Source organism: Rhipicephalus microplus, chromosome 6, assembly GCF_043290135.1.
Source record: "Rhipicephalus microplus isolate Deutch F79 chromosome 6, USDA_Rmic, whole genome shotgun sequence".
NCBI classification, from domain to species: Eukaryota; Metazoa; Arthropoda; class Arachnida; order Ixodida; family Ixodidae; genus Rhipicephalus; species Rhipicephalus microplus.
This window is the reverse complement of record NC_134705.1, coordinates 146,099,026-146,171,114: the sequence shown is the minus strand read 5'-3', so window position 1 is coordinate 146,171,114 and position 72,089 is coordinate 146,099,026. Positions and strand designations below refer to the sequence as shown.

The following is a 72,089-nucleotide window of genomic DNA, read 5'->3' as shown; positions in this document are numbered from 1 at the left end:
GAGATAATAAGCTTTCTGAAGAAGCCGGATTCAGTTTTCTTTATGAAGCGCAGCGAGCCCAGTGCATCCGCGAACAATGCGTGAAAGGTGGAGTGGTTGCGGCCGGAGTGGGAACACCTCCTTCATTGGGCCGTTGGATTTTTTTTTTCACGATACACTTTTGTGTGTCCATTGACAATGTATAGGGTGGTTTATGAAATGCTCATTGTATCACATCGTTACGTTATTCGCTAAATGCACTCTAGTGGCATGTACGGTAGGACAACTTGTCTTTACTTCTGCAATTTCGTGGGATTACGCTGGGTGGAGTTTTTTTCCTGGAGAACTTTTCCGAATCGATAGTGCAGGAGAGCAGCATTATAGGGGTAAAAGAATCACCTGTCGGTAAATTGATGAGAAAGTGGACGTTGATGCTAGCACCTCAGCAAAAGTCTGCAGATGTGATGTACATTATGATGTACAGCATCAAGGTCTGTACGCCATTTTGTGTGAAAAACGGTGAACTAATAGCGATGTCCCGAATTGCTGGGTATGGCCTATTTGTATTCACTAATGTTGGGCCTAATAAAGGAAAACGTGCCCTTGGTCAATACCGCTTGCTTCATTCACGTCTGCAAATAAGCGCACGAAATTTTCAGGCCCGTGTACATACATGTCTTTGAATATTTGTGGGTATATAAATTACAGTGCCATTTCTTTGCTTTTGTGCAGGCGAACCTCCTTTGCACTGTGCCATGAAGCCTCCTTGCGAGTGCCGTTTCGAGACAAGGCAAAGGAGTTGGAGACAACGTAATTACGAGATTGATGTGTGTTATTATGACATCAACGAAAAAACTATGCAAGCCATTCCAATACTGTGGACCACCACTACCACTAGGATCAATTATGTTCACAAGCCATACGTTATGCATTATAGAATGCGAGTAAGTTTTTTTTTTCTCTGTGTAAGTGCAAACTGAAAATTGCAAAGAAAAGTGTCCCGATTTGCAAGATGTACACAAGTGAAAACATTGATAGATCGCAGTTGTTATACGTTGCAGTAGTGAACATACAAAGTCTACGAGACAAATACAAAATTGACAAATAATGCTATCACGGTAAGGTAGCTGTCGTCTCCACACGCGAGCTCTTTATTATATGTAAAGGTTACCTTGAAATCAGGAATGAACAAATATTTTGTGATCTGTTATTGTCAATTTTAGGCCAGATTTTTACATAAAAAATTCGGCAGATCCTACGTACCTCGGAATCGACGTTATGTGAACCATTCGGAGGGAAGGTTACCATGTTGCAATTTTTGATTGAGCAACACGTCATTAAATGACGCAAAGTATATGTACCAATGTTGCACGCATAGACCCAAGTTGAGGACTTGCAGATGTTCATATAACCAGTTGTTTGCACTTGTGCAACGATGCCAACTAGAACATGCGTATTAGCAACACCAGAAGCTGATATGAACATTGATGCTGGCGAGGATGCTGGCCATGGACACTACTACATAAATCAACTTCAGCGCATGGCAACTAACCACAACTGACGTTAACCCGACGTGACGGCTGTATCAAAGGACTGCATAGTTAATGTTTAGAAAATTAAGTAGGCAGCACTGCAACCACTATTGACGTTTCACGACAATTAGCGTCTATGTGAAAAGTAGTTCTGAGACCTGGCGTAGCTCTGTGGGAAAACGCTCCATAGCCCCGCAGAATGCTTAGGTTCGATTCTAGTTGGGACCCTGACATTTATTCTTTTCATTCGTGGTGTCAACATTTACAATGTCGGGTATTTCTAAACGCTGGCACGTTAAAATTGCCCGTGTGTGTTCTCGTCATTCCTAGGTAGATGCTAAGTGTCAATCTTCTGTGGCACATATCCGTTCACCAGCGGCACATACTTAGCCGTGGGTATGTGCCACTGTCTGGTGGGGAGTGTTTGACGATGTATGCGACGGGATTGTGATATTATTCATGTCTTAACCAGTGCATCATATTCGTCGAACCATCTTAACCTCCGACAGTAATTTTGGTTCACGCTCAGTTAAGGGGGTGACCACGAAAGTGCCCAAATGTAAGCGGCTAGATAGATAGATAGATAGATAGATAGATAGATAGATAGATAGATAGATAGATAGATAGATAGATAGATAGATAGATAGATAGATAGATAGATAGATAGATAGATAGATAGATAGATAGATAGATAGATAGATAGATAGATAGATAGATAGATAGATAGATAGATAGATAGATAGATAGATAGATAGATAGATAGATAGATAGATAGATAGATAGATAGATAGATAGATAGATAGATAGATAGATAGATAGATAGATAGATAGATAGATAGATAGATAGATAGATAGATAGATAGATAGATAGATAGATAGATAGATAGATAGATAGATAGATAGATAGATAGATAGATAGATAGATAGATAGATAGATAGATAGATAGATAGATGAACTCTACTCATTGTCAAAAACTCCCTGTCTGCAATTCACGCGTCGGGAAGGCTGCATCATCCTGCCAGAGTGGATGTCTGTTCAACTTCATCAAACCTTGACATAGTTTTGCTGATTTGTTCCACTTCTGTCGCTTCATTACGATGGCATTTATTCGAGCCGCTGAATCTACCTGGTACTTAGTACATGAATTTTAATGGTCTCTTCCAGAGATCGTGTGGTTTTCTTTCACGCGTGTGTGTGTATGTTACGCTCAGTACAGTGCTTTAAATATGCGTTTACGTGAGCGCTAATTGCGCGAGCTGGTCGCGCGCCTGCTAGCACATCGTGCCTGACATTCGGCACCTCTCACGCTAACCCGCGTTCAGGGAGCAGCTCCTATACACTCGTGAAGTCGACATTCTCATAAAAAAGCGAGTGCAAGAACCGAAAAAAAGAGAAAAGAAAAAAAAACGGGGCGAGCAGTTCAGCTTCGCAATGCTTAAAGCTAAGCTAGGTGCCTCGCTACTCAACCAGTGGGTGATGATAGCGCCAAAGACGGCAATAATTTTACTTTATGAGGCTTTTCAGTGTCACGGTCATGTAATCTTTGCTCGTTTTTGCTGTTTTGCTCGCAGAGAAGCTTAGTTAACGACAGTACGCGTCGGCTATTGACGGCATGCCCATCAAAACCAGAATCATATGGTTTTCGCAGCCGACAACGTAGAATATCGATCGAGTGCGTGACTACATTTCGCAGTGCATATAGATTAGGCATTTTGAAAGTGTGACAAAATGGAGCTTACCATGGCGTATGCCGTCGTACACGGCAATGTCGTGAACTTCGCAAATGTATTTCGCGTCAAGTCGGCCGCCGTTGTCGGCCGTTCAGAATCGTAAACGTATTGAACAAACGTTTCTTATTCGATTACATTTCATTTTCGAAGTGCGTGTCTTTCTGGAAGATCTCTTTATAGCGCCCCACTGCGTTGCGCTGCTCTGCTAGTACAGCACGAGAGCTCTGCACGTGCTCGGAGGCCAGCGGCAACGAGGCGGAGAGAAGGGAAAACGCGCAACATATATCTTCAGTTTCTATTTTCCCGCCAAAGATGGCGCTGCAGGTGCAGAATCGCAGTACGACTAAGCGATGCTAATGGAAGCTATAGTAATGGTTACTTATTACAGGAAGCATACCTTCTGAACCCGCCAACCTTTCGTAGACGTGCATAAAATGGCATGAATTCATTCCCAAGTTTAAAGTTCAGTGTGTGTATTTTGCTGAAAGTTAACAGATCGCACGTTATAAGGCGCCAATTATAGGTGTCTTAAACGCAATTTTAATCTCAGCTGCTCACCTAACCTTCTCTCTCCCCCGAACCCGCTTGACTTCTCTGGGAATCCAGTTAGTTACACTTAATGACCAGCGGTTATCCCGTCTAGGCGCTACATGCCCAGCCCATCTCCATTTCCTCCTCTTCATTTCAATTATTATATCCTTAACCCCCGTTTGTTCCCTAATCCACTGTGCTCTCTTCTTGTCTCTTAAAGTTACCCCTACCATTTTTCTTTCCATTGCTCGCTGTGTCGTCCTTAATTTAAGCTGAACCCTGCTTGTAAGTCTCCAGGTTTCTGCTCTCTAGCTAAGTACCGGCAAGATGCAGCTGTTATGTACCTTCCTCTTGAGGTATAGCGGCAATATACCTGTCATGACTTGAGAGTGCTTGCCACATGTGCTCCACCCCATTCTTATTCTTCTAGTTTCTTTAATCTATTCGTTCGGCTCCGCAGTTATTACTTGCACTAAGTAGACATAGTCTTTTACAACTTGAAGTGCACTATTTCCTATATCGAAGCGCTGCTCTCTTCAGAGGTGTTCCAAAGTGGAGTGATATATGCGCACATTATTTGACAAGTGATTGCGGCGCTAAATTTGTAGAATAGGAAAATAGCGTGGGTGCCTTATTGAGGAGGTTCTTGAATTTTTTCGGTATTGAAGTACAGCCCACTGGAACACAACAAACTTGGTTTTACATTTTTTCTGTCCAGTAGGTACAAAAAAATTAAAATACTAGAGCACTTTGTCTAAACAACGCCTTTCTTCCTGTCTTTTCCAGGGGATTTCCTTTTAGCAATGCCGAGTAACACATGGGGTACAGTTATTGGGCAAATGCCCTTCTGGAATGCAGCTGTGAAACTATGCACCAAATGTGCAAGCATATTTCCGGTGCACCTCAATCACATATACACCCAGGCGATTCCCCGACGCTGCCTGTATTCTATGTAACCACAAATACGCAGACATGAAACACACACTAAATTCTTTTTCGATCAACGAAACCCGGACCTCCATGAGACGCGTTGGCTCGACGCTCTGGCTAGCTGAGAACTTGAAAAACAAGCACGAACGGTTGGTCGAGTTAGTAATTCATCTTAACTGAGTTGCACGAAAACTTGAACTGCAAAATTTTGGCCAGACGGAGCGTTGTAATAATAATATGACTATGGAATTCAAAGCTTCTCTAAAAGGACAACCGTGCTCGAGACAGAGAGACAGAGAGAAAATAAAATTCGGGAAAGGCAGGGAGGTTAACCAGAAATGGGAGCATCCGGTTTGCTATCCTACACTAAAGGAAGGGAGAAAGGAAATAAAAGTTGGAAAGAACGCGAAGAGCGAAATAGGCGCGCGAAAGAGAATGCGGCTGCGCACACTCGTTTGATAATACCATATTCAGTGATGTTCTGTTAAGGGAATTCTCCCTTTTTAGGAAAATTTTCGCCTGTCATTTTGAGCCAAAGGGAAAGAGGGAATTTTCCTGACATTGTAAGGGAATTTACGGAATTAATAAATTCTTTTTAGCGGTCACAATGCGCCTTCATCTGCTGTAATCGGTTCTGGCGCATGCACCACGCAAGCATAGCCTTTCATATTTGTTTCTGATATTTAGGTGGAGCAACTTGTAGTTTACTATTTGTGTTAGACTTCAAGCTTACAATGTGCAGTATACAAACAGTATATAAATAAAGTCATTCTTTTGTTATGCGGCAGTGGAGGGGCTATTCAAGACTTAAGAAGTTTCCAGTACGTGAGACACGTGTATATATAGTATGTGTGTGCGTGTATTGAGGCGGAAATTAGTACTGTTGTGCAGCGAATTACGCGGGAAATTTCGTCAACGTGTGCAGAAAAAAATTCTAGAACTATGGAATTTTCATGTCTCTGAATAGGAATTCTTTGGCGTAGTACGGAACATCACTGAGTCGGTAGTGAAAGATAGATTCATGGACAGGGTGGTTTTCTAATAGAAATTCTCCTGTGTAATACGAAACATAACTGATGGTTGTGAAAGCTAGATTAAGGGACAGGGTAGCACGGGAAATCGAAGAGATGTATTTTGATCAAGAAATCTTGTGATTCATGTGTCGCGAAATGCTCGGTTGTGTTACTTGCCACTGAGGTAGCTTTACTGGAAGCGCATCATAAATACAATCTATCTGCTCATCCAATCATTTGTTTTACTGTGCGTGCACTCGTAACAGCTTCTTTATATATATATATATATATACATATATATATATATATATATATATATATATATATATATATATATATATATATATATATATATATATATATATATATATATATATATATATATATATATATATATATATATATATATATATATATATATATATATATATATATGTTTATTTAATAAAGTTTCAGTTGTTATTATGCAGTGTGTCCGGGTGTCTTAACTCAGTTAAGTTGAAGCACAAGTTTGGACCATTCAGTGGGCCCTGGAAGTGGCGGAACTGCCAAAACTTGCCGCTACCAACCGGGTAGCCTAGGCACGGCCGATGTTCTGCAGGTTTTAAATAAAGCTTTGCCGATTATATTAAATATCGCGTGTACAGAAAAAAACTATTCTTATGGTGAACTGCAGTGAACTTACTAACAGGTTAGGATCTTGTAGACATTATGAACAATCACGTGTCTGGATCACTGGAGACATACTACGCCGCGCCTTTTATAGCAACAATTACAGGACTCCTGTTTCGTCACGTTAATCGCGACATTCAGCACTTTATTATTAATAAATACTATTTCCATCGCATCACCTCACCGCAGCACTTGCCAAGAGGCACCATGCAAACGTGTTTTCTGGGCGTATAGACGCACCCGTAAAAAACTGTATTAGACATGGGTTTAAAACTGGGTTCCATGGAACCCATGGAACCCATGGAACCCTGGTCTTCAGTGAAGGACTTTTTAGGGTTCCTTGAGGGGCCACATTTAGAGCAACCCTTTTTCGTTTTACCCAGATTAGCAACTTAATTCACGTGTTTGGCCTTTCCTCTTTCTGCTGTTCCTTCCTTCGAATTGAAGTTTAATATAGCTTTCGATGCAATTTATATAAGAAACAAATAGCCTTGCAAAAAAAAAAAACGCACGCTTAAAACTAGTGTTGTGAGTTAAAATAGAGAAAATGTTCCTAGGAGGCATACTTAAAAACTGATATTTTTTGCTGACATTAAAACTCTGATGAATATAATAGAAGGTGCACTCTTTATTATCAAAGCCCTGTCTGTGTAGCCATGAGGCTTTGAGATAAGCGTCTCTGACCCATCCATTGCTCATTGGTATGTAGCTGAATAAATCCCTATATTGGAATGAGGAAGGACTCGTCAACAAGTTAGTTTTCATGTATCTCAAGCCCTATGAAAACAGTGGTATACGCCTAGTTACCGGTGCCTGCAGCACGTAGCACAATCCCCAAATTTCACTCGATGAATAAATAATATTCTTTGGACTACACAAAACACTTTCGACATTTACGTACGGTGCCAGAGTCGTTTATGACCTCTATGCATTTTTCGTAATTTCAACAAGCCCTGTGACAAGTGACTATACTGCACGAACCCTCTAAATATACAGTGCAAGGCATACATTGTTAGTTTGAAGCAACATTTTTTTTTATTGTAATGTCCCTAATTTGGCTGAAAGACGCACTTCGGTGATCCTTGTGGCCTTCCTATAGTAACTTTGTTTCAGGGCGGCATATGTTTGACCTCTTTAATCTTCCAGCTCTCAGTGTCTTGAACATTCCCACAGAAAAGCATCCCCCAGTCACTGAGACTAGACTGTTGAAATATATTTCACGAAACGCCCAATTTTCTGATCCATGCAATCTCCGACGACAGCTTGACATTTTGTCTTATAGGAATGGCCCATTTTGAATAAAACAAAATAGAACGACGCCTCTATACAAAGCTTACGTTTAGATTTGCTGTGCATAGTGGGTCTAACCAATTCAATTGTTTATGTTATATTCGAGCTCTGCTGGCCACGGCTATTCAACAACGAGTCTAGGTAAACTAAATTTTAAACATTGCCGGTAAAACATGGTTACAAAGAAAATGTGTTTTTTTTTCTTCAGTTAACTGCCATCTCTGTGATGTATAAGGGACAACAGAACATTGCTTTGCTAGCTGCAAGGACGACCATTGTTCTCTCAGATGTGCTTCCGCAAACTCGAAACGAAAAAAAAAAGGGGGGGGGGTGATCTGTACACTATACGTTACGTTTGCCACCAGTTTATTGGCGATACGTTCCTGATATACTTGGTAGGTTTTTCTATAGATATGTAAAGCTCGTGATATATGCGAATGCGGGAAAACATTTCGCGGCCTGGGCGATATTTTGAAGTATGTTTTTGATTGAAATGGCCATTAGCAGGGTTGTCATTGAGTAGATTTGAAAGGTAGCGAGAGTTCTAACTAAAAGTAGCCAAAGTTGCCATGCTCCCCGTCCACATAGGTAGTCACATGGTATAATGCACTATTGTTATTAATGTTTTTATCATTTATATTTATTATGATTTGAATATGCGAGAACATAAACATTACAGCATAATTTTTCCTCTAGTTTGAACTTTAAGGCAGATGTGTTACATAAAATTTATTATTAATTAACTAACTTATTGCCATTCATTGATTTATAAACCACCAGACCAGCAGCATTAAAAAGGCAAGTGCATGAAGCACCAAGACAAAAAAAAAAACAAAACACAGTGATTAAAGACGAGCAATGAAGAGACTTCCACCAAATTGTGTAATTGTGGTTACTGCCGCACGAAAGCGATTATTATCGTGATTTGAATGGTAACGAAGCTGATTTCACTCATTTGCTGCGCTGGGTAGAAATGCTCAGAGTTTTGCAAAATGAAATGTCACCCTCATCGCTATACACAATTTGAAGGAATAAGCAGCGTGATAATAAGCTAATTGTTGTCAAGGGCGCTTAAGTGGTGTATTCCATCAAACAAATTCGAGTGGCACAAAATTTGACGCGTTGTCACAGAAGGCATGAAAGGCTGCATTTTGTCGCCGTTACACTAGCAGTACAATTTGAATTATTAAGAATATTGCGCTCTTCTACGAACGTATAATTGTTAAAGAAAAGACGGGTTGTAATACAGCGCTCTTTAGGAGCCTAATAAGGAGGCTGTGTTTCGGGCAACCCGAATAACGTTTCATTACCTGACATTTTGTTCTATAAACCACTTTTTCATCGGGTGACACGGCAACTATATTGTGTCGGTTAGTATAAGTTCAGCGCTATGCAGTATGGAGCTCTTCCCGGATGCAGAGCAATGCTGGCGCATTCAAGGAAGGAAGACAGTGGGGGAAAACTTTAAACGTTTGAGTGTTTTTCTTGAAGCCGCCCTCCGAAATTGATTATATAACTCTACATATTATTAGGCAAAATTCATTTTTTGGGGCATTTGCCTTTTGCAAACATGCGGCGTACTAACAGCATTAACAACTGACGCCCGAGGAGACATCGATAAGTGCCAATACGCGTGCGACTTCATCACTCCCTCCTTGCAGACACGTCATACGTTGTCTGGACGTGCCTCGATGCGCCGCAGCCTGCGGCTGGGTGAGGACATGTGCGAGAATCGGGTGACGCGACGTGAAAGGGTAAAAACAGTGGGTTTTCTTGAATGAATGAATGAATGATTGATTGAATGAATGAATGAATGAATGAATGAATGAATGAATGAATGAATGAACTTTATTTAAAGTCCGCCAGTTTTACAGAGCGAGGTGGCGGAAGGGGGGATTAACCCCTGTCCCTTCTTACTCCGTCGATTATGATGGCGGTGCCTCAGGTGACTGCTCGAAGTCCTTGCAAACGAGTGGCATCTTTAGCTTGCCGGACGGCCCAAAGCTGGTCGGCCAGCTCGTCGCTGGTGAGTGCCACCTCCCGGCGGCAGCGCTGCTGACGCCACCGATCGGCAATAGTGACCACAGTCGCGGTGGAGGCCGACCCCTGCCCTCGCGCGGTGGTGGTAGCATCAGTTAACCTCGGAGTTCGTCCCTGCCTAACTTACGTCCCGAAGGGAGCGGTGGCAGTGACGTCAACTCTTTCAGCACACTCCCAAAGCACGTGTCGCAGTGTGGCCCTTTCCCGCACTCTTTACGCGCGTCCGTCGGGTATAGGTGAGGATAACACAGGCGTAAGATCACCGGGCTGGGGTAAGTATTTGTCTGTAATAGCCTCAGAGTTACGGCCTGTCTTTTGTCCAATTTGTTGCGCGGTGGTGGGTATTTGCGTCTGTTTAGTCTGTAATGTTCTGTAATGTCGTTGAATGTGGTCAGGCGATCACCCCACGACCATTCCAGTTGTTGTTGTTGTGTGGATTGTCCCATCGCCCCGCTCTCGGAGATGAAGGCGGTCACTGAATCGTCCGCGGCTTGGTGAGTAAGATCTCGAGCGGCGGTGTGGGATGCCGGGTTACCTGCGAGCGGGACGCTGGTGTGAGCCGGGGTACAGAAGGAAGACATTCGCATTTTCAGTTTTGAGATACGAGAACGACGACGACGACGAGGCCATCGCTCCTCGAAACTCGCCACCGTCCTTGTTGCCATTACTTGATTGTATTATCCGGGCTGCCAGACACGAGATACGACAGCATGCAAAGCCACGGATCACAGCTTGCGAGTCGCTGATCACGACCGCAGCCTCCGGTGCTGCGACCAGTGCAAGAGCAATCGCCGCCTCTTCGGCCGCCTCTGTGTGTTCCGTACGTACCGTGGCGCTCACCAGACACCTGGCTGTGCGATTCCCAACGGCGATAACTTCAGCACGCCTTCCCTGTGGGTATCGTACGGCGTCCACGTACACCGCTTCGTCACTGTTGCCATACATTCTTTGGAGGTCACTCGCTCTTTTGTTGCGGTACCCGACGTGGTGTGTCACCAGGTGCATGTTCCCAGGAAGGGGTGGGATGATGAGACGGTCGCGGACCGTGATAGAAACCATCGTCTCCTCCCCGCATTGCGTGTGGTATGTTATGCCTAGAGATTCGAGGATGTGCCTGCCAGTCTTGGACAATCGCCCGTATTGTGCAATGTTGTGCAACTCCATCAGGTCGTCCAAACACGAGGGTCATGCATATACCGACAATCTTGGCTTTTAAAAGCTGCATCCAAAGACTAGCCATGGCACGATCCTGAAATTTCAGTAGCGAGACGGGGACATAAAGTAGCCAATGTGGCACAAAGTCACGCCCAGCAGTAACCTGGGCTAATAATCTCAATAATAATTATGACGAAATTGACATTAGTCATGGCTGGTACACCATGTCAATGAGCTGTTCATTCAACTCCATGCTTTTTTTTTATTTCAGCTTTCATTAAAACATATAGGCTGTGAATCGATGGCAGTAGAAAGAATCCACGGGTATACTATGAATTCCCCCAAGAGAATTCGCCGTAGCAGTGGCCCTGCAGTGCTACTGCAGAGTGGGGCTACTGCAGTAGCAGTAGCCTTACTCCGACACTACTTGCGGCAAGCATTAGACTTTTAAATGTCAATTTATTACAAATGAATCCTCCTAGTTCACCGACACACGAAATATGTCTTTTCAAATAATGTTAAATGGGTCCTGCAACACTTTTTGAGCATGGTCAGAAAGCGCTGCTGATCGGTATTAGAGGCTCCTGACAACACGCGAGCCAAATATTATAGCGCAGCACGCGGCTTTAATTCAGAATAAATTATCAAAGTCAGCTCAAAATTGATTTCTCTTCTCTCGACAAACTACGGAATAAGCCCAAAATCCTTCGTAGTTAGTCCACCTATCAGCCATCGGCTGATTTGAACATGGCGCACTCGGTCATTACAGAGATCGCCCCGGGAGGCTGCTACTTGTCCACGCGAGCGCGCGTGATCACACTGAAAAACCAGGGCATTCAAAGAAAAAAAAAAGGAAAAAGGGCTCAAGTATAAGGAGGCGAGCGTGACGTTTTTGTTTGCCCCTCCCATCCCTCCTTGCTTAGCTTCCAGCGCTTTTGTCGGGACGAGACAAAAGAGAATGTGATTGCAGCGTGTGACGGATCTTTCTAACTCCGCTTGTACTGGACAGATACTTAAAATTTTTGTGGCGTTGATTTTTCGAGGCTATACGCTTTTCTAGTTAATGCGTTAAAAAATATCACTTATTATCAGTGCTACGCTAGAGCAAGTGCAGACCCCGCTTGCTGGATATAAACCTTGTCATTCCAAGTTGCAAAAGTCGAATTAAGGTACATAGTTACAAGCTCTAAAAACTTCGAACCGACAACCCTGCGTCGTTCTGAAAGGTGGTTGCACCATGCTTATCTATACACTCTTCAATACACAGCATAAGTTGACTATGTTGTCTCCTCCTCCGCAAACCCTCTTCCGCTGCCACATTCCCATGCCTGTCGTCTCGGCTGGCATGTGAGGACCTGGGGCAGGGTGCAGACGCGGTCGAGAAGCCCAGGAACTCTCGCCCCTTCTTCCGACCAGAGCAGGGGAAAGTTTCCTATCGCTAATGCCCCATGGCTCTCTCTCTCTCTAGGGGTATGATTAATGTCGCGAATACGAAGGATAATGGATCACAAGCCCCTGGGTGAAGTCGCTGGTATAGCCAAGCCGACTACTGTTGGAATCCTGCCTTTGCGGGACTTCTATATCCCCTGATGGCATACCAGGTGAACTGGCAGGGGGGCAAAAAATAATGATCCATAGACCCTCACGGGCCTCCAACGACATATATCCCCTGCAAGGGTTGGAAACCATATATAGTTACCTAATATACGCTGGAGGGAACTCTGGCGCTAGTGTCTATGGGAGCTGAACGCACGGCACTTCAGCGAGCATGGGAATGATGGGTAGTACACCCATTTGTCTAATCTTCATACGTCTGGCCTGCATCTGGCTCCATGTGTGTTCGTGTGGCTTCGAGCTGTTTTCTCACAAAACAAAAATCAACAAATGTTCAGCGGTTGCGTTTCACCACCTAATTTTTTTATGCTTACCATTTTGAATCGGGTCACAAAATTCAAAAGCATTCGTTTTTTTTTCTTCAAAACAAAACCGAAACCAGCAATAAATAAAACCGCAGGTACGATTCGTCGCCCGCAAGTTCGAAGATAAAATCCAGGAAGTAATGCGTATGCGTATTCTTTAGGAAGTAACCCACGAAGTAAGCCACTTGAGCAGGACCACAATAAACGTCATTCATTCATGTTTATTCATACGCCTGCAGTTATTCTGATAAGCCACTAGTAATTCATATAGCTGTTTAGGACGTTCCTGCACTAATAAGAAAGAATGCAACAAATGGGGGCGTGTTCCAGCACACGCCTTGCAGGAACGTGCACTTGGACTTCTGCAATTTATGACTACAAAAACTTTTTTAAAATCATTTTCTTGCCATCGACAGGTGTCACATGTCAACAGTTATTTTGGAGGGCAGAAGCAAAAAAATAAACCAAATGAAAACGCAGCAGTAAATTAACTGTCAGACGACACACCGCCCCGCAAAACTGACATGACTGTAAAAAACAGCAACTACTTTTTTTTTGGCTTGCGGCTGATCCATTCTTGGCCTTTTCAACAATTTTCATCTCATTTTGTTGTTGTCTCTCAAGGATTGAAACTTTTTATATTTCCAAACTTGCACCTGAGGAGGAGTCATACTCATTTGCAAATATGAATTGAATCACAGAAAACTGTTAGGTGATCCGAGGTGACTGGTCGAAAGAAGCTGAGGTGAACACAAAAGAACGAGTATCGGTAGCTCAATTTCATTTTTCATGAAATCGCAGGGAAGCATGCAGATTTTTTTCACTAAGCTCATTTTAGTAAACGTCTGCGACAACCTCTCCAACTTCAATACAATACTGACGTTTAAAATGTTTCTTGGAAACTACTCAAAAGGGTTGTTACGCTTCACTTGCAGAGATGTTACATGTCTTTTGTACACAATCTGAAAGTGAGCACCCCTGTGACTTCACAATGAATGATTTGTCTACGTCTGCCTTGTTCCACTGCCGTCCTTTGTTGAGACAGCTCTGCTCACTCCGAGTGAAGGGACCAGCGAGAAAACGGGTGCTACACTTCTTGAACACTGTTTGGTGGTTTCTCCTGCATATCTGACGCAGTAGCATAGGCAGCTTATGGACGATGATGTCTCTTTTGTAAAGTCACGAAGCAGGTGCCTATTGCACACTTTCCTACATACATCCTCGAACTGTAACAGAGGTACACTGTTCCTGATTTTTTTACAGATGCCTAAAAGTCCAACAATTGACAGAGCACGTGGTGTAGAGAGACAAATATTGAACTGGATTTTATAAATCCACAACTTGGTCATTGGCCACCAGTATCAAAATCTCGTTGTACAGTAGTGACACTCACAAGGCTAAGAACAGGACACACACACACACACACACACACACACACACACACACACACACACACACACACACACAAACACACACACATACACACACACACACTGCACATTTATAGCTGTTGTCTGGTGGAGATCCACCATTGTGTGAGAGACGTGGAGAGCCACTTGTGTTTCTTCACATTCTCGTCCAGTGCAACGAGTTAGGTGCTCTCATAAAAAAAAACATCTTTACAGTTTTACCGACAGCAGCTCCCACAACATCCTGTCATAATCATCCGTACGCATCCACTTTTTAATTCACAATTATTGTTGTTTATGTTTTTAAACATATATATATATAGTCTTGACTTCATATTCCAAGGGCATCCGTAGCATGACCTCAGTCCTGGGGCAAGGGCTGTGGTGGCCGTTGCCACGAATGCTGCTATTCATTCCTGCTATCTACGTAATCACGCCACTCTCTTGATTTTAATACTTACAGGTTTTAACCCGCCTCAGAGGGCGAAACTTTAGGCACATTTACGGCCGCGTAACAGCATCATAGTTCATATCCTGTACACACAACATAAAATAATTAGCCATTACTATCCTCTTTTTATTGCCCAGGACACTCTTTGGAAAAGCCTAGCCCTTGCGCCATTAAAACCCTCATATCAACATTATCAATAAGATTTTATTCCTGGCGCGTTGCATTCGGTTTTGACCAAGCGGTTATGTCGATAATGTTACTAATCGATGTAGTCGTACGGCCGCTGTGTATCACCGGTCGCGCGCGAAAACATCGTAATACTCAATCAAATGCGAGCGCGCTTATCGAGCGAGATTACACTCAGCGCAAGGCTCTCCGTAGCTATCGACCTTTGCAAAGAGCATGAAACAACGATTAACCTCGACAGCTGCACTTGGTAAATTGTGGCTACTCCCACGGTTCATCTCATTTAATTTGGTTCGCTCGTCAACCATACAGAAGAAAGTTAGCGCTGTTGCCATATCTGCATGACAATCAGTGCTGGCAGTATTTTGTTTGGGTTTAGAGAAGACGAAACTTTTAGTAGAACTCCACTGCTGTGAAGCCTGGGGAAGTACATTGCATGGACACCCAGCGAATCCCACTCGCGAAGTTACTATTGCACCGTTCACGAAAACGTCGATGACGGCAATGTTAGACGTAAGCACGGCTTTCCTGGCACGAGGAGAATTTTGTAAAGGATATCCGTTAACTACGTGCGTGTCATGTGCCCGGCTTCCATGCTTGTTACGGCAGCTGAGGCACGCGTCGTCAGCGCAGAGTTCCGTCGCGTTGTTTCCTCCCAACAGAAGTAGCGAAACAGAAAATGCGACGTGTCAAAGGAAAGGCATTCGCTCACTTCGTGACGTGGTGCCCTCTCTTGCACGCAGCGGGACTCCACCACATTTTCCCGCAAAGTCTTCTGTGATTTGAAGCTCATACTTGTGATTACTTATCGATTATTTTGGTTGACTGTACCTATACTTCAAATTGGCTAGATCACTTCAACCCAATCGTGGGCTCTGTAAGCCTTGTTGTGGCCTATAAAGAGTGTTTTACTGTGAGCGTCGCCCCCCCGCTGTGGTCTAGTGGCTGAGGCACTCGGCTGCTGATTCACAGGTCACAGGATCTAATCCCGAATGCGGAGGCTGCATTTCTGATGGAGGCGCAAATGCTGTAGGCCCGTGTGCTCAGATTTGGGTGCACGTTAAAGAACCCCAGGTGGTCCAAATTTCATGAGACCTCTACTATGGCCCACGTATCACTCAATCAATTACTATGAGCGTCGTGGCGGCACATCAGGTGCATGGATTGATTACAAGCCCGAACGCACAAGCACTCGGCACTTAAAATATCGTGCCTGCCTCGAATATTTTACATGCAAAACTGAAGCCAAACGCTGTGTTCGTCCGCAAACCATATTTTACACAAAGCAGGGTGTTGTTTAGCTTGGCGTAGAGGTAAACTACTTGGCTAGGAATCAGATGATGGCACCTTTGAATGTGCGCCAGGTAGGCGCAACTGCATTGAAGATATAGGTTGTTTTGCGTTTCATCAGTATTCTCCAGCACCTGTCAGATGCAAGCATTCTACAGAATGCGCCTTATGTCACCGTATCATTACCATCGTTCACCCTAATGATGAATTATGGTGACCACCATTCGACGAGGTGAACATTCTTTCAAGTGGGACAAGATATACTGAATAAATAGGCACATTATATTGCTCAAAATACAACTACTATCGCAACTTTCTCGGTCCGATACGACACCGTTATGCTACCTTTGGTTGGGTGTTGCATTTACAAAGGTATACTCGTTTCGCATCGGTATGGCAGACATCTCTACATGCGACTCCTGCGGAGCTGAAAAGACCATTGAACACGTTCTGCGCAACTGCGCTTGCTATAAGACACGCAGCAATGCCAGCTCCGGATGGTTTTGAACCAACTGGACTCTAGAACATTCTCTGTGCAGAAGCTTCTGGGACCTTGGGCGGGTGCCTAAATTGCGCTGAAAGCGACTAAAGCACTACTACATTACCTGAAGACAACAAACCTGAGTGACCACCTGTAGAGTGCATGAACTCCCCCAAGTGTGCTCATGATTGTGTGTACCTTTCTTCTCTCTCTCCTATATTTTTCTTCCTTCACCCCTTCTCCAGTACAGGGTAGCGAACCGGATGTGCGTGTGGTTAAACTCTCTGTCTTTCCTTGCATATTTATCGCTCTCTCTCTCTCTCTCTCTTGGAAGTCATTGAGAACGAGAGGTAATACACAGGTTAAATTTTATGCAGTGGCCTTAATCAGGGGCGTAGGCAGAATCTTTTTCAGGAAGGAGGGGGGGGGGGGGAGGTCACGGAGCCTTCATTCGAATTGGGAGCCGAGAAGACACATGTGGTCTAATGATTGACGTTCAGATGTTCTGCATGCTATGACAAAAGAAATTGCGGGGGTGGGAGGAATCCAAGAGCTTAGACTTCCAGCCCCTGGCTATGCCATTGGCGTCAGTACGAGAAAACACGGCGTAATATGTACTCCACAGAACAATGTCCATATAATATAGCTAAATACTGATATGAAAAAATAGCGCACAGTCTTAAATTAGAATCTTCTGATTGGGTTCTCGCAGTGCCTAGCCTGTTATATTTTCCTTGAGTACAATGGCACTGAATCTGTCAAATCATATTTTCTCTTGTTTTTTTTTCGACAAAGAAGCGCTAGAAGAAACAATATTGTGAAAACAATAGTTTCGCCATGTATTTTAATCCACTTTTCTTGCTTAACAAAGCAAAAAAAAATAATCGAGACAATAAATTAGGCTTTCCATTTTGCGCGTGGCAACTAATCTTAGATTTTGAGAATTTTTCCGTGTTTTCTAAAAAGAATTGGAAACGTAGGGCGAGAATGCTGTGATGTGTGTTTGTGTTTTTTTAGGGCATGCGGCCTTTTACAGCAAACTCTTTATGGCTAGGTGACAAGGAAATTCGTTTGTGTTAAGTGCACGAGAACTCCTAAGATGTACGTGCCGGAGAAATTAAGCAGGCTCAACTACCCAGCCCACGTCCACTAAATATGAAGCAGGGAATGCACCGGCGGTAAACAGTAATGAAATGAATTAAATTTTTTGTCCAAACGTATTCAATTATTGAGCAAGACTTTAAGGAACTATCCCGATTGATCCAATAATAATAAGCTTTGCCACGAGTTTCAGCTTCGCTGTGTACGTAGTGCAGGCCTGGCGTTTTCACGAGAAGTACACATTCGATGACATTCGTACAAGCGTACAGGCTGAGGAGTGTCGCTTGCACCATAGACCCCGAAAATAATCGAGAATAGTGAACAGTTGAGGGGGAATAACCAGAAATATCCTGTCTTTGTGATGTGTAGACGTATGCGCTACCTTTGTACATATCACAGAACAATGCATTCAGCTTGAGTCGTCGAAGCGGTATTAAGAGACGCTTCCAATAGGTGAGCCTTTCGTTGTAGAGGAACCGTCGTCCGTGCGACCATCATCGGGCACCCGAATCTGTGACAGCATTCGGGTCTGCTCCCAGTCACCAAATTCTTTCACAGCGTGACATTCATTCATCAGAGTTCGGTGAGTAACAGCTGTCAGTGATATTGTAACAAAAGGTAGTAGTGCGCATAAGCTCCGGCTAGCCCGAAAGCCCGAGCGCGGCCCGGCCGACGGCCCGGGCTCGGATGCGCCAACGTCTTCTCATCGCGGGCCTTGGTCGGGCTCTAGCTGCTCCGTTTTTTAATAGAAGTGGCCGGGCGAGGCGCAAAGCCTGAATTAAAGTCAAAGTGTGAACATTGAGCTGCAATTGTTTTGAAAAACGTAACACAATCTCCGTGACTGCATTTTACCATATTTATCGGTTCTCCTGTCCTTTAGCTGCTCTCTGAACGCTAGGGGAGAGGATGAGCGACTGTCGAGTGCCTCTGTTCCACTCTGTCAAAAGGAGTAGTAGGTCCACCAGACTATGTGGCAGCCCCACTCAATATTTTCTTTAGCTATACTGGTAAGTCTATAGTTGCCGTGTATGCTATAAACTCGAATGAAGAGTGGATGTGATTCGCGGGCTGTCTTGTGCTTCCTGTTTCCTTGCTCCAGCCATGATTGGTGCAAGAAATATTGTATCGTTTGCCAAACATCAAAATAACGGGCTGGGACTGGTCTTTTCTTGTTGTGCATCGGGCCGGGTCGGGTGGGTTCGCAGTCTGGACCTTTGCCGTAGGACTCGGGTTGGCCTTCATACTCAGCGCCGAGCTCGGGCTTGAAAATGTGGCCCGTGCACTTTTATAGCATTGTAATCACTAAGTGTGAACTGCAGAATAGGGGTTGTGAGCTTCAGGTTTCTTGTGTAACTGCTAACACTGACAGTCCGTAAGGGCCATCCTAATAGAAATATGCTAAGCTGCTCTGTTAAGAACGGGCGCTTTTTATCAATGTGCACTGTGGACTGCGACCACCTACAAACAGCTATAAACGGTGTCGCTCATAATCATACGGTGGTGTTAAACCCCGCATAACAGTCATCATTACTTAGGTGACGCCGTAGTTGAGGGCTCCGGAAATTTTGACCACCCGGGGTTCTTTAACGTGCACCCAAACCTGAAAACACAGGCCTACAGCATTTTCACCTCCATGGAAAATGCAGCCGCCGCAGCCGGGACTCGATCCCGCAACCTGCGGGTCAGCAGCCGAGTACCTTAGCCACTAGACCACAGCGGTGGGGCTGAACGTTAAACGCTTCTTCCCATCATTGTCAGTCCAGCTACTAGATCATTTCCTGCTGGCAGTATACCAGAATTCCTGAGCAGGACAGTGACACGTGGGAACGTTATCTCTATGCTATATTCACCTTTAATCTTTACTGGTACCTACCGTATCAGTAAAGCGTTTTTATAAGCGTGCGATCTCTGGCACACATTTGCACATCCGTTAGCTTTACCGTATAGCACTTCATTCTATACTCATAAGGCTGCTGTGCATTGCGTTGCAGAGTGGAAATGTTTTCGACCAACCCTTTTAGTGACAGCCTTATTTAGCCTTTTCAGTTTTAGAATTACAGTACCTGTGCATAGTTTGAAATGTGTATAAGGTTTTTTTTTTTTTTTGGGGGGGGGGGGGATGTAGTCCTTGAAGATATGGTTCGCCGTTTATTTTCCTGTCTCCAGTAAACCAGTAAATGAAATGTACTTTCATGGTATATAGTTCATACAAAGGCGTTTCTCCCACTCATTATTCATAGTTTCACTTCATTAATCACAAGATGACATCAATGGCAGAAATTGGCTCTTCAATCCGAGCTGTTTTTTTTTGCATCACAGAGATAATATCATCGACATCATGCTCTGTTGCAAGCTTGTGAACTTTTGCCCACTCCTAATTCTCTTTGAATTCATAATATCCAGCAGAGCAGAAGCTCAGACATAAGTGAACAGAAATACCATAAAGTCTGAGGCCATCAAATTTCACTGTTAATTTTTTTATTGAATCGACATTAGTTTACATTGTCTTGTCTTTTTTATCTGGGACCTACAAGAGTCCTTTTGACCACAGGGTAAGATATACATTTTCCTCTGTTGTATGGGCAGCTTCATTCAGTCAAGTTTTACCCGATTTCTTTGGGTTTTTTTCGTTCGCTTTGTTAACATTAACGTATTTACAATTATATTTAATTCACATTAACCCTTTTCTTAGTATGCAGCCCAGCAAACATCAATTGTCATGAGAACATCTTAACGTCAAACTCTGTTTAAGAAGGCTACGTGGCCCAAATTTTCCATTTGCTTCTTCCCCTCATTCTGTGAAAGTAGAAATAATTGAATGGATCAACTCAATTGGACATTTCCAAACGCGCTTGCGCATGTCCCGTTATTAAGCGGAATGAGACAATGAACCTGTTATGTAGTACTCTAAATCACATGGCTAGATAAATTAGGCAAGAAGTGCATAAAAATAAAACAATTTTTAAAACAGACTTTTCTTTGTTTAGCACGCCTCATAATGGGCAGACCACTTGTAGAAAAAAATTCATCACTTCATGCTTCATGCATTTTCCTAAGCGCACTATTTCTGGCACATCCACCAGTATTACCTGACACTGCCACTCAGTATTACTTTCAGTATTGCTGTCAGTCAGTACGTCAGTATTACCCGAGGTTTACCGACCTACAGCCAGTAAAGCAGATGTGGGATTTTTCTTGTTATTTATTTGTTTATTTATTTTCTTTCTTCCTTCTTTCTTTCTTTTTTTTATTAAAATAAAAAATAAACGAAGGAAATTTCGTAACCATTACTTGGCGACGGCTACCCCTTTCCCTTTATGTATGGTTGTTGTGCAATTTTCACTCGTAATTTTTTCTCTTCTTCGAACATTCGAATATTCATCCACGTTCTTACCTGCGCGACGCTTGACGACAACGGCGGTTATTTTTATACCCAGGCAATGAAACCTGGCAACGTAAAATGACAAGCGACCTCGATAAAAGAACGCATTGCCACATAAGAAACGCCCGATCGCAGACTAACCCAAGATCAATAGATAATCAGCTATAGTTAAACGGTGCATACAAATTCATAGGAGACCACGGCACTTGATAGGGTCGCTCTTATGCACTTACGCCAGCGCCGACCCTCTGCACCGCCTGCAACGCTCGACTGCACTTCGAGTAGAAACGCTCTTGGTAACTGGTGGTACTTGTTATTGTGCGGTAAATCGTTAAACGTTTTTTTTTTCTAAACACGCTCTTGCAGCTCGTTTATCTGCGATGAAACTTACACGAGGCCCAACCCGTCTCCCAAGTCTTTGCGTTTCGAAGAAACGTTTACTCGAGTAAAGGCCACACCGAGTTTTGCAAAGCGTTCTTACACCTAGCACCCGCGTCGACGCCCGTTTCAGCCGGGTCCACGGTGGTCGCACCGTTACTGCTTCGCATCCCATCATGGTTCATAATTTTCCGCGGCTTTATTGTTTGTGGGAGACGTATTTGCGGCTACTTGTATTCCTACGCAGTTTTACAATGACAAACGCGGAATGAAGGGACCAGTGCAAGCAGCCACGTACGTGATACACACGTCAACACCAAATGCCTCTTTATATTTTCTATTTTCCAGTTGTGCGTCTGTGTTACACATAAATGGCTATGGCGACACACTGCCTCCTACTGATACTCATCCTCGTACCTACGCAGGTCTTGGACGCCGGAAGTAAGTATGACGTTACCTTTCTGCTTTGCTGTGACATGTTTGCGTCACTGAATCCGTAGTTCTTCTTTTATCGTACAGGGCGTATTTCCGGTAACTCAAGGGAATCGTGAAAATGAGTCATGGGAGTAAAGCAAGTGACCTAAACTGAAAACTGTTCGGAATATACCCCTCACTTTGGCCCGACATTCCGCAGTAGCGGTATTTCGGCAGTTTATTGGGCACATGTATGTGCTCATTTTACGACCACTACGCTCTCAAGACCAACGTTACTAGAACTAGGTCAGTTTCGGAGCTCCCCGTAGGCGCGCGCTCTCAGAAGTGGCCGTGGTGGCCGACGCGAGAACTAGTGGCGCTGCTGTGCCATTTTGCTTCAAGCCGCGCGCGTCGTCTGCTGCAGCGCGAGTGATTCGCATTCTCGTCGCAGCTCTCGTCAGGTGTGATAACCGAGATTCACCATTGACACTTGAGCGGTAAACTCAACTACTTCAAACACGAAAATTTGTAAAACATCTGTTTCATGATCACCGCTAAAAGTTAGGAGCCTTTCCAATCGGGAAACTAATTATTATTTATTTCTTTACTTATTTATTTACAAACAGTGCCCGGAACGCTGTTTTCGGGCGGAATCAGCTGTGCCCGAGAAGCTTGTGTTGGGTGCTAGTTGGCAATACATTATAAAAATAAGAGTGCTTGAAACACAAGACGCCAGAATAGAAGTACACAGCACGAGTTGTTAGTATGCGATCGTCCTTCTATATTGGTGGCTCATCTTAAGCGTAGTTAATTTTGTAATCAGCTGTGCATGTTTCACGTTCTTTCCAGTGTTCGTCGGCCTGCAAAATTTCCCAGCCAAATGTCCACCGCACTATAATGAAAACACTTTTTAGAAATACAGTTTGCTCAATGTGGCATTTTTTTATATTGTGTAGTTGTCAGCCATCTTTCTCGCGAGAGAATTCTCTCATGAGGGCATTAAAAAATTGTACTTATCATGCCAACTCTCGCGCGAAAGATGGCTTAAGTATTAACCATCTTTCTCGAATGATTTCGCTGGGTTATTGCCGAACACTCGTTACATTAGTGATGACATAAATGAAAGCCTTAGCAAATGAGGAAGCTCAGCAAGGGAATTTTCGATTCCCTCATTCGAAACTTCGGAAAGCTTTCACTCAAGAGTCAGGATCTCCTTATGTTTTTTTTTTCCTTTTTGAGGCAGCCGCACGGGCAAACCTCTTCGAGAGGTTGCGGACTTTTTGTTTTCTGGTTTTCACCACCTTTGAAGGCTTTCTGGCTAGCAGTGGCCTCCGTAGAACAGGCAGAAAAAGCTAGTAAGCCCCTTTGTAAACACTGTGCAGTGTTTACGATGAAGACTAATAGTTGTGGGCTCAATCTAGAGCTACCACCTCATTCCATAATAACAGTTTTTTGTAGTAGCAGCTCTTGGTGCAAGATTTCTGCAGTGGAACAACACCACACGTCATCCCTGACACGGCATCATCGATTAATTTTTGGCTCCTGCACGCGGAAGGCAACGAGAAGTTCATTGCTTCATTGAGCGCGAACGGTGTAGCTGACGATACGTCTGATCTGCCCGGAGATGCGTCGTCGCTAAAATAATTCACCGACTCCATGACCATGACTTCCCTATTTCATTTTCTGGCATGAGCTCATCCCTAGCACGTGTGTGTGTGTGTGTGTGTGTGTGTGTGTGTGTGTGTGTGTGTGTGTGTGTGTGTGTGTGTGTGTGTGTGTGTGTGTGTGTGTGTGTGTGTGTGTGTGTGTGTGTGTGTGTGTGTGTGTGTGTGTGTGTGTGTGTGTGTGTGTGTGTGTGTGTGTGTGTGTGTGTGTGTGTGTGTGTGTGTGTGTGTGTGTGTGTGTGTGTGTGTGTGTGTGTGTGTGTGTGTGTGTGCGTGTGTGTGTGTGTGTGTGTGTGTGTGTGACCTCCTTGCTTGTTCTTGTAGTCACACGTGCCTTCGATATGCACTCTGGCAGACCGAGCAAAAAGCGAGGTAATGTTTTTGGCACTAGCGCCCATTTTCCTCGAGGTGGAAGTATTTCATTTCCCATTTATAATGTACTTATGATATTTGACATTATCGTCCGCCTCAAAATGCCACTCACATATAGCGGACTTGTGAGTCAGTCGCCCATCCCTGCGGCACAGCATCTGTGCCAATTTTTAACGCGACAGCGTTAAAGAGTTCGTTTCGCAGAAACTCTCGCGTCGGCGTCGGTTTCGTTGGTTGTGAGCGAAAAACAATCATCTTGGGCGCGACTGGAAAATTGAGCAAGTTGCAAATATAAAAAGTTCTGGGTCTGTGTGGGGGTCGAACTCGGGCAGTTTGCGGGGAGAGCGGGGTTTCTACTACACAGACACGCGTGTGCTTTTTAGAACCTTTTTATTGAGAAATAAATAAATACATATTCATAAAAACTATATTGGTTTACTCGCACCACTTTGACAGTTTAAGAACGGTTCATTTTCACCAATTCATCAAACAACTGCATACAATTTTGAGGTTATATAAAGGTTCGATCTATCTTGCGCACATATTACGCATTCAATGAAGTTTCCCGTGCCGATTTTGCTTTAGGATGCATGTGGCTCACGGCCATACGTTTTATCGAGAGACTGTAAAGGCCCAGTAATCGCGTCATATTATATGGAACACCACCCTCATTGTGTATTGAAATATAACGTATGCCATGAGGTGTTATCGGCAGATATTTCTTCAGGGTCTCTTGTACCACATCCTAAAAGAATATCGGATCCCAGCACTCACTCGCAGCATGTGCAACCATTTCCGGCTCGTTACACAGAGTGCAGTTTGTGTCCATGCCAGACATAGCCAGGAGGTAGCACACCAGCCCCATGCCCCCGCCACCCTCGGAAATTTTTTTCGCGATAGCATAGAGAATAACAAATGACGATTTCAAGGGGGTGCCTTGCCCGAAATGAAGCAGGTGCCCCCCGTCCAACTCCCCCACGAAAAAAATTTATGGCTACGCTTTGCTTGACTCGAGTAGATGCGCTGGAAGCAACAGTACCTTCAACCAGTAGTGGGGCACAACCCAACATCAGCCTCCAAACACTCCTTGAAGGACGCGCTTCGTCATCATTCCGTAAATAAGATGAAATAACAATACCCAATTACGCAACATACACGCGATACCCCCCCCCCCTCCATCTGCGACGCATTTACTCGACTTCTTTCCGCGGGAACATGCAAGTGGCTTTTTTTTTTTAACTCTTCGCGATCCCAGGGTGGCTCAAAGAAATCATGATCAATGTCATTTCCGTAGCCGCGTTTGCGGCCCGGGGCACAACAATAAGGCATTGTTTATTGGCGCTCTTGTCACATGTTAGAACTTTCGTAAGGAACGACAGTTCACTAAATAATGGCGCGAAGAAGCAACCAAGCGCCGAAAACGTGTTGTCGTGTCTAAGGGTACGAGCACACTAGCGGGAAGCGTGCCGCCGCGGCATGACGCGCGTCTTCGCCGCCGAGCGGTGAAAAGCGGCATGCTGGCCACATCTGCGGGAGTCACGTGACAACAGTCTCGAGCGGTCTCGCAGCTCGCGAGATTTTGCGCGCTTTTTCGTCGTCTGTTCTGACAACGCCTCCTGTGCTAGGAAGCGTTGGTTCTGAGCTCTCCGACTTTACGGTGCAATCGTGCGAACAATGGCAGACGACGACGATCTCCGCGCAACGCTCAACGTTACTGTGATGGCGTGTCTGCTGTTGCTTCAGCGTCGCCGCTCTCGAAATGCGCCGCGAAGATATTGGGTCCATCCGCTTTGGAGGTACAGAGATGCTTAAGGCATGAAACAGGTATCCTGCGTGCGCTGCAATATGAAACGGCACGTCATTGATCACTTACTTTTCCGCATAGTGAGGTGTCTGCCTCAGCATGCTGTCAATAATTGAGAACAGGGGCCACTTAATTTTGCCATTATTTCCTGGCGCACCGCTCCGAGTGTTCGCCTCGACTCCCGACACGAGCTTCATCCACCTGTCTCTAATTTAATTTTTAAACTTCAGCATGGCCTGTGTTCCTGCACAAGTGAGTGAATAAAACATACTATTCATTCGGGCTCAACATGCAATGAGCCAGGCAATCGCCACTTACCTGTCAATCCAAACATAGATCCTATAAGATCCCATCTGCTTTTTTTGCTTCCTTATCTTTGTAATCAGGCATCGTTTTGTCGTATAAGAAAGGGTAGAGTCTAATCTCTTCTAAAAAGCGTTCGGTGTCCATGGTGCGTGCTTCAAAAAACGACGGCGCGAGAAAAATGACAGGCGAAAAAAAAAAAGAAAACAAGCTCCGTGCGTTGCTATGGCGACTACCACGCACGTCGCTGATTGGCGCTTTGCTTGGGCGGCGGCGGCAGAAATAGCGCAAGGAGCGATTGAGTCGGCGGCACAAATTCCTCGACGCTCGACGGGAGAATGAGAGAAAAGCGGCGTCTCGCAAGCGGCGCGCGGTGCGCGGCAGAGCGTGGCGCCGCTAGTGTGTTCGAGCGGCAACACGCGCGTCGCGATGCGCGGCGTGGTATGTGAAGCAAGACGGAACAGCAGCGCCATTAGTTCACGCGTCAGCCGCTCGTGCCAGCGCGCGCGGGGAGCTGCGAAACTGACCTGGTTCTAGCAACGTTGCTCAAGACTCCTTTGTTAACTAGAAGCACCACCTCTTCTGAAACGCATAGATCTTGTAAGGCAACGTTCTGGCTGCAAGACACTTCTTTTACATGCCGAGCCTCTGTCCCACAACAGAGGTGAGACTAATGATGATAAGTGTGTACATATGATAAGATGACGCGTATGAATAATGCCCACACTTATCCCCCCCCCCCCCCCCACATCGAGAAGAACGTCGAACGAATGGGTTCATACGCGATACGCGAACGATCTCCGAACCAGGACAACGATGTCGATGGTGAACGTCGGTGAACGGCCGTACACGAGGTGGAAAGGCGAGTAGCCAGTAGTTCTTTAAACAGCGGTGTCATGAGCAAACGTCACAATATCGATAATACATTTGAAGAAAGCTCTTCCGTAGAGGCGAGAAATAACACTAACGTTAAAGTAACAGCGGTTGGCGTTCTTATACAGCGGTGTACATGACGCAGCGACCACCCATCGTTAAACTTGCTGGGTGATATCAGAAAGGAACAGTCAACACGTACTGCTTCGACTGCTGCCAGAGCTACAACACAGCACGTGGTCATCTAACAATGACAGGCTTGCCAAGTAATCATAGTCATTGTAATATAGTAAAGTGTTACAGTGGAATATTTGTAGTGTACCGGAACAAACGCCACATAAGGAAAGTGTTCCAAATCGCGTCTCTTTTCAGAAGACCTCGAAACTCTTAGTTCGTCACTTAAAAAATTCGGCAGATCCCACATACACAGGAATCGATGCCATGCGGATGTAACTTGGAAGGTGATAGTGTTGTAATTTTAATTGATCTATACATATGAAATTATGCTAAATATATGTACAAAAGTTGCAGGCACAAACATAGGTTGAAGAGTGGAAGATGTTTATAGAACCAGTTGTTATTATTGTGCAACGATGTCAGCAGGAACATGAGTATCAGCAACATCAGAAGCTATTACCTGATATGAAAGCTGGTGCTCGTAAGAATGGAAAGCCTGGACACTGCTACATAAATAAACTTCAACTGATGGCACCTTACTACAACTCACGTTATCGTTATTTGAAGGCTGTATCATAGCAGTACACATGTAATGTTCATAAAGTTCTATAGAGCTGCGAGCCCCACCACGGTGGTCTACTGGCTAAGGTACTCGGCTGCTGACCCGCAGGCCGCGGGTTCGAATCCCGGCTGTGGCGGCTGCATTTCCGATGGAGGCGGAAATGTTGTAGGCCCGTGTACTCAGATTTGGGTGCACGTTAAAGAACCCCAGGTGGTCAAAATTTTCGGAGCCCTCCACTACGGCGTCTCTCATAATCAAATGGTGGTTTTGGGACGTTAAACCCCACATATCAATCTATAGAGCTGCGACCACAATTCCCCTTTAGCGAGCATTAGGGTCTACTTGAAACGTTTTTCTGAGAACTAGCGTAGCTCTGTGGTAGAATGCTTGATTGCCACTCATAATGCTGGGTTCATTTTTACCTGGGACCTTGATATACATTCTTTGCATTCGTCGGGTCAACGCTGCCGCTCCCAGCTTTTTGTGAACACTCCCACGTTAAAATTGTTCATATGTGCTCTCACTGTACGTCGGTAGACTGTATACTAAGTGTCAATCACTTGTGACACATACCCACATACCAGTGCCAAATAATAGCCTGCGGGTATGTGCCCCTGTCAGCCAGAAAATGTTTGACGACGTACGCGTCGGGATCGTGGTAATATTCATGTCTTCCCCAGCGCGTCATACTCACCAAACCATCTGACCCTCCCATAATAATATTGGTTCACGCCATGTTATGGGTCTGAGCACACAGACGTAAGCAGATAGATAGATAGATAGATAGATAGATAGATAGATAGATAGATAGATAGATAGATAGATAGATAGATAGATAGATAGATAGATAGATAGATAGATGGATAGATAGATAGATAGATAGATAGTTAGATAGATAGATAGATAGATAGATAGATAGATAGATAGATAGATAGATAGATAGATAGATAGATAGATAGATAGATAGATAGATAGATAGATAGATAGATAGATAGATAGACAGACAGACAGACAGACAGATAGATAGATAGATAGATAGATAGATAGATAGATAGATAGATAGATAGATAGATAGATAGATAGATAGATAGATAGATAGATAGATAGATAGATAGATAGATAGATAGATAGATAGATAGATAGATAGATAGATAGATAGATAGACAAACGGACAGACGGACGGACGGACGGACGGACAGACAGACAGACAGACAGACGGATGGACAGACGGACGGACAGACGGATGGACAGATGGACGGACGGACAGACGGATGGACAGATGGACGGACAGACGGATAGATAGATAGATAGATAGATAGATAGATAGATAGATAGATAGATAGATAGATAGATAGATAGATAGATGGATAGATAGATAGATAGATAGATAGATAGATAGATAGATAGATAGATAGATAGATAGATAGATAGATAGATAGATAGATAGATAGATAGATAGATAGATAGATAGATAGATAGATAGATAGATAGATGCCAGGAGTGCTTGCAGTACGCAAAGAAATGCTTCACATTTGCGAAACCCGATATTTTTCGCATGCAAAAGAGTAGAACCCTTGAGTATCAACCGTGTTTTACATGCCACGAAAATGATTGGCATGTCTGCAAATAACTTTTTCGCCAAAGATATTCCAGGAAGAAGTTGTCGACATGACAAATCGAGAGCGACGAATTGTACTTACAGTGCCGTGAACAGACAAGTACTCCCGTATTCAAAAATATACGGAATTATGTCATCGGTTTACGTTCACCGTCGGCACCGTGTAGAGGCGAGTAATTCACTGTCAAATGCGTTTCTTAGACGAATTCTGTCACATTCAGGCTCTCGACACCAGACGGCGTAGGCTGTGATTTCCGCATCGCGCGCCCGTCGTTCATATACTTTTGATCAACGCTGTACAAATGAACTCTCTACAAAAATTTTCATTATCACGAATGCTCCGCGGGTAAAAACTCACCATCTCTTTACTGCTCTCGCGTATGGGTCCAACGCAGGAGAGGGGAAAAAAACTGGGTGGCCAGATGCGGTTAGGAAGCTTGCAGGTTTAAAGTGACAGTAGCTAGCACACGACTGGGTTGACTGATGGAACGTGGAAGAGGCCTTTGCCCTGCGATGGGCATAGTCAGGCTGATGACGTTCATGGGACACTAGTGTGAGTTTATAACAACTACGTTTCCTCTTTCTCCCGTAGATCCAACGGCACTTAAGTTGTTGAGAAGACTGTGGAGATACAGCTGCGAAGAGCCGATTAATGAACCGGTGGGCGATTGCACCGCAAATATCAACAAGTACTTTTTCAACCATACTGCGAAACTGTGCCAGAAATTTTACTGGAATGGCTGCTTGACGAGAGGAGTTTACGAAACCCGCTACGCATGTGCCCTAAATTGCAATGAAGGTAAGTATTTGGAAAACTTATTACAGGGGAGCTGTATATGACACTCCTCATTGATATCTGCTTTTACCTCGTCGTTGTTGAAAGTTATCGCTTGTGTGGTTTTCTCCTGTCGCGCCGTCGTTGTTTAAGGGCTGAGCTTCACTTTATGAACAAGGATATACGACCTGTCGCTAGAGCCTTCGGATAACGTGATCCTCTTCATGTATTCAGGTACATGCGTGGACTTCCCGGGCAACTCCGAGCTCCTTAGAAAAGAATTGGCTACGAGGTGCCAGTTGGTGAAAAAGACATTTGCCCACCCGCTTTCATAGCCACACCTCCAGACTGGCTGACACTTGCAAGTTTACGTACGAAAAAAAAAAAAAATATCCGATAACGTCTACGGGAGAACGACCGCCCCCTGTACCTTAATAGGTAGAGTTTTGGACTCGTTATTTGATGCACGTTCTTTCGGTCCTACGGGCGCAAAGTAAATTCTTCGCAATAATTACTGCCCTAACACAGTTAAATGACTGCAATCAACGTCCCCTGGAGTTTCCTTAGCTTCATTGTCTTTCGTTTTCAGTAGGTTTGGGCCCAAAAAAGAAAAAAAAACGTGCCTTTGGTCAATCCCGCTTACTTTATTCACGTGTGCGATTATACGAACGAAATATGTAGGCCCGCGTTTATATCTTTGGATAATTGTGGTTATGTGAATTACAGCGTTACTTCTTCATTCTTGTACAGGCGAATCTCCCTTGTACTGTGCTTCCAAGCCTCCTTGCGAATGCAATGGAGACCAAAAGTCAATGAGTTGGGGACAACGTCATTACGAAATTGACGTGTTTTATTATGACATTAACGAAAGAAAATGCAAGCCATTCAAATACTGTGGACCACCACTACCACCAGAATCAAATATGTTCACAAGCATGACGTTGTGCATTATGGAATGCGAGTAAGTTTTTTTTCCCCCTTTGTGTAAAAGCAAACTGTGAATTGCAAAGAAAAGCGTCATGACTAGCGATGTTTACACAGGTGAAAACGTTGATATATCACAATAGTTATACGCTGCATTACCGAATGTACAGGGTCAATCATACAAGTACAAATTTAAAAATAATGCTGTCACAGTAAGGTAGCTGTCGTCTCCACGAGCGAACTCTCAAATCGATACAAAAGTTGCCTTGAAATCAGGAATGAACGTACATTAGGTTAGCTGTTATTATCGATTTAGGGCAGATTTCTACACTTTAAAAATGCAGATGCCACATACCTTAGGTATGAACGTTATGCGAAGCATGTGCAGGGAACGTGACCGTCTTTTGATTTTTCAATGAGCAACACGTTATGAGATGACGCTAAATACGTTTTATCGGTCCCCGCTTCATCTCTCGACTACAGCTGTGCGCTCGCATATAATTCTGCGCTCGCTCGCACCATGGTGCTCTCCTTGCTGCGCTGGGAGAGTGCCTTCTGAAATCAGAAGTTCAAGCAAGTTTGCCCGAAGACCCCGCATCCAACTTGCGACTCCTCAACAGGCAAGTTCTTTCTGTGCTTCTCGAGGAAACCGCGCCGAATGAGATCAAAGACGTGAGGATCAATGCACGAAAGAATGTCCTTGCTGTAGACGTTATGCACCGTAGCGCACTGCAAAGCCTTCGGCACATAACAGAAATCGGCAACGTGAAAGTTCGGCCAATGGTCGCTACAGGTTGTAATGGCACTGTAGGCGTCATTTATGATGTGGATGTTTCCATCTCAGCTAATGACCTGCCAATACTAATAAAGCCAGCGACTGAAGGCACCCGCATCACGCACATTACCAGGCTCGGCAACTCACTGCTTGAGGCTTGTGTTCGAGGGAGACAGCCTTCCCTCGTATGTCAAAGTTGGCCATGTTCGCCACTCAGGGCGTCCTTACATACCGAAGCCACTGCAATGCTACAAGTGCTCCAAGGTGGTACACGTAAAAGGTGTCTGTGGGAACAAAGTTGTGTGTCCGCGGTGTGCTGAGTCTCACTCAAAAAACACCTGCAGTGCCACCATGCTACGATGTCCAAACTGCCACGGTGCTCATGAGGCCTCATCCAAAGATTGCCCGCGGGTGCGAAACGAGCACGCGGTACTCAGGCGTGTGGTGCGGGACAATTCAACGCACAGGGAAGCTGCCGCTACACTACGCCGACGACGGTGTCGTGGGCGAAGACCATCACGGAAAAACGGCTCTACCGATAGAGAGATGTCATCCTCTATCAAAGAGGCTGACCCACAAACACCGAGCTCACTGAAGACGGATACTGCCAAACAGAAGAAAGGGACAGCAGTCGCACCTTCCGAACAGTGGCCCTCTCTTCTACGACGTCAACCTACTTCGGAGCTGCATCAAATACTGCCGCCCTCGATGACCCCTCAAACCAGTGATGCGATGAATGAAGATCAAGTGATAAGCTTGCTGCAATCGCTGATGAGTACCATGCGTGTCCTACTGAGTAATATGAAGACTTCGGCTGCGCACACTGCACTGCATGTGCTGAACACCCTGAGTCCAGTGCTTCCAGCTCTAAGGTAAAACCATGGCCAGCGAGGCACCGTGGTTTCGAGCGGAAGTCAAGAATACATCTGTCTTTCAGTGAAACGCCAGAGGACTGAAGTCGCGCATGTCAGACTTTAGACAGTTTGTATTTGTGAACCGTTTCCCCATTATCGTGATTTGTGAACCCAACCTGTGTGCTTCAATCAAGCTGTCAGGATATGAGTGCTTTATGTTTTCCACTCACAGAGACTGCAGCAAAGTTATTGTATTCATGCGCCATGACCTCACTTACGTTCACCACAGAGTCTCGCCTGATGAAGGGAATCAGTATGTGTGCCTTACTGTGAAGAAGGATAAGGTTGCTTTCTCGATTATCGGAGCTTACTTATCTCCTTCAAGCCGCCTTGACTGCGAGCGCTTACGCGGTATTCTGACATCGCCTCCAAGGCCATGTGTGATCACTGGCGACTTCAATGCCCACCATTTCCTATGGGGAAGCTCCAGGGACAACTCTAGAGGAAGAAAATTGGTGTACTTAGCCTTAGAGTACGAACTCTGCGTTTGTAACGATGGAAGCCCTACATATTTACGCGAATCAGCCTACAGCAGCTGCCTGGACCTTACATTGGTTTCTCGCTCACTTACCAGGAAAGTGCACTGGTTTTCGGATCTGGAAACACGGGGCAGCGACCATATACCAACTTACCTGTGTATAGAAGGTTTAACCAGCTCCAAGTCCTCAAGAGGCCTCAAGTACACAGATTGGCCGAAATTCAAAATGTTAATGGAAGACTGCTGTACCGACGGCTCATCATATAACCTAGAGGACTCGATAAAGGATGTCCTGCAGAATACCTCGCATACACATTTCACTAGTCACAAGCGCATCGACTTCGACATCGAGCTTGAGAAACTTCGCGCAATACGCCGTCGTGCAGAACGAAGGTACCAACGGGCAAAGTGCATGGATGATTTGAGGCTGGCTAGACGCATTCAAAAGAAAATGCAGCGGCACATGAATGAACTGGCTAGGCGACGTTGGACATCCTTTTGCGAGTCGTTGGATCCACGTAAGCCCCTATCACTGATATGGCGAACTGTCCGGGGTCTTAGCACAACCTTGGGTCAGCGACACCCATTTACATCTCTGGCACTTCACCTTCGATGCAGAGAGATTGACGTCGCAGAATCTTTCTGTAGAAGAATTGCCAGTGATTCCAATTTCACAGTATTAAGAACGGGAACATTTGACAACCCACCACCCTCACGTGATCCCCGTATGGAATGCCAGTTTTCTATGGATGAGCTAGAGGCGGCACTGGCTCTGTGCAGACGTTCTTCAGCACCCGGTCCTGACGGCATTACCTATCGTGCCCTTTGTAATCTTGGAGACGAAGCTCGGAAGGCACTCTTACGCCTATACAACGACTCCTGGCAGACTGGTACGGTTCCCCAGACATGGAATTCAAGTCGTCTCATTCCACTTCTAAAGGCTGGCAAATCTCCTTTGGATATTGCCTCATACCGTCCTATCGCACTTGCCAGGTGTGTGGGAAAAACGATGGAACGAATGATTCTAACACAAATGGAGTGGTATTAAGAGCACTACGAAATCTATCCAGTATCCATGACCGGATTCAGGCGCGGCCATTCGTCAATCGACAACGTTGTTGATCTGGTAACATATGTTCAACACCAGAAAGCCTGTAAGAGACTGTGCGCCGCCCTGTTTTTAGACGTTAAGGGGGCTTACGACAATGTCACCCATGAAGCCATCCTTAGTGCTTTGGAAACAGTAGGTCTTGGTGGCAAGATATATATGTGGGTGTACAGCTACTTACAGTTGAGATCATTTTACGTGATGGCAGCGAATGGCCCAATACCTGATTATTACAGCAGCCGAGGAGTTCCTCAGGGAGGAGTGCTAAGCCCTACCCTTTTCAACCTAACTCTCATTTGTCTAGTCGAGCAGCTACCTAGCACTGTAGAACTTTCTGTCTATGCTGAGGACATCTGCATTTGGTTATCAGGTGTGACAAGGCATTAGCTTCGCGCCCGCCTTCAGAAGGCTGCTACAACGACGTCATGCTATCTTCGTAAACAAGGCCTCGAGGTTTCCTGCGGAAAATGTGCAGTGGTAGCGTTCACGCGGAAACCAATGTCTGCTTACAGTATATCGATTAATGAAGAATACATATCGTTCAGCAGAAGCCACAGGTTCTCGGGAGTCATAATAGATAGAAACCTGTCGTGGACTCCACACGTGAACTATGTGAAGAAGCGGCTGATCGCAACATGCCACATGTTCAAATTCCTTGCAGGAAAGAATCGGGGAGTGCCCATACCATCCATGCTGCAACTGTACAGAGAGTTGTTTATCGGATTCTTACGGTACAGCTTACCTGCAATATCTAACACCGGCAAGACCAACCTGCGCGCAATTCAAAGCATTCAAGCCCAAGCACTTAAGATATGCCTTGGAGTACCCCGCAGTGCTTCAACGGCTGAAACCATTGCCATCGCTCAAGATCACTCCATAAATACGCATATTATTACCGAGACAATGCGCATGCACCTCAGGCATTATGCCAGGACCCCTTCTCACCACCTTGCGAGCCTAGCTGCTGAAAGGCCCCTCACGACATACGATACTATTGTCTACAAGCATCGTTCATCATTTGCTGAGACATACGCACCTGCATCAAAGGCACTGCTTCCTCCTTGGAGCTTGAGCCGGCCGCGAGTTCACTTAATGATTCCAGGAATGAGGAGAAAATCGGACTTACCGACACATGCCCTGAAACAACTGAGTCTATTCCTACTGGAAGAAAACTACAGTAGCCACGTGCACATTTACACGGATGGCTCTACTACGCCGTCTAGTTCAGGTGGAGCAGTGGTTATACCATCACAAGGGGTAACTCGGTGTTTTAAGACTTCACATGTGACAACTTCAACGACGGCAGAACTCGAGGCTCTGCGCAATGCACTGAAACACATCAATTCAGAAGAAAGACCAGGTAAATGGGCTGTGTTTTCTGACTCAAAACCAGCGTTGCAGTGCCTGATATCAGTTCTCCGACGCGGATGCCACGACCAGTGGACCTACCAAACCGTGAAACTTCACCACCTTTTAATACAAAAAGGCCATGACATCGTCTTTCAGTGGTTACCTGGGCATAGTGGTATAGGCGGCAATGATTCTGCAGATCATGCTGCTCACACGTCACATAAAGAAGCGAACAGCGTTCCGATACCGCTTTTAAGAGCGGATGCGGCGAGGCAGATTCGTGAACTGGCCCGCAGTCTCACACTGACTGAGTGGAACACACCAAGCATACGACGTACACGACTGCACGAGCTCGACCCTTCACTACAACTCCGGCCTCCACCCGGCCTACATCGACGTGAAGCTTCGCTTCTCTATCGCCTTTGGCTGGGAGTTGCTTTCACGAAAGCTTATACCACGTTAATCGGAATTACTGACAGTGCGGCGTGCGATGTTTGCGGCACCGACGAAAATATCGAACACCTGCTGTGTCATTGTCCTCGATTTGCCTCAGATAGACAAGTACTTGCCAACGCAATGCGGCGACTGGATGATCGGCCTCTTTTTGTGTAGGTGCTATTACAGCAACGTACACATGCTTCGACAGCCCACAAGGCAGTGAAAGCCCTGCTGTGTTTCCTGAGAAAGACAGGCTTGTGTGAACGCCCCTGATATGCGGTAGAGTTCTACACGCTGCAGTGAAATTACTGTCAGCCTCTCTCCCACCCCCTTTTCCCTCTCTTCCCTCTTTCTCGTCTTTCTTGTCCTCTTCCTTAATCCCCCAGTGTAGGGTAGCCAACCGGATGTCTTTCTGGTTAACCTCCCTGCCTTTTCCCTTTTTGTTGCTTCCTCCTCCTCCTCAAGCAAGTTTGAAAATTAAACAACGTGGCATAGGTAGACTTGCTTCGGGAGCACACTGGAATACCCCAAATCAGGCGGTACAGGGAGACATGGGATGGATATCGTGGGAGTGCAGGGAAGCTAGCAGCAAAATAGAATTTGAGGAGCGATTGAGAAAAATGGGAGAGGAGCGTCGGACTAGGAAAGTTCTCAGTTACTTGTACATGAAGAATGTCGATACTAAATGGAGGGAACAAACTCGAAAATTGTCAAGCAAGTATATAGACAATAGCAGAATACCAAGCCAAAAGAAAACATTGGTTAAGAAGAAGGTGAGGGAAACAAAAAGGGACATGTGGAAGATGGGAATGGTTACGAAATCATCACTGGAGACATACAGAACTTTTGAGCAGGAAATTGCAAGGGAAAAGATTTACGATAATTCTTGGGGTAGTCCTCTGCTCTTCGAGGCTAGAACGGGAGTATTGTGGACCAAGACGTACCGAGCAAAATACGAAGGCACACACACGGTATGTAGTGCGTGTGGAGAGGAGGAAGAAACGGCTGAACATTTGATAATGTTCTGTGAAGGGCTCCGCCCTATAGTGAAAAATAATGGCACCGAATTTTACAAAGCATTGTAGTTTAGGGACAGTGAGGGCGAAATAGACTTTAAATGGGTAGAAATAACTAGGAGGAGGCTAACTGATTGGTGGCTACAATCGAGCCTCGAGTGCGATTCAATCCTTAAACACATGGTGATAGTACTTAACTTTATGGCTATCTGGCGTGAGCCACCGCCCGATCTTAAAGGGCACAGCCGGATCCATCCATCCATCCATCCATCCATCCATCCATCCACGCCCCGCCGCGGTTGTCTAGTGGCTGAGGTACTCGGCTGCTGACCTGCATGTCACGGGTTCAAATCCCGGCTGTGGCAGCTGCATTTCGGATGGAGGCGGAAATGTTGTAGGCCCTGTACTCAGATTTGGGTGCACGTTAAAGAACCCCAGGTGGTCGAAATTTCCGGAGTCCTCCACTACGGCGTCTCTCATAATCATATGGTGGTTTTGGGACGTTAAACCCCACATATACATCAATGAAATCAATCCATCCATCCATCCATCGATCCATCCATCCATGGGCGCGACACATATATAGGGGGGGGGGGATGAACAACAAGAGAGAAGGCCGGGAAGGTTAACCAGGCACATGTCCAGTTTGCTACCCTATGCTGGAGGAATGGGAAGGGGGCATAAAGGTGAGAGAGAGGAAAGAGAAGAGAAAGACAGAAAAAAAAGCTGATTTTCATATTTTACCAAAACAAGGTAGTCATCTACAAATCTAAACAGCTTCAGATCCATACCATTTAGCTCCTTACCTACTGCTGTGTCAAGTTTGCTCAAAAAAACATTGCATAAGATCGGGGCGACACTAGATCCAATGCAAATCCCTTCCTTTTGGACGTACAATTCTTCATTCCACCCCATTAGCGTGGAACTCAGATACATGGCCAAAATCTCCATAAAACCTCCTACACACACGCCACAGGCATTACAAAAAGCCACTTCATCATTTTTTTCCGTGATGCACTCTTGTACGCTTTGTAGTAACGGACCATGCGGAACGGAATAATGCAGATCAACGGCATCAATACTGAAGGCGTCAGAGACCCTTAAATTATCTCCCTTTAGGTAGTCCACTACTTCATTGGAGTTGGAAACCAAAAACGGGTCACAAAACTGGAGCGTTTTCAAATGCTTTTGCAAAAATTCGGACACAAGACGTAGCCAGGTACCCCTTTCTGAGACAATGGTTCAGAACGGAAGGTTCTCCTTGTGTGTTTTTACCGTAAAAAACGCTTCCAGAAACAAGCCTTTTTTGCCTTTTACCGCTGAAGACAGCCTGCTCAGGTTCGAGTCAGCTAGCTTCCTAACCACGCGACGTTTTACAATGCTGACCTTCTCATCAACTTTGCGGAAATTGTTTTCTATAGCAGCCTGGGCATTTTCAAATATAGCTTTTCTGGCAAAATCACAAAGTAACCCTCCTTATCCGAAACCGCAATACGACTACCACTAGCAGACAGGAACTTAATCACAGGTCCCATTTTCTTTGCCATGTGCGGTGTTACATTGCTAGACGAAAACACATTCTCGCAATCAGTACTGCACCTCAGTTTTTTCCTCGTCCTTCACACGGCTTGCCACGGACCTGGCCACTTCCACCTTCTCGGCACGGGAGAGAACTGGTTCCACACAAAACTTGGGTCCGTGTTGAAGAAGCCTTTTAAGATGGTCGGGCAAAGCCAGATTTCCTAGGATCATGACTTTTCCTTCCATACTTGTGCGTCTTTCCTTCTTGGGTAAACTTTTCCTTGCCTGCTTCCACGAATCCTCTGTGGCACTTTCCGACAGCCGTAGCCACTCTCGGTAGTGTCGGTGTCCATTTCCACTCTGAGTGCGACAGGCCACTCACAAGGAGTCTTTGAAGTACCGAAACTGATGGCTCCATTCTGAGGACTGTTTTTTGCATAAACGTCTGCTGTTTCCACGAGTAGGAGCCAGTAACCCGCACAAAAGTTGCACAACCGGGGGGCACAGCGATGCTCGGTTATACCAAGAGGCAATGCGAATCTTGCAAACGTAGAGAGCGATTAACGAGGTGATGGTGGCAGGGTTAGAAAGGAAGGCGGTGTTAACACATGGAAAAGGGCCCTTTGTACTAGAAATTACATTTAGGATGACTGTCAGTTGGGGGTGTTGGTAAAGGTTCATGATGAAACAAGCGAAAAAAACAACACACACTCAGAGAGGACACAGACAAGCGCTTACTAGCAACTGAAAATTTTATTTCGAAGCGAACACTAATAAATACATCACACGCATGTACGTCATTCCCGACTTTCCGTGTCATTATCAACAACGCGACATAACAAAATATGCACGCACCCACAACCGGAAACAAACAAGTGTCAAGAACTAAGAAAAGAAAATGTAAAAAAAACAAGAAACAAAAACACAAAAAATCTAAATGTATATATAAAAATGAAAAAAAACGGAAAAACCAAAGAAACAAAAAAATCAAACAACGTAGCACAGAGAAAAGCACTGGGTTTTGTAACGCCTGTGGTGTGTCTGTAGAAGGTTTTATGGAGATTTCGGCCATGTATATGAGTTCCGCGCTAGTGGGGTGGAATGAAGAATTGTACGTCCAGAACGGTGGGATTTGCATTGGGTCTAGTGTCGCCCCGATCCTATGCAATGTTTTTTGAGCAAACTTGACACAGCAGTAGGTAAGGAGCTAGATGGTATGGATCTGAAGATGATTGTCAGTCAGTCGGCTGGCGCGTATGCAGTGCTGGCACTACACAAAAGTTAAAGGTGGTCACGTAAGCCTGTAGTCCTCAAAAAGCACAAGACAGCTTTGACTGCTTTTTGAGTCGACGAAAGGCGAGGACGGTGTTCCAGTAGCATCTGTATAGAGAATGGCCGATCGTCCAATTTTTGCAATGCATCCGAAAGCTTCTGTCTTTCAGAGGCAAATCGAGGGCAATGGCATATCAGATGGTCGATGTCTTCTTTGGTGCAGCAGACATCGCATTCCGCATTGTCGGTCAATCCGATGAGGGCTCTATATGCTTTTGTGAAGGTGACCCCCAACCAAAGGCGACATAGAAGCGAAGCTTCACGTCGAAGTCTGGATGGAGGTCGAAGTTCCTGTCGAGGATTTATTTGGTAAAGTCTCGTATGTCTTATGCTTGGGGTGTTCCACTCCTGCAGACACAGACTACGTGCCAGGTGACGAAGTTGCTTTGCAGCGTCAGTCCTTGACAAAGGAATCGGAAGGATGTGCTTTTCTTTGTGCGATATGCGAGCCGCGTTGTCTGCGGAATCATTGCCACTGATCCCACAATGGCCAGGAAGCCATTGAAAGGTGACCTCGTGGCCTGTTTCTGTAACGTGGTGAAGAAGCTTGACGACTTCATAAGTCAACAGTTCATGGCAACCTCGTCGAAGGACTGATTACATGCTCTGTAGGGCCAGTTTCGAGTCGGAAATCACAGCCCATTTACTCGGTCTCCGGGATTTGATGTACTCTAGGGCGTCACGCAAAGCTGCAAATTCTGCCGCCGTAGATGTAGTGACGTGTGACAGCTTGATTCCTAGAGTGATTTCTCTAGCCGCAATCACCACCGCATTGCCAAAACCAGACGCTGAGGTTGAACCATCGGTGTGTATGTGCAAGTGGTTATTGTACATTTCGTGCAGAAGGTTCAAGCTCAATTGTTTTAGGGCTGATGAAGGCAAATTTGATTTTTTCTGTATTCCTGGAATTAAAACACGTACTTGTGGAAGTGTCAGGCAACACGGATGATACACCAGTTTCTCAGCAGGCGTAAAACCTGACGTAAATGACGCACGATGTGCACAGACAATTGCACTAAATTTCGTGCGGGGCCTCTCAGTAGCAAGGGTTGCCAAGTAGTGGGAAGGATTCCTAGCACGTTGCCTAAAGTACCTACGCATCTTTTCAATAGTGATGTGCGTCATGACAGAGTAGTCCTGTGCAATGGCAATTGTTTCAGCTGTTGAGGCGCAGCGGGGTAAACCAAGGCATATCCTAAGCGCCAGGGCTTGAATATTTTGAATTGTGCGCAGGTTCGTTTTGCACATGTTAGATTTAACAGGTAGGCTATCCCGCAGGAATCCAATAAATAATACCTTGTACAGCTGTAATATAGACTCGACATACATTCCCCAATTTTTCCCGGCAAGAAACCTGAATAAGTGACAAATGGCGGTCAGCCGCTTTTTCACGTAGTTTACGTGGGGTGTCCAAGACAGGTTTCGGACGATTACGACTCCCAAGAACCTGTGACTCCGGCTGCATGACACCAACTGCCCGTTAATTGATATGCCGTAAGCGGACATTGGTTTTTTGGTGAAAGCCACGACTGCTCACTTTTTACTTCAGATTTCAAGCCCTTGTTTCCGTAGGTTGTGCGATGTCACTGATGCTGCCTTCTGAATGTGAGGGCGAAGTTGAAGTCGAGTCATACCTGATCTCCACACACAGATGTCATCAGCGTAAATGGAAAGTCGTACACTGCTTGGTTGCTTGCCAACTAGTTCAATGAGTGTTAGGTTTAACAGCGTCGGGCTTAGCACTCCGCCTTGCGGGACTCCTCGGCTGCAGTAACACTCTGGTGTAGGGCCATTCTCTGTCTGCACGTGAAATGATCTATTCTCTAGGTAGCTCTGAACCCACGTATATATCCTGCCACCGAGACCCACTCCTTCTAGTGCGCTGAGAATGGCTTCGTGGGTGGCATTGTCGTATGCCCCTTTAACGTCAAAAAACAGAGCAGCAGATAACCGTTTGCAGGCTTTCTGGTGTTCTACATATGTCACCAAGTCAACTACAGTGTCTCTTGATGAGCCGCCTCGTCTGAACCCGGACATGGCATCTGAATATATCTCGTAGAACTCTAAGTACCATTCCAGATGCGTTAAAATCATCTTTTCCATAACTTTTCCCGCACAGCTCGCGAGGGCGATCGGGCGGTAAAAGGAAATGTCCAGAGGAGACTTGCCGGGTTTGAGAAGAGGACTCAGGCGACTTCACTTCCATTCCTGTAGAACCATGCCAGTTCGCCAGGAGTCGTTGTACCGCAGCAAGCGTGCCTTCCGAGCTTGATCTCCTGGTGACACAGAGCGCGGTGAGTGATGCCGTCAGGTCCTGGTGCTGAAGAACGTGTACACAAAGCAAGCGCAGCCTTTAGCTCGTCCATTGAAAACGAAATCTCTTTTCGGGGATCGCGTGAGGATACAGCAAATTCGGGCGTCCTCGTCCCAGGTGGATTCGGTCCGCAGGCAATCATTCGACAGCAAAAATCTGCGACATCAATCTCTTCGCAGCGTAAGTGAAGTGCCAGAGATTTTACTGGGCAGCGCTGAGTAATGGTTGTACAAAGACCCCGCACAGTTCACCAGATCAGTGAGAGAGGCTTTCTGGGATCCAAAGACTCGCAAAAAGATACCCAATGTTGCTTGTCCAACTTGTCCATGTGACGCTGTATTTTCTTTTGTGTGCGTCTGGCCACTCTCAGATCATCAAGTCACTTCGTGCATCTATAACGTCGTTCTGCACGACGACGAATCGCTCGGAGTTTCTCGAGATCAGTCTCCATATCAGTGCGAGATGAGCACACCGCAAGTGAACGCGTGGTTGACTGTGAAGCACTCTTTATTGCCCCCTCTAGGTTGAAGGGTGAGGCGTCAACATTGTCCTCCATGATTAACTTGTATTTTTTGCCAATTGGTGCACTAGATGGCTCTGGTGGACTTGAGACTTGGAAAGCCGTCGATATTCAGGTATGTTGGGATGTCGTCACTACCCCTTGTTTCCAAATCCGAAAACCACTGCGCTCTGCTGGCGAACGAGCGTGAGACGAAAGTGAGGTCCAGGCAACTGCTATAGGCCGATCCGCGCAGATAAGAGGGCTGCCGTCATTCACGAGGATAAGGTCACATTCAGAAGCGCAAGACATTAACTGTCTACCTCTAGTGTTCACCCTGGAGCTTCACCATAAGTAGTGGTGGGCATTGAAGTCGCCAGTTATCACCCATGGCTAGAGAGTTGAATTCTAAATTCTGCGCAAGCGCTCATGGTCTAGACAACTTGATGGATGTAACTAGGCTCTGATGATGGTGAATGTGGTCTTCTTGTTTTTTACTGTTAGGCAAACGTACTGGTTTTCTTCGTCAGGGGGTACAGGGTGATGAATAAAATGTAAGTCGCGCCATATGAACACAATGACCTTGCTGCGCTCTTCGGGGGTAGAAGACATAAAGCCCTCATATCCAGACAGTCTCACGTGAACTGACAGGTTCAGTTCACAAATCACAATTATGGAGAACTGGTTCGTGAATACATATTGCCGAAACTCGGACGTACGCGCCCTAAGTCCTCTAGCATTCCACTGAAGAACAGATGCATTCTTGAACTTCTCTCGGAAGGATAACATGTTACGGGTCATCGTTTTACCTTAGAGCTGCAAGTACCGGATGCAAAGTGTCCAGCACCTGGAGTGCGCTCTGCGCTGACGGGGTGTTCATGTTGCTTAGAAGCATGCGCATTGCGCTCATAAGGGTGTGCAACATGTTAATGACTTGGCGATCCTCAGTTGTCTTTTCACCAGTGGTTTGTGATGGCATTGAGGTTGGCGGGATTCGATGCACCTCTGAAACAGGCTGTGTTCGTGGAAGTGATGGCCACTCTTCACAAGGTGGGAGTCTTGACCCTGATTTTGTTTTCGGTGTATCCGTCTTCGCAGAGCTTGATGATGGGGGGCCAGCTCTTCTTGCTTGAGATGACGTGTCTCTAACGGCAGATGTCACGTTTCATGATGATCTTCTGTGGTGACGCCGACGTCGCCTGAGAGTAGCAGCGGCTTCTCTGTGCGTTGAATTGTCGCGCAACACCGTGGATACGCAACAGCGTGGAATTGTGCGATGAAACGCACCGCGTGTTCATTTCCCACTTACGGGCAATCTTTAGACGACGCTTTATGAGCGCCGTGGCAGTTGGAGCATTTGAACGCTGTTGCGTGGTAGGTGTCTTCTGAATGAGGTTCGGCACACCGCGGGCACACGACATTTCTGGTACATACTCCTTTTACATGTAAGATCTTGAAACAGCTGAAGCCTTTTAGGGGCTTCGGTATGTATGGACGGACCTGGTGGCGAACGTGGCCAACTTTGACGTGTGAGGGAAGACTGTCTCTCTCAAAAACAGTCTTCAGGCAACGTGACTGACCAAGCCTTGCGATGTGCTTGATGAGGATATCGTCTGTAGTTGGCTTTATCAAGATTGGAAAATCGTCAGCGGGAATGGAAATGTCCACGTCATAATTGACGCCAACACTGCCCTTACAGTCAGTGGGGATCATTGATTTAACTGTGACTCCGTCGATTTCCGAGATGTTCTGTAGGCTTGGCCGCGCACTACGGTGTAGAACATCAACTTCCAGAACATTCTTCCGTGAGTTGATCCTGACGTCTTTAATCTCATTTGGAGCGAGTCCTTCGAGGTATGCAGAGAGGACTTGTCTGTTGAGCCGCCGTAGGTTAGCTGAAGGGTTCACAGCCCTGAAGAGTATAGTGTGTGGCCAACGCTGCGCGGTAGCCTGCACGGTGGATATACTCGCCGTCGACGATGTTCGTAGCAGTCTTCTTTTTGCATTGCGGCTCACGACGACTGTGTAGTCGTCATCCTATGACTCGAAGCCGTCGGAGTAGAGCTTCGTTGCCTTGCTGTCTGTGCCACTTGAGGTGGTCCCATGTTTCCTAGCTGCTGCCAGACGTAGCGGTTGTCCACCTCGAAAATCCTGAGAGGCTTCTTCATCCATTCTCGCAAGGAGGAAGTGGTAGCTCCTAGAATTTGTGGTAAAACAAATGGAAAATTTGAGACTAGGGTACAAGCGTTCTATGAAATAGACACTTCATCTTCATCCTCTCTCACACACATTTTCACACACACATATAGTAATACACACAAATAGAAGGGGGTAACTTAAGGAGTGCACAAAGTATGCACAACTCCACACACAAATGAAACACGCACGGAAATATAGGCATGGAAACATAAGTGATCTCCAGTACTGCCTCGCATTTGCACGTGGTTCCCTCTATAGTGAGAGATGGTGTAATGTTTAGTATGACCAGACGGACGGAGAGACAAACAGACAGACAAGCAGACGAACAGTCTGACGGATGTTTTTCCCCTCTCATTATCGCTCACTCCGTGGATACGCTGTGGTTTTTTTTTTTTTCTGGCGCCAAACAATCCCGCACAACTTTAGCCTCACACAAAAAAGTGAGCAGCAAGGAAGGCCGCTCAAGGAAGCATTCCTCGCCTTTTATGGAATGTGTGCGAGGAGTGGTGTACGCCATACCACTGTCTTGCGGAGAGATGTACTCAGGGCAACAGGCTGATCCCCTAATGACTGGTTAGGAGGAGTGCGCTAAATCTAAAGAAAGTAGACTGGGCCAATCTTGCTCCCCACTGACAAAAATACATGCTTCAACCGATATTTTTTAAGGAGACGATTCCTGTAAGAAGCCGGCACAAACCTCCCCGTTAACTAAGGGAGGAGTCTCATATAAGAAAAGAAGTAACTGCGCCAGTTAGGTGTGCATATGCCCGTACAAGAGCGAGGTTAGTTATTTTTGATTTCATATGTTTTAGACTGATAAGTTGTGTTGCATAGATAAGTGCTCAGAACGTCTGCGCACCATAGTGCTGTATAATTCATTTTAAATTTTGCGATAAACCAGTGGCACCTGTCCAGTCACATGACATATTTTCGTGTTGTCATGAGCTTCTGTAGTTTTGAGGCTACCACAGGTTTTTCTCAGTTGTGCGGACATGTCACTACAGTTTTATGGAGCTCCTGACGAATACAAGAAGATCAAAAAAAAGAAATGAATAAGACGAAGAAACTGGAAGTATTCTAGAAAGTTGACTGAGGAATGAAATAAAAATGGCTTCTGTGTATATTGGTCACGTCAAACAATCTCAAAATCGCGCGACTGCTGAAAAACCCTGCTTAAAAACTTCATTGATCTTTTATCACTAATGGACTGAAATGATAATGAAAGTCATTACCATATATAATTTCCATATAACGGTTAAATTTATTGCACCAATACACGTACGCTGAACACTGCGAGGTTACATTATGCACATGTGACCCGCGTTTTGGTCACTTGCCAGGTATTGTGCCAAATCTTTGAACGATTCACGAGAGTGATTCTCTCAATACCACCTCATACATACATACATATTTTACATTAGACGGCACGTTTCTTCGTGTTCATTCGCATATTTTACTCATTAACTTAGTACTAAACATATTTGTAATAGGATCAGACAGATGCCTCCCACTATCGTGCTCGCGCTTATTCGAACGCGAGTCATAATCATCAACGCCACTACGGAATCACCAAAAAGGGCATTGCCAAAGTAAACCTACTGGCACCAGATAAGTATTCATAATACTACGCTCATTACGTGGCGCTAATGTTAGTCCATGTTATCGGAATGGAAGTTTACGCCATGCTCTTGAACATAGAGCAGCGTTCACTTGCCCAACAGGTTAAATTCTCTATTCAGCAGGAGGGTCACAGTAAAATAGAATGTACCTATGATATATTACTGTTTGTTGAATAATAGTTTCACATTATCGATATTCAAATCGTTTTCACAAGTGACAAATTTTTGGGTATGAACCTTACAAATTTGTAATAATGAAGACAAAACGAGCTATTCTTTTTACAAAAGGGATTCTTCGACGGATAATCTGTTCCTTCAAAAATTGACGACGTAAATGTGCTTATTTACGCACGAAAGTATGGACAAAAAACATCATGAGTGGGCGTTATCGCTAACCAATCAGCACAATGGTTGTAATAAGGCTTAAGTCGGGTCACGATATCGAAGCATAAAATATGCATAATATATAAGCGGGGGTGTGACACATGGAGTGATATATGCGCACATTATTACACAAGTGATTGCGGCGTTAAATGTGGAGTATAAACAAATAACATGAGTGCCTTATCAAAAAGGTTTTTGAATTTTTTGGTATTAAAGCACACCCACCTGGAACACAACAAACTCAGTTTGACTTTTTTTTCTGTCCGATAGGTACAAAAAATCAAAATACTAGAGCACTTTGGTCTAAACAACGCCTTTCTTCCTATCTTTCCAGGGGATTTCCTTTCAGCAATGCCGAGTAACAGATAGGCTACAGTTATTGCGCAAATGCCATGCAGAGTTGCAGCTGTGAAACCACGTACCAAATGTGCAAGCGTGCATCGGGTGCACCTTAACCGCATATACCCCAGGTGATTCCTCGACGCTGGCTGTATCCTATGTAACCATGAATATGCAGATATGGGACACATATTTTTGAAATGCCCACACACTACACGGCTTTTCGATCACCAAAATCCGGACCTACATGAGACGCGTTAGATCGACGCTGTGGTTAGCTCAGAACTTGAAGAACAAGCACGGACTGCTGGGCGAGATGGTAATTCATCTTAGCGGAGCTGCGCGAAAAATTAAAATACAAACTTTTGGACAGACGGGGTGTTATAATAAAAATAGGATTATGAATCACAAAGCTTCTCTAAAGGAACAACCGGGCTCTTCGTTTGGTGATATGGTAGTACAAGATAGATTCCAGGACAGGGTAGTGCGGGAAGTCGAAGAGGCGTATTTTATCAACATAGCTAGCAAGTCATGTGTCGCAAAAACCCTTTGTTGTGTTGGTGTCCGCTGAGGTTTTTTCATGAAAGCGCATCATTAATACAATCTGTCTGCTCATCTTATCAGTTCTTTCACTGTGCGTGTTCTCATAAACACCTATATGTGTGTCTGTTTTTTTTTTGCAATAAAGTTTGAGTTTGTGAGCTCTGTGTTCAGGTGTCTTCCACTTGTACTTCAATTTTTTGTGCAACTCTGTGAAGTTGAAGAACAGGTTCGGGCCATCGAGCGAGCCCGAAAAGTGGCGGAAAGGCTAAACCTTACCGCGACCACCCGTGTGGCGTATGCCCTTCCGCTGATCTACAGATTACAAAAAGTTTTGCCCATTACATTTCATATCGGGCGTACAGAAGTGTTCTCAAGGTTAACTCTAGTGAACTTGCTAACAAATCTAGGTCATTCCATGCCAAACCTTCCAGACATTTCGGCGACCACCTCAAATGTATTTGAAAAAAAAAGTAATGATTCATTGCATTTAAAACAGTGAAACGATACAATGTTTCTGAGAGAAAAAAAATTTTGGTAACATGGCTACTTTCCGAACTTCCAAGAATGTTGTTGGGGTGTTGTTTGTGGAAAAATTTATTTTAAAAGCACCGCTTTTTCTTTCTATAGCGAAATTTGTCTACATGTTAAGTAAAGGTTTTTGTGAAAGATGTTTGAAGATCAGTGAGGAAGGTAATAAACTTTATTAAGGATCTAATGAGGAATTACTGGCCCGAGCTAGCACTCTACGAGCTGTCGACCGCGGAGCATCATGCGATGCCCTCGGCGATAGTCATGGCTCACTGGACAGCCCAGATTTGGTCCATTGCACGTGGGCGGAGAAGGGTGGCTTGCCACCGCTCAGCCAGTCGTCCTGGGGTAGGCTAACGCCAATGGCTAACGCTCGTCCGAGTAGTGGTGGCGAACACCGCACTCACACTCCCAAAGTATATGTGCCATGTCTGCTGTCTCGTGCCGTACCATGGACAGCCGGGCAATACTAGTGCAATTTTTCTGGCACATACGGCTCCAATAATTTAGCCAAAATGTGTTATGTTTGTATTTTTTATTGCAATACTGCATTTACTATGAATATAGTAGTACTTCACAAACGGTATATTTTTAGGGAAAAATATTTCTAGACCACTCAAGCTGCTAAATCTTACTACAAAAGTTCACTAATTTGACAAAATTATCATTTTTGTCCTGATTGATTGATTTGTGGGGTTTTACGTCCCAAAACCACCAAATGATTATGAGAGACGCCGTAGTGGAGGGCTCCGGAAATTTCGACCACCTGGGGTTCTTTAACGTGCACCCAAATCTGAGCACACGGGCCTACAACATCTCCGCCTCCATCGGAAATGCAGCCGCCGCAGCCGGGATTCGATCCCGCGACCTGCGGGTTAGCAGCCGAGTACCTTAGCCACTAGACCACCGCGGCGGGGCATCATTTTTGTCCTTGTTGAGACGTAATTAGTACCATATGCATGGTGGTCTAATTAAACATTGCTGTTAAAAGAGAGAAAATGTTTTCAGGAGGTGAATTTAAAAACTGATATTTTTGCTCACTTTAAAACTCAAAGTCCTGCCCCGGTAATCACGGGGCTTTGCCATAAGCCTCTCCTACACATTCACTGTTCATTGGTATGTAGCTCGTTAGGTCTCTATATTGGAATGAGAAAGCACTCGTCAAGACGTTTGTCTGCATGGCCCTCAAGCCCGCTCAATACAATGGCATACGTCTATAGTTACCGGTGCCTGCAGTACGTTGCACATTCCCATATTTCACTCGGAAAATAACTAACCATCTTTGGATCACACAAAACGCGTTTACGCTTACGTACGGTGTCAGAGTTCGTGATCTCAGTACACGTGTCTTAATTTTAAAAAGCACTTTGACAAGCGACTATACTGCATGACCAACCTAATTCTACACTGGAAAGCATACACTGCTAGTTTGAAGTAAAATATTTTGTAATTGTACTATCCGTGAATTGACTGAAGGACGTGCTTCAGTAATGCTTGTGGCCTTCTTGGTAACTTTTTTCAGGGCGGCATATGTGTGACACCTTTCATCTTCTAGCTCTCGGTGTCTTGCACATCCCTACAGAGAGCGCATTCCCCGGTAACTTGTCGATAATTTTGAAATAAAATTTCAGAAAACGCACAATTTTCCTATTCATGCAATCGGAAAATTGACATTTCGCCTTATAAAGAGGGCCTATTTTGAATAAAACGAAATTCAGCAATGCCTTTATACAAAGCCTACGTTTAGATTTGCTGTTCATGGTGGGTGTAACTAATTCAATTGTTTATGGTATATTCGAGTTATGCTGGCCACGGCTATTCAACAACATGTCAAGGTAAAGTAAATTCTGAAACATTTCCGGTTAAACATGGCTACAAAGGAAAAGGGCTTCTTGTTTCTTCAGTTAACTGCCATCTCTGTGATGTATAGGGGACAACGGAACATTGCTTTGCTAGCTGCAAGGACGCCCATTGTTCTCTCAGAGATGCTTCCGCAAACTCGAAACGAAAAAAAAAAAGACGGGATTCATTCGTACAGTGCACCGTACGTTTCCCGACATTTTTGGATGATAGGTTCCTGATATATTTGATAGGTATTTTTATAGCTATGCGCACCTTGTGGTATATGAGAATGCAGGAACGTTTCGCGGAACAGGCGATATTTTGAAGCCCGCATTTGATTGAAGCAGCCATTAGCAGGGTTGCCGTTGGGTAGAGTTGAAAGGAAGCTAGAACTCAAACGAAATGTAGTCAAAGTTGCCACGCTGTTTAGCTTTATCTCCACGTTTGTAGCCTCGTAGAACAAAGCATTATTGTTATTAAAGCTTTATCATTTTTATTTAACGTACTTTGAATACGTCAAAATAAACCTTAAATTGGGAGTGCACTTTTACCTATAGCTTGGCCTCCAAGGCATGTATGAGTTACACAAAAATTTAATATTGGTTAAGTAATTTCCTGCCATTTACCACCAGGCCATGGATCATTACAAATGCAAGAAAGTGCAGAAAGCGCGAAGAGAAAAAAAGGAACAAAACACAGCGAGTAAAGATGAGCAATGAAGAGACCTCCACCAACTTGTGTAACTGTGGTTGCTGCCGCACGAAAACGACGATTATCACGATTTGAACGGTAACGAAGCTGATTTCACTCATTTGCTGCGCTTGCTAGAAAATGCTCAGAATTTTTCAAAATGAAATGTCGCGCTCATGGCAATTAACATAATGAAGGGACATGCAGCGCGATAATAAAGTAATTGTCGTCAAGGGCGCTTATGTGGTGTATTGGTGTATCGAATAAATTCAAGTGGCCCCAAATTCGACGTGTTGTCAGAGAGGGCATAAAAGGCTGTATATAGTGGTCGTTACACAAGCAGTGCGATTTGAAAAAGAAGGAATATTGCACTCTTCTACGAGCGTATAATTGTTAAAAAAGTGACGGGTTGTAATACAGCGCTTTTCAGGCGCTTAATAGGACGGCTGTGTTTCGGGCAACTCGAATAACGTTCCATTACCTGACTATATGTTCTATAAACCGCTTTTTGCATTGGGTGGCACAGCAACTATGTTGTGTCGGTTAGTATGGGTTCAGTGCTATGTCGTGGAGAGCTCTTCTTGGATACAGAGTGATTTTGGAGCATTTCAGGGAAAAAGACAGTGGGAAAGAATTAGAAGTGTTCGAGTGGTTTTCTCTTGAATACGCCCATGGAAACTGATTATCTAACTCAACGTATTATCAGGCGAAATTCATTTTATTTTGAATGTTCACTTTTTGTATAGATGTGACGTACTAATAGCATTAACAACTGACGCCCGAGGAGACATCAATAAGCGCCAATACGCATGCAACTTCGTCACTCCCTCTTTGCAGAAACGCCATACGTTGTCTGGACGCGCCTCGATGCGCCGCAGCCTGCTGCTGGGAGAGGACATGTGCGGGAGTAGGGTGACGCGACATCAAAGGTTAGAAACAATGAACGCTCTTTAGAGTTTCGTTTTTTAAAGACAATAGCCTTTCTTGGGGACCTTCGACGCAAAAATTTTGGTCTGTCTGTCTGTCTGTCTGTCTGTCTTTCTGTCTGTACATTTGTCTGCTTGTCTACTCTTACCGCCATCGTGTACTTAAAACGGCCTACCCCATTCGCAGCGACCACCAATGTTGCTCAAGGTTGATCATTCATGTTTGCGCAATTGTCAGTTAAAAGGCAATTATTGCGCATGCCTAGGGCATCATAACAACACGCATATATTCTGCATATGCATCTCTTACTAGAAAACGCATACATAAGTAATGTTAAGGACTGTATCGCTTATCACGCTGCGCTGACCATGCAACGCTTGCACGGAACGGGGAGTGTTTCCAACGCTTTGCTAAGACGAGATGGTGGTGGCACCTACCCGTCGCCTCGCGTTCTACACCTTATCACCTCTGAGACGGGCGCGCATGGCCACGCGCTTTGTTTTCCAAAAGAAACTGCCAGGTGGCGCTCATGTCTCACGTGTGACGTGACTTGATGCGCTCGTTCTCCTCCGCTGCACGCTCTAGGCACTCTAACGCAGCGCCTCCAGAATACCACTCACCAATTTCTCATTTTTTTTTTGTCATTCATATAACAACAATCTTGGCTTTTAAAAGCTGCAGCGAAAGAGTAGCCATGGCGCGCACCTGAAATTTCAGCAGCGATACAGAGACATACATTAGACAATGTAGCCCCCAGCGGCAACCTTGGCTAATTACCTCAGTAATGATTATGACGAAATCGTCATGAGGCGCAGCAGGTACGCCATGTCAATGAGCTGTTCATTCAATTTCATTATTTTTTCTTTCAGTTTTCAAGAAAGCACAAAGGCTATGAATCTGTTGCAGTAGAAAGAAGCCACTGCTACTGCGAATTCTCCCGAGGGCCTTCCTCTGACAGCACTTGCGGCAAGCAGTAGACCTTTAAATTTCAATTGATTACTAATAACTTGTATGAGTTCATCTACGTACAAACTATGTCTTTTAAAAAAATTTAGGGCAACCTTAATAATAATAATAATAATAATAATAATAATAATAATAATAATAATAATAATAATATTAATAATAATAATATTAATAATTTTTACTTCTCATCAATACGTTTCATAAAAGACAGCTGCAGGTAAAAGCTGCTCTTAGAAAGAGGCAGCTTAACAAGGACCCAAAACCACCTTCAATGGGCGCTTTGAAAATATGCGCTCAAACCTATAGTTTTTTACATTAAAACAAGCCCCCTCACGCAACTGTTTTATTAATAATAGGCATCTTTTCGTGTCGCAACCGACCACAAATGTGGCATAGTGAAGCAAGACATCTTTTAGGCAAATAAAAATTCTTAAACGAACTTTCACATACAAGCCAAAGTAAATGTTTTTGCATACATGCCGTCACTATTTGCATTGAGGACCCCCTGTACGATATTAACCTCGGCAACATCGAGGATGTTGTCCCGATTGCGGAACCCGAGTACAACCAAACATATTCACCACATGAGAACGTGAAAAATGCAATGACAAAGCGTGGCAAATCGAAACAGACGGCTGCTACAAGGAAGGTGGGAAACGAACAATGTTAATTACCCACACCACAGGTCAACCCGTTAAAAGTCAGTTCAGAAGATCTGCGGAATCGCAGAGCACAAATCTTCAAATCTTACATTGTAGGCTTTCTTCTAAGCATTCGACAAAACATCAACGTCCAAAAAACGAACTACTACCAAGTTTGTTCTGGGCCATAGTATCCTTTTCCAGTGTTATGGGACTGCGAAACCGGGACTTTGAGCAAATGGTAGCTTCGAAGACATGCGGTCCAAAGTAATGAAGATGACGCACGAGGCATTGCTCACTCGTCATTAAGGGCAAAAGAGGACATTATATTGGGTAGGCAGGAGTTTTATTGGCCTGGAGCACAGGAGGATGTCACAGGCTTTGTGAAATTATGTGACATTTGTCAAACAACATTAGTTGAGCACCTCGTGGGTCGTGTGCTTTTGGGGAATAAGCCCACTAACGAAATCGCACTTCATTCAGTTACGATCGATATTATCGGTACACATTCCACAGCTTCTAAACACAGAAACAAATATGTTCTGTCTATGATAGACTTTTACACGCACTACCCTTATGCGGTAGCCTTTCCCAGCGTTAAAACGGAGCGAGTAGCGGAAGCGCTACCACGTATGTTCGCTCGCGTTAGGTTCCACGGGATATAGTGAGTGACAGATCATTTACATCTCACCTGAGGCCAGAACTAGAATGTTTGTTGTAATTTCGACAACTCATCACAACGCCACACCATCTCATGACAAAAGGGCTTGCAGAAAAGTTTACAGGGAAGCTCGAGATGATGTCAGGAGTGCCCTGAACACCAGAACAGAGACTGGGCTCCACTACCGTTTGCTTATCGCGAGCCTTGGATTTTCTCTAATTCATGCACATTACGGACGATTTGTCCGAGGTCCAATGTGCATTCTCAGGAGATTATGGACAGGCGACAACAAGGATCTTGAATTCAAGACCACGAATGGATACGTCAGTGAAATTCAAGAGAGGGTGCAAAACACCCGCAAGATCGTTCATGAAAACTACGAACGCAGGCGCTTCGCTAAAGAAGTATCACGACAAAAAGACAAGACCTCGGCGGTGGTCTGCAGGTGATAAAGTGTTGTTGCTTTTGCTATCAGACAGGAATTACTTCATTCTTACTTGGAAATGGCATTGCACAGTCGTCGAAACGTGCAATGACTGATCTTCTCAGCTCTACATACTCATCATCACCACTCAGACTTGTCTTGTGGGGCTCAGGCTCCGCTAATAAACGAAGAGTCTTGCGTCTTCAAAATTGCGTTACAATAATTTTAGAAGTAATACCGATACTAACAGCTGGCTTACAAAGCGATGATACGCAAAAATGAAGGACCTACGAACGCCACCGTCCGAACAGGCGATATTTTTGATTCAAATAAACTTCAAGAATGTCTAACTGTATGAGTGTGTATGTATAAATATCTTACTATAGGTTAAGCAGTCTTAACATCAGTGATACATGTACTCCCAATGGCGCTGCAGCTTCAGCAACCATGGAGGCCCTTATCAAAGAAATGTAGTGCTGTAGGGAGTTGTGCAAAAGCACGTACCATACATAGCTGAGTGTAGCACAACTTCTTGCATGCGGTGGTCTCCTCACCTTACTTTCGGTCAAGCCCTTCGGGATGTTAAGAAAGACAATGCCGCACTCCATTGCCATATCGTTTGGTCACGATTATGCCGCCATCCTGAAATGTAGTCAACATTTTCAACATTGCCTTTATTCCGTCGAATTGCGTTCATCACGAAACACACCTTCTTAATGCTGGCAACGCCAGCTCGTGGTAGAGGGTGCTGCATTGGTGCCAGTATCGAAAGCAGCCCGTCAGCGGCCCTATTTATACTTTAATACAATGGATCAATATACGTTATATAGCAACGCCCACGGCTTTGTAGAGCGTCAAAGCTGCCGGCTTTGGTGAGGGGCTGCACCTTGCGGCAGTTGTGGGCTCTGACGTGGCCTGCATAGGAGCATGCATGCCCTCACAGGGGTGGCATTCAAAACGCCGAAACTCTGAAGGCCGCTCTATTGGAAAATCAAAACGCTGAAATTATGAAAAGTAAAAATTTTGAAATGCCGAAAACTCAAGACACCGAAATTACACGCCGAGAAGATCAAGCTATACTGGAAGGTAATATATTGTAGCAAGATAAGGGTTCTGCCGGCTATGTACGAAATGCGTGCGCGTTCACCCTTATCTCTAATAGCCGTATTCTCATCGCGTGTGGGTCGGCCCTTCGGTCACCGATTTATTACACAGTAAACAAAAGCGGACGCATGACCACGAACAAAACCGTGAATTTCAAAGCTGTTCGAAGAGCGGTGACAGTCTTAAATGTTCCATCCATGAGCCACATATGTGTATTGTCCAGTTTCCAGATGTTTTTGTCCATGAAATAAATGAGGAGTCGAGCTTCATCTGCACTGGTGCAGTCCCGTCGCAGAACCTCATGGTAATTTACGGTTGTTCGGGACTCGGCCTCAAGGACGAGCTCAGGCACAGCAGACGCCTGGTGTGGGCAGTCCATTTTTCTTTTCCTTCTTACAATCTGGTGCAAGGCTTCACCACTCGAAAGGTGTTGCCTTGAAGACGCTTGCACATCTGCCGTGACTTGCTGCACAAGTTTCATCGGGGCCTTGTTCAAGGCCACCGCCAGAATATTGACCCGCTCTTGAGTGCGAAGAACTGTCGCTCTATAGACATCCGCAGTATGGTTTTCGTGGACCACTTTTTTTTTCGAGACGACCTTGTGAGTACCCTTTCCAGGATTGTTGGTAACCATTCTAGCGTTACATTTGCCTCGCTTCTTGCAAGTACAGTATTGCTTGGAACGTATATTATTGTCAAACAACAGTCTTTTGATCCAGGTTTTCTTTTTCCCTTCTAGGAGGACGCTACAACAACATATTGTTTCATTTTCATGGAAATGACAACTCCCTCACATTCCTGCTGCTTTTGTACTCCGAACGCGGGACAGCACTGCCATTTGTTTTTATTCTGCTTACCTATGACGGCCACCCTGTCCAACTGATATTCCCATAGCTTCACGACAGATTAAGAATACGAAATTTTACATGGCTTTCATATGATAGTACTGGAACATTTGCAGAAAACGTTAAACAGCTAGGTCAGGAGAAAGTGACACGGCAAAAATGAACAAGCGGTAGCAATAATTTACGAAGCCCGTCATTTATTTTCCCGGTGGTTCAATAAAAGTTACTGTATGTGATTTCGGCGTTCTCTCTTCGGCGTTTTCATTTCTCACCATTTTGCATTTTCGGCATTTCACTCTTTCGGCATTTCAATTTTTTGTCGATCTGACCTTAGGCCGTTTCATAGTGCGACCTTTCGATTTTCGGCGTTTTGATAGGGACCCCCTAATAGACATGCATATATGTGCACATTGCTTTAAACCAGAAGTGATGTCGGTAAGCGCTTTTGTTTTACTTACTGTGCGCATGACTCATTGCCATCAGCCTTTCACACAACCGCATATGTCGTAACAGCTAAAAATTCGCCGTATTTGTTCTTATGTTTGGTCACGAGCTATCAACCCAAGCGTGCCATTCTTCGGCATTGAGGTGTTGCACATGCGCTGCGTCCTCCAGCATATTCGGTTAAAACAGAACAGGCTTCACTGTTCCCACTCGTCTAAATACGCTTGCCTTGAATATTTCGCCATACCTGACTACATGATTCTGTCCTACGCATGGCTATGTCAGTCTTTTAATACAAGCTTCTTCACAGCAGAGGCTCAAGTCCCGCCGTGTGTGTTCTAGAGGCCAGGCGACTCGGCTGCTGACCTCAGGTCACGGCCTCAAATCCCGGTTTCAGTGGCTGCATTTTTAATGGCGGCAAAAATGATTTAGACCCGTGTGCTCGGATTTGGGTGCACGTTAAAGAAACCCAGGTGGTCTAAATTTCCGGAGCCCTCTAGTGCGGCATCTCTCAAAATCATATGGTGGTTTCGGGACGGTTTTCGGCGAAAGCCAGGTGTTTGAACCTTTAACCCCCCCCCCCCCCCCCCCCATCGGCTGAGGCATGCGGGGGAACCTCAGTTGGCATATCTGAAACCTCCTGTTTTTAAATAACACATAGCATCCGTTTACTTTAAAAAATATCGGCTTTCGATAAGAAGCCGCGCTGAATTTATACACTTGATTCAAGAGTTCTGTGCTATTCGAGAAACATAGCGAGGCTTCGCAGAATTTTCCACCGACGGATCCAAAGCACACTAACACGTCGGCTCTGGATTTCTTAGACCAAAGTGAGAAATTATCATACTTATCATATTTACCGTCCATAGAATACTACATGTTTTCTTGGCCGATCCCCCAGAGTGAGTATGTGCCATGGATTCTAGGCTTCAAACGAAACAAACAAGTAGTTCAAGTAGTTCCGCGTGAACAGGTCTGTCTCGAGCAGACCGATCAAGCAGAAGCAGTTGTATCGAGGCTTGCAAACGTTTTTAGGTCGCTCTCGCCAACCTTTAGTGGCTACTTTCGCACGTAGACAATACTCCGACTGGTCAGGGACGATGTGGAGGCCGTGCATGAACGTCGCGATAGCCGTCGCAGGGTCGAGGACTTCGCCTAGCAGCAACAGCTCAAGCTCGTCGATTTCAGAGTCGAATGACGTATGCAGTTCCAAGCGCATAAGCAAGGCCAGGCAGCCGAACCGAGATATCTTCGAGTTGCACGAGTTTCGTGAGGAGGACCAGCAGGAGGGGGCTGCGAGGCTAATCGCGGATGTGGAAGCCAGCGGCGATGGAGCCGACACCGCGCTTGGTTCTTCAGCGACGCCTGCCTTCCTGCTACCGCAGCCAGCTCCCGCGGCCGCACAGGTGAGTGTCGGGTATACTCGACGATAGTAGCCATTGCGCATGCATGAATACGATGGCAGCGCCAAATAGCCGTGACAGTGGGAGAATCAGGGGTTGCACCCCACGTGAACTCGAGTGTGTAGGCTGCATGCGGTCTAATTTTACTAAGTTGGTTCGTTCTCTGAGCATGTTTGGGTGCCTACACCTTCCATAAAGGCTACATCATTGCGACAAGTACGGTAGTCGTACAGCAGTCCAGTTGACGGCTATGTTTAAAAGCTCGCCTTTCGGCACGACTGTGCAATAACTGTGCGGAACGGGGTGTCTTGCGTGTGTCTCTGAATCAAACCACTCGCGTTGCGACATTACTTTCTCGTGAAAGTGCACCATGACCGACAATACCTCGCCATATTTTAGCAACAGGTGTTTCTCGATGCGTACGTTATCATTGCATGATAAATGTGTCAAATACAGTGCCGCATCTATGAACACCAAGGACACCAAAACAGCAGCGAGAACCGCTTGTATATGAACGTGTAGGCGTGGCTATGTATGCCTTCGACGGCCAAAGTTTTCGTTTTATTGTATTCGCAGTTGGCTAAACGAAGCGGAGCTGTTAAATCCGTGAAAGATCACATGCCCAGCCATCAGTGGTTTACATAAACATTAAAAAAACAAATGCATGAACAGGTTAGATGCGCCACACTCGAGCTTATCGCAACTCTGCATGTATCGTCACATAGGTCGATCCACCATTAGCGCACACGAAGCTTATAATTACTATTCAAGACAAAAGAGCGATCCAGCATGTGGCTACGTTGTCTCCGTGACCTTACTGCCGAAGGACCAGTCTCGTTATTGACTACGATTGGGTTCATTTTATCTGAATCGTGACAGTCCACCCAAACTACCACAATCGTGTATACTTTACCAGTCAAAGATGGCCCTGTTAGCCCGACTGTTTGGCTACAGAAAATCTAGAACCGTCCGTAACTCACCCAAATCATTGATTAGTGTAGATTTATTATACTAATATATCCACCTACGATACGACAAGTCTATCTCAAACATAATAAATAGTCAGCTTAGAAATCAGGCAGTTTCAGCTAGTTTGAAATGTAAAGCGCGAAGACGAGTAAGGGAAGGAAAAGTGAGAAAGAAAGTGAACTACGACGTATAAATTAGCATCCTAATCGTTGACTGCTGATATCAAAGACACATCGCACAGAAGTTGAACTCCCTATGATGTATGTGTGCCCTGTATTGTGTAGGCAATCTTGCGTTTTGTCCTGTTGCTGTCCATTTTTGTGAAATACAAGTGGCCCGGCACTCACTGTCTTTTACATCTCATCGCAAAGCACTCTATTACACTCTCAGAAAAACAAGCATTTTCTATTACCATACCTGCGCCAGTTGCCTCTCCATTCCTCTATGTTCGCAGGAAAAAAATTTTAAAAGCATTCTCTTCATGTGTTCCTGAAATATTTGTCAATAGTGACAACTTTAATTTTCTAGGTGACGCGTAGTGATATTCTTCAGCCTAAGCATTGAAACGTGCTACGTAAGGCTCATATATCTCACCTACCCAGTGTCACCGACACCAAAGTTATCTTGCCCGAACATCTTACCTTGCCCGAACATTTTACCTTGCCCGAACACTCGCGCGTATTCAAAGCTTGTGTGAATAAGATGAGGCCTACTGTGTTTTCTCAAGCTCAGTATACTTACTAATGTGCAGTCGCATTAACACTGAGGTTTTATTCTCGCGGGCCCAGGACCATGCCAATCTCAATGTGGTCGTGATGGAAGGAAACTGGCTCATGAACCCCAGACACAAGGTCATCCTGGATGTGGCGGCCATCATCTGCGTCATCGGCTTTGTATTGCACTTGGGAGCAACGATGTGTATTCGCGTCATTGATCGTGGTATTTTCCGTGCCAGCTCCCAACGGATGCCTAACGCGGATCTACCGCTTTTTGCTGGATGCGCCAAAGTGGCGTGCCACACCTACAAGGCTGCCATCGAGCGCACCGTCAGCATATCTCGAGACCCGTGCCGAAATTTTTATCGCTTTGTCTGCGACTGCTGGAAGCACCACCATGATCTGTTCTCTGCCGTGGACGCTGCAGTAGGCGCGATGTACAGTCGCACGCTCAAAGCCATCGGGTGGAGCTCCGAAGACACTGGCGGCCACCATTCTACAGGGTCGTCTGTACTGGGTGTCGAGAAAATAGTGGCTGGCATTGCGAAGTCGGTTATTGAGCTATCAACCAGCAGCTTGCCTGAATTTAAGCAGTTCATGGCTGAATGCCATCTTCCGTGGCAAAGATGTCTTCCTGGGGTCTTCTAGAGATATTGTTGGACCTGTCCGGCAAATGGGACGTACACGTGTGGTTGCACCTGAGCTTCGGCCTGGCTCCCTTTCGCGGGGGAGTAGAAGACTCTGTACTGAGAATTGGCCACAGCGCTACGTTCCGTAGATGGATCACCACCATGCGGTTGTTCACCGGCCAGCGGGCAGGCACGGCAGCTTCTTTTCAGCACAAGAAGTACGCGCACGCCATTTTGAACATATTCGGCACTTCCTAATCGGTCCAAGATGTAGTTGCCTCCAAGATCGAGGTGGCGCACCGGCTCACGCTGGAAGTACTGGATGCTGCCATGACCGAGCCACACTCGAGCATTCTCCAAACGCCGATACGCAATCTCACAGTAACGGTGACTCCGGGCATTGCTGCTAGTCGGCTGCTGCTCCTCTTAAATGAGTGCTTCATCTGGGCACGCCGCTTCACAGCACAAGTCACCGTTCTGGTGAAAAATGCCGGCCTGCTTCGGTCCATCGTCTACCTCCTGGGATTCAAATCTGACGTGCAAGAGTCACTCACGCTCCGCTTAGGCCTTCGTGTCGCTGGCGAGCTGGGCTGTTTGGCGAGCCTAGTTATTGAAAATTTGACGCTGGAGTTTACCGGCATGTCTTTGTCTGCACACTGGTATCGTTGTCTGATGCAGTACAAAGCACGGTGGACACTGAGTGGCTGAGTTTGTTTCCGAAGCGTCGTGAGGCGGGTGAACTGGCTAGCGACGTGCGAAACATCTTCGCTGACGTCGTGGAAAGCCACAAGAACATATTGTTACGTGATTACGGCTGACTGAAAGAGGGCATAGTGAGGCATACCCAAGAAGGTGCCTCAGACTGAGAGTGAAGAAGTGGACGTTGTCGGTGAGCTGCGTTGTGGCTGCGGACTGACAACTGTTATTTTTCGCGTAACATTTTGGTGGAGGTGCCGGGTACTCTTCTGACAACGTAGCTACGCAGTGGACGCCTCCTTAAGTCTGCTACCATGGCTCCGGGTGAGGATACGGCTTCGCCATCTACCTCGGCAACGGCAGCAACCCGGTACGTCGCCCTAACGCAACCCCGTGATCCCGGTACCTTTACTGGAGAGGACAACGCGAATGTGGACAAGTGGCTTAGCATGTACGAGTGCGTCAGCAAGCAATATGACTGGGACCCAACCGTAGTGTTTGCGAATGTCATTTTCTATCTTGACAAGACCCCTCACATCTGGTTTGAGACCCAGGAGCACGAAATCACAAGCTGGGAAATGTTTAAACAACAGCTCCGCGACCTCTTTGGCAACCCGTTTGGTCAACAGCTTGATGCCCGAAAGCAATTGGCTGTACGTACACAGACGTCCACTGAGCCATACTTGACTTATATTCAAGACGTCTTAGCGTTGTGTCAAAGGGACGATCCCAACATGACTGAGACCGACAAGATTTCGCACGTTTTAAAAGGAATCGCCGACGATGCGTTCAGCCTGCTTGTATTTACCAACGTAACGACCATCGATGCCGTGATCAAAGAGTGCCGCCGTCTCGAGGAGGCGAAGAGTCGACGCATTTTGCAGCAGTTTCAGTGCCTACCCAACACCGTGGCAACGTCGTCTTGCGAAGCCACTCCTTGTCATCCATCTACAACCGAAGACGTGACGCGCATCGTCCGACGTGAACTCGAAGCCGCTTACCCGGCTGCCAACAAACTGACGTTGCCCTACGCCTCAACCCCAGCTGTCGCCTTGATCCAGGCTGTTGTCCGCCAGGATTTCGCTAACCTTGCTATCCTGTCCACTGCACCCACCCTGGATAATACTGGTCCCTCGATAGCTTCTGTGGACATGAGACGTCGCCGTCCATACTCTATTCGAACCAGGAACCCGTCTGAATGGCGAACAGCTGATGATAAGCCAATCTGCTTGCGCTGTGGTCGCGCAGGACACATCGCTCGTTACTGCCGCAGCCAATGGCCATCTATGTCTTCTGGCTCATACCCCACTTACAGTAACTCATTCCGTCCACCAAACCACCGTTATCCGACCCGCATTGAGTCTAAAGCATTTATTGCCCCTGAGGACTACGGCCACCCTGTCCCGTTGTCGCCACCGCCTCAAAGCCGCCCTTCTCGTTCAAATACGCGTCGCCGCTCTCCCTCGCCATCGTTTAACCGCCGCATGTCCCCGGAAAACTAGGCTGCGCAGCTTCTGGAGGTGAAGCTGACCTGTCGATCTTACCCGAAAATCCTCTGTTGCCCTTACGTTCGAATCGGAACACCCTAGAAGTATATGTTGATGACACACCTGTTGAAGCTTTGATAGATACGGGCGCTCACGTCTGTATTATGAGTTCGCGTTTTCGTCGTCGCATGAAGAAGGTCCTCACGCCCCCCTCAACCAGTGTCGTCCAAGTTGCAGATGGTGCAACAGTCCCTGTCGTCGGTATGTGCACAGCTCAACTTACCGTAGCCGGTCATCAAGTGCTCGTCGTTTTTACCGTGCTTGCAACATGTCCCCACGACCTCATACTAGGTCGCGATTTTCTTGCTGCCAATTCTGTTCTGATTGATTGCTCCGCTGGTGTGCTCCGCTGGTGTGCTCCGCCTTGAACTGCCACAAATCAGTGCCGCCCCCGTACCAACCTACATGCCGATTACAATGCAGTGACTTTGTTCGCCTGCCCTCCAAAACTGTGACGTACGTCGATTTTCTGTGCTCACCAGCTGTGCCCGACGGTGACTATTACGCTACCCCTCTCACAGACGTACTCCTTGCGCACAATATTGCAGTGCCCTATACGGTGCTCAGCATCACAGATAACAAAACTTGTCTACCTCTTGTCGATTTCGGCTACATGAGTCATGTGCTTCCACAAGGCATTTCTGTGGCACACCTGTGTCCGTTACTCGATTAACAAATTGAAGTGTTTGCCTTAGACACACTTGTTTCACCGCAGCGCACATCACTCGCAACACATTCGGGCAGCCGTCAAATTGCAGACATGATCGCCAGTGATCTTCCGCCTGCGCAAGTTGAAGCCCTACAACATCTTCTCGAGGCATACCAGAATATTTTCGATTTTGGCGACCGACCTCTTGGGTAGACGTCCTTTGTCCAGCATCGCATACACACAGGTGATGCCAACCCTGTTCACCACCGTCCCTACAGAGTGTCTGCTTTTGAGCGGAGCATAATTCAGAAGGAGGTGAACAAGATGCTAGCGAAGGACATTATTGAACCATCCTCCAGTCCCTGGGCATCCTAGGTGGTATTAGTTAAAAAGAAGGACGGATCGTGGCGATTTTGTGTGGACTATCGCCACCTTAACAACATCACCAAGAAAGACGCATACCCTCTGCCCCACATTGACGACGCCCTTAATTGCCTCCATGGTGCCGCCTACTTTTCTTCCATCGATCTTCGTTCTGGTTATTGGCAGATTGCCGTGGACCCCATGGACCGAGAGAAGACGGCTTTTGTAACACCCGATGGCCTCTACCAAGTCAAAGTCAAGCCTTTTGGCTTATTTAATGCCCCCGCCACCTTTGAACGAATGATGGACTCCCTGCTCCATAAATTCAAGTGGTCTACATGTCTTCGTTATCTGGATGACGTGATTGCGTTTGCTCCTATTTTGGAAGCGCACCTTGAGAGACTGTCGAAAATTCCTGATGTATTCCGTCTCGCCGGCCTTCAGCTGAATTCATCCAAGTGCCGGTTTGGTCACTGTCGCATTACAATACTTGGACATATTGTTGACGCTTACGGCGTACATCCTGACCCAGAAAAAGTTCGAGCTGTGAAGGACTTTCCTGTACCAAAAACCGCCAAAGATGTCCGCAGCTTTGTGGGGCTCTGCTCGTATTTTCGGTGGTTCATCACGAACTTTGCGGAAATCGCTCGGCCCCTAACAGATTTACTCAAACCAGATGAGACGTTTACCTGGGGTCCCTCGCAAGCAGCAGCATTTTCCGACCTACCACTTTGCTCACTTCTTCTCCTGTGCTGGCTCACTTCTACCCTACGGCACCGACCGAAGTCCGCACCGATGCCAGTGGTTACAGAATAGGCGCTGTGTTGGCTAAGCGACAACATGGGCAGCATCGCGTGATAGCTTATGCAAGCATGCTGCTGTCCCCCTCGGAGCGTAATTATTCCATCACAGAGCGCGAATGCCTAGCGCTGGTGTGGGCAGTCGCGACATTTCGCCCTTACTTATACGGCCGACCATTTATAGTCCTCACCGACCACCACGCTCTCTGCTGGCTCGCCTCCGTCAAAGATACCACAGGTCGTCTCGCCCGCTGGGCACTCCGCCTCCAGGAGTATTCTTACACCGTAGTGTATAAATCAGGAAAACTACACAAAGATGTGGATTGTCTGTCACGCTACCCTGTGGCCGACTGCAATACTACGAGCACCAATTCTGTGGGCTGCGTCCTTTCCATCTCCCAGCTGCTTCATCTCGGGGACGAGCAGCGTCGCGATCCGGATATCAGCCGCCTAATACAACAGCTCGAAACTTCACCGCAAGACGCTTCTGTTCGCATGTTTACCTTAAAGGACCGCACCTTTTATCGGCGTAATTTATCGCCCAATGGTCACGACCTACTTCTGGTCATACCAAAGCACCTGCGTTCCACAGTCCTACGCGAGCTCCATGACGTGCCAACCGCGGGTCACCTTGGTGTCTCTCACACATATGACCGTGTCCGCCGCCAATTCTACTGGCCTTGCCATTCACACTCTGTACGTCGCTATGTGAACGCTTGTGAAACTTGCCAGCGTCGCAAAAAGCCGTCGGGACTTCCTTCCGGATATCTTCAGCCCATCGACATCCCATCGGAGCCATTCTTCCGTGTTGGTTTGGACTTTCCCGGTCCTTTCCCAACATCCGCCTCCGGAAACAAGTGGGTCGCAGTGTCTACGGATTACGCGACCCGTTATGCAGTTACGCGAGCCATGCCAACAAGCTGCGCTACAGACGTCGCTGATTTTCTACTACGCGATCTCGTTTTAGTGCATTGAGCCCCTCGTCAACTGCTGACAGACCGAGGCCGTACGTTCCTTTCGAAAGTGGTTGACAAAATCCTGCGTTCCTGTTCTACCCAACATAAGCTCACGACATCGTTCCATCCCCAGACAAACGGGCTTCATCATCATCATCATCATCATCATCATCATCATCATCAGCCTGACTACGTCCACTGCAGGACAAAGGCCTCTCCCATGTTCCGCCAGTTAACCCGGTCCTGTGCTTGCTGCTGCCAATTTATACCCGCAAACTTCTTAATCTCATCTGCCCACCTAACCTTCTGTCTCCCCCTGACCCGCTTGCCTTCTCTGGGAATCCAGTTAATTACCCTTAACGACCAGCGGTTATCCTGTCTACGCGCTACATGCCCAGCCCATGTCCATTTCTTCTTCTTGATTTCAGCTATAATATCCTTAACCCCCGTTTGTTCCCTAATCCACTCTGCTCTCTTCTTGTCTCTTAAGTTTACACCTACCATTTTTTCTTTCCATTGCTCGCTGCGTCGTCCTCAATTTAAGCTGAACCCTCTTTGTAAGTCTCCAGGTTTCTGCTCCGTAGCTAAGTACCGGCAAGATACGGCTGTTATATACCTTTCTCTTGAGGGATAGTGGCAATTTACCTGTCATAATTTGAGAGTGCTTGCCAAATGTGCTCCACCCCATTTTTATTCTTCTAGTTACTTCAATCTCGTGGCTCGGCTCCGCGGTTATGACCTGCCCTAAGTAGACATAGTCTTTTACAACTTGAAGTGCACTATTACCTATCTCGAAGCACTGCTCTTTCCCGAGGTTGTTGTACATTACTTTCGTTTTCTGCCGATTCATTTTAAGACCCACCTTTCTGCTCTCCTTGTCTAACTCCATAATGATGAGTTGCAATTCGTCCCCTGAGTTACTCAGCAATGCAATGTCATCGGCGAAGTGCAGGTTACTAAGGTACTCTCCATTAACTCTTATCCCTAGCTGTTCCCATCCTAGGCTTCTGAAAACCTCCTGTAAGCACGCGGTAAATAGCATTGGGGAGATTGTGTCCCCCTGCTTTACACCCTTCTTGATTGGTACTCTGTTGCTTTCTTTATGAAGCACTATGGTAGCAGTTGATCCTCTGTAGATTTCTTGCAGGATGTTTATATATACTTCATCGACGCCCTGATTCCGCAGTGTCTGTATGACGGCTGATATTTCTGCTGAATCAAACGCCTTCTCGTAATCTATGAAGGCTATGTATAGGGGTTGGTTATATTCTGAGCATTTCTCTATTACATGATTGATAGTATGAATGTGGTCGATTGTTGAGTAGCCTGTTCGAAATCCTGCTTGTTCTTTTGGTTGATTGAATTCTAATGTTTTCTTTATTCTGTTAGCAATTACCTTTGTAAATAGCTTGTATACTACAGAGAGCAAGCTAATCAGCCTGTAATTCTTCAAGTCCTTGTCATCTCCTTTCTTATGTATTAAGATGATGTTAGCGTTCTTCCAAGACTCTGGTACTCTTCCCGTCAGGAGACACCTCGTAAACAGGGTGGCTAGTTTTTCTAACACAATCTGTCCTCCATCTTTCAGCAGATCTGATGTTACCTGATCCTCACCAGCAGCTTTGCCTCTTTGCATGCTCTCCAAAGCTTTTCGGACTTCTATCATTACTGGTGGGGTGGCATCTGAGTTACTGCTAGTTCTTATAGTATTAAAGTCGTGGTTGTCCCTGCTACTGTACAGATCTCTGTAAAATTCCTCCGCTATTTCAACTATCCTATCCATATTGGTAGTTATTTTGCCCTCTTTGTCCCTTAGTGCATACATCCGATTTTTGCCTATCCCAAGTTTCCTCTTCACTTCTTTGACGCTTCCTCCGTTTTTCAGAGCGTGTTCAATTCTCTCCATGTTATACCTTCTTACATCGGATACCTTACGCCTATTAATCAACTTCGAAAGCTCTGCCAGTTCTATTTCGTCTGTTGTACTTGAGACTTTCATGATTTGCCGCTTCTTAATGAGATTCTTCGTTTCCTGGGAAAGCTTGCCAGTGTCCTGTCTAACTACCCAGCCTCCAACTTCCACTGCACACTCCGTAATGATACTCGTCAGATTATTATTTATTGTATCTATGCTAAGGTTGGTTTCCTCACTAAGAGCCGAGTACCTGTTCTGAAGCGAGACTCTGCATTCCTGTACTTTCCCTCTCAGTGCTAGCTCATTGATAGGCTTCTTGCGTATTAGTTTTTGTCGTTCCTTTCTCAAGTCTAGGCGAATTCGAGACCGTACCATTCTATGGTCACTGCATCGTACCTTGCCAACCACTTCCACATCCTGCAGGATGCCTGGGTGCGCACTCATTATAAAGTCTATTTCGTTCTTATTTTCGCCATTAAGGCTCCTCCATGTCCACTTGCGGTTTCCTCGTTTTCAGTAAAAGGTATTTAAAATCCGTAAATTATTGCGTTCTGCGAATTCTACTAGTAGCTCTCCTCTGGCGTTTCTAGTACCGATGCCATAATCTCCTACTGCCTGGTCTCCAGCCTGCTTCTTCCCTACATTTGCAATAAAGTCTCTCATCAGTATTGTATACTGTGTTTTTACCTTACTCATTGCCGATTCTACATCTTCGTAGAAGCTTTCAACTGAAGCGTCATCATGGCTGGATGTAGGCGCGTAGGCCTGTACCACCTTCATCTTGTATCTCTTATTCAGTTTAATTACGATACCTACCACCCTTTCATTAATGCTATAGTATTCCTCTATGTTGCCAGCTATGTTTCTGTGATATAGGAACCCCACTCCCAGTTCTCTTCTGTCAGCCAAGCCCCGATAGCAAAGGACGTGCCCATTCTGTAGCACCGTATAGGCCTCATATGTCCTCCTAACCTCACTGAGCCCTATTATATCCCATTTAGTCCCTCTAGCTCCTCGAATAGTACAGCTAGACTTCCCTCACTAGATGAGGTTCTAGCGTTAAACGTTGCCAAGTTCAGGTTCCAATGGGGGCCTGTCCGGATCCAGAGATTCTTAGCACCCTCTGCTGCGTTGCAGATCTGACCACCGCCGTGGTCAGAGAATTTTTTTCTTCTTTTTTCTTACGATCGCTTTTAACTTTGGTAATAACCTACCGGGAAACTTCTAACTCATACAGGGCAAAGCCCTAGAAGTAGACCTGTCGCCGCTCAGGTTTCATCAGGACAGGTGCAATAGTGCCGGAGCTATACTGTGATCAACATTAAGCCTAATCACTAAAAAGATTAATTTGAAAACATCACCTCAAAAACGAATTTAAATTTTCTCCGCTTAATACACTAATAAACAGAATTGCTTAATTTAGCGCTCTTGCGAATGAACAAGTCTAGAAATGCATCTCTCGTGAGTGATGTGCCGCGTCTACTGACACACACTAACACATTCGGAAAATTCAGCTTAAGATTGTCTCATGACCGTTACTTCTGAATTTAAATAAGGTAGAATTTTATGGGAGGATCCTTGGAACATGAGCTGGCGCTCGAGCCAAGATTTCGAAAAGCAAACTTTTTCAAATGTTGGCTTCAGCAACACACCAAGAACTTTTCGTTGCTTGTACCGTGTCCAACATGTAGAGTGTTTCAGCGGATACGTTTGAAGTCCTTTTAAAAACAGAAATGACTAGATCACTTAGGCAACATATTCAAGACTGTGTTTACTGCTGAGGCAGTCATGTGTTAAAATAACTACAGGTTGTGATTCGATGACCAAATATAAAAATTGGACCAGGGTTTATGGACAAGACAGCTAAAGCAAGGATCCTACCTCTAGGATGAAAGTGTGTGTTATCCGAGATGCACACAACTAATTCTGTACATGCTAAAACTTATGCACTCTAATGAGGGATGACAGCATTTTCACTGAAAATTGAAAATGAAGTGAGAAATACCACATCTATCAAATTCTTATTGTAGATGTATCAAATTCTTATTGTATTTACTATTTACTGTCATGTAAAAATTAAGCAAGTGTCCATTCTAGGCTGTACCATGGCTCACTGAAGCACACTGGATGTTTTCGAATAGCTCTCGCCCACAGCACAAAGTGAATATATGTGTACCTAATATATAATGTAGTAATAGATATGAGTGAGCTGCTTATTTTCGGTTATTAGCCAATTATTTTTGTAAACAACTATTGTAACAAGCACCTGTGTACATTAAACAAAAACCTCACCTGTTTTAGCACTATGCAATGATAGTGCTAAATCAGCAGCGATGACGTAGTGATTAGAGCATCCGCCTCGCATGCGAACGGTCCGTGGTTCAAATCCCGGTGCCGCGCAGTTCCCAACCGGATAAAAAAATCCGCATGGTGATGGAACTGCATTACGAGGCCTGGGGTGCGGCCCCACCGGTAACCACCGCCGGGAACGCACTCCCTCACCAGAGAAGGATTGCCCACCCTGGTGCAGTATCTGGCCGCTACCTCCCACATGCATACGTCAAATAACTCACGGCCCTCAGTCCCCAGCAGCTGCGAAACGGGCTTACAGAACGTTTAAACCGCACCCTGACAGACATGCTATCGAAATACGTCTCGGCCGACCATCGTGATTGGGACCTTGCACTACTCTACGTGACGTTCGCAGACAATTCCTCCCGGAATGACACTGCTGGGTACTCGCCATTTTATCTTCTGTTTGGACGCGAACCAACATTGCCGTTGGATACCTTCCTGCCAGCCGCTGCGCAGTCTACTTCTGAATAAGCACGCTACGCTATTACCCGAGCTGACCACGCTCGTCAGCTTGCCCGCTGCAGATTAATGGCGTCCCAAGTCTCGCAGAAGCATCGTTACGACGAGCGGCATCGCGACGAATACTTTGCAACAGGTTCCCTCGTTCTTCTTTGGTCCCCTACGCGACATCCAGGCCTTTCATAAAAACTTCTCTTTCGTTTCACGGGCCCATTCCGCGTGCTTAGACGAGTGACCGACACTACATATGAAATTGTCCCTGATAATCCATCAACGTTTTCCGCTCTGCTATCAAGGAACATCGTCCACGTATCAAGGCTCAAGCGTTACCACACTGCTCCTGCTGTGGCCCCGTAAACTCGCCGGGTCGGCGCTTGTGCCGCCGGGGGTCGTGTTAGGTGATTTCGGCTGACTGAAAGAGGGCATAGTGAGGCAAACCCAAGAAAGGTGCCTCAGACTGAGAGTGAAGAAGTGGACGTTGTCGGTGAGCTGCGTTGTGGCTGCGGACTGGCAACTGTTATTTTCCACGTAACAATATCATTGCAGCTGCAGGCCCCGAGTGCCGCTTTACTGCAAAACAACGAGAGCTTCTTGGCGACCATGGTGCCAGAGCGAAGGCACGAAGCTTGCTTTTTCACCGACTGGTTGAAGCTAATGAACGGGCACTGGCGACTCCTGGAACGAAACATGGCCAATGTTCTTAAGCCAGGTTCCTTTTTTTAGCCACCGATGGGGCTTACAAGGTGCTCTCCAAGTCGCTGAAGACTACTTTGTCTTCCCGCTGTTCTACCCCGACTTTCCGACGGCTGTAAACTACGGTGGTGCCAGACGCCTTATTGCTGACGAGGTGCTCAGAGGGCTCGTGCACAGTCACCTGTACTACGTCAGCACCTTAGGCAACCAGATAACTCGCCGAGATGAAGTTTCGAGAGCGACAGCAGTTCAATAGCGGCAGTGGACAGGTCACCTTACCTTGTGCCCAAAAATGCTCGGCCTGCTATCTCATTGCCTTAAGGCTCAGCGCCGCCCGAGACCCCAGCAGCGCATACACAAGTGTCGAGCCTTGCGCAGGACAGACGTTTTTTCGTGGCGTGGTGCTATGCACTGTCCTCCAGCGGATACTACGAGGACGTGTTGTACGGAGACGCCAGCCATCGCTGCAACGAGCCTGTCAAGTCATTGCCCGAGTTCACCGCGGCGTTCCATTGTGGGAACTCGCATGTGCAGCTATTGGTACTGCATGTTGACGAATTGTTCTCTTTTTATGTTCGTGGATGGCCCGTGAAAGGGGGCACATGTGGCTTAGTAAAATATTGTCACATAATACAAGAGGTCGAACACACACAAATGATTTATTGTGGGTGAACTTGTGCCCAGAAAAGTAGCTATGTCACAAAGAAGAGTCTGCTAAAAGCGTTCCGTCTACGTGTCCCTTTCTGAACAACTCCTCCGTCAGTCTTCCCGGCTCGTGCTCGTACACCGGAGGCATGCGCTGCTCTGACGAAGATGCGTGAGCAGGCGCGAGGTCCAGTAGACGCCCACATAGCGTCGCGTTAGTTGCGAGGCACTGTAGACGCTCACATAGCGGCTCGTTAGTTGCGAGGCACTGTAGACGCTCACGTAGCGTCCCGTTGGTCCTCTTTGTAAAATAATTAGTAGGAGCGATCTCTGTGGCATTACTCCCCCTCCGAAATGCGCATCGTCGCGATGCGTGAATTCGGAAGGTTAATAGTCGAGGGGGTAGATGTTTCATTCTCTTTCGTGGTATGGCTTCA

General features: G+C 45.8%; 1 protein-coding gene across 1 annotated transcript; it reads left to right on the top strand.

The window, feature by feature from the left end:
• Positions 1 to 17,983: 17,983 nt before the first annotated feature.
• On the top strand, positions 17,984 to 47,908 carry LOC119167953 (BPTI/Kunitz domain-containing protein). The gene is made up of 5 exons (XM_037419414.2): positions 17,984 to 18,293; positions 21,819 to 21,911; positions 29,850 to 30,056; positions 30,783 to 30,993; positions 47,238 to 47,908. Exons 2-5 carry the CDS (start codon positions 21,842 to 21,844, stop codon positions 47,263 to 47,265), a joined length of 516 nt encoding a protein of 171 aa, XP_037275311.2. The 5' UTR covers positions 17,984 to 18,293; positions 21,819 to 21,841; the 3' UTR covers positions 47,266 to 47,908.
• The last annotated feature ends 24,181 nt before the right edge of the window (positions 47,909 to 72,089 follow it).

What these genes read in the sequence shown, in the direction of transcription:
- LOC119167953 (XM_037419414.2), top strand. Translation starts at nt 21,842, where the DNA reads ATGGCTATGGCGACACACTGCCTCCTACTGATACTCATCCTCGTACCT. An exon ending in GCAGGTCTTGGACGCCGGAA is followed by an intron (nt 21,912 to 29,849) that starts GTAAGTATGACG and finishes TTTCTCCCGTAG; the next exon opens with ATCCAACGGCACTTAAGTTG. An exon ending in TTGTGCATTATGGAATGCGA is followed by an intron (nt 30,994 to 47,237) that starts GTAAGTTTTTTT and finishes CTATCTTTCCAG; the next exon opens with GGGATTTCCTTTCAGCAATG.